Consider the following 71,794-nt stretch of genomic DNA (forward strand, 5'->3'; position numbering starts at 1 on the left):
CTCAGGATGTCTGGCCTGCTCAGAGAAGCTGTGCCTTGAGGTCAGACCCAGTGTGGACAGCCTTGCTCTACATTCCCCAGCCCCATCCTGTCTGTCCTCCCACACCTGGGTACTGCTTTGTTTTGAGAACCAGCTGCACTGAAAGAAAGAGAGGTTTTTCTTTTTATTTTCCTTTTCTTTTTTTCTAGCAGTCTAAAACTCCTCATTTTCCCCACTGCAATCAGACACACTCCTCTGGTGTGTGCCAGCCCAAGGTGCCACCAAATCCACCCCAGAGCTGCCCTGGGCCAGCTGTGAGGGTGGATCATCATCCCAACTTGCACTGGCCACTGCCAGGGTCTGTGGCCATGGACACTGCACTGACCCCACTGCTGGGTTTGGGGGCCACGGCAACCGTGAGAAGTTCAAGTTTCCTTGGAAACACTGGGGAGGACTGGGACATACTGGGGAACACTGGGAACCCTGTGGGAGACACTGGGACATACTGGGGGTGACGCTGGGAAATACTGGGACAAACTGGGGACACTGGGAACACTGTGCAGAACTCGTGAGGACATTGGGGCTTACAATGGATGACGCTGGGGGGACCTGGAGGGGACTGGGAATAAACTCAGGTGTATTGGGTGGGACTGGGCTGTACTGGGGATGAACTGGGCTGTACTGGGATGGCTTGGAAGGGCTCTGATATTGCACGGGGCTGTACTGATTATGTACGGGCTGTACTGGGAGGGAGTGAAGGGGCACTGGTTTTGTACTGGGCTGTACTGGGCTATACTGGGAGGGACTGCAGGGGTTGAATGGGCTGTTCCCGCCTCTGCCGCCTCCCATTTGCCCAGGACCCTGCCCATCACTGCCCGCAGCCAATCAGCGCCGGGGATCGTGGCCTCAGGAGAGTGCCTGGTGTAGGCGCCATTTTTTCTTCTTTCCTCTCACTCCCATCATGCCCCGGGCCCGATAGAGCCCCGTTAGAGTGCCTGAAACTCCAGCCGTGCCCTGTGCCCTAAAGAGCCCGGTTAGAGCTTCCCGAGCTCCCCCCAAGGGCTCCTGAACCGTATATATTCCTTCTGAGGACTTCAAGTCGTGGCTTACATACTAAAGTGTCCCCAAATGCTTTCCCGGACCCTCAGATGCCACGTCCGAGCCACTTCTGGGAGTACAGCTCCCATCATGCTCTGTGGTGCACATAAACAACCAATGAAGCAGTGCTTACAACTCCCATGATGCTCCACGGCCCCATTCAACCATAACATACTGCTGCCTACAACTCCCAGGATCCCTCACGCCCCAGAGAGCCCTGTTAGAGCCCCCCAAATGCTCCCCTGATTCCAAACTATCAGACAGAATCCCTAAGTGCCCCTCCAAGTGCCCACCCGGCTCCCCAAAGTAAGCTCCAGACCCTCAAGTTTCCTCTTAATTCCATCCCCAGATCCGAAACTGCAGCAAATTTTCCCCTGAAATGTCTCCCTGGACCCCAAAGTACCCCCTTTGACCCTGGCTGAGAACAAGATGATAATAAAGATGACAAAAGGACTACAGATATAACTAATTATCATAATGAGGGAGAAAAAAAAAATCAATAGAGCTTAATTAATTAATGAAGGGAATTGTGTTACTTAGAACCAATGGAGAATAATTTCCTTGGCTGTAATAAATGTATAAATTATTTATTACAAATATAAAAATTAAATAATAAAAAGCATTAGAAATATAAATAAATAAATAATTAAATACTAACGCTAAAGAATAATTCGCATCAACATATGTGGATATTTTGGGCTGTTAGCATGAAAAGGTGGACAATGTCAGACATGTTGATGCTGGAGATGAGAAGCAGGTTCTCCAAACAGGAACAGCTAGCAAGGGGCTCTTTCTTCTCTGTGCCCAGAGGCCCTAAGGAGACATTCAGCATCAAGATCACTTGGGGAATGATTCTGTCACCTTTTTTCCAAAATTTTAAATAGGAAAATATTCCATTGATTAAAAATATACATATCATGAGGAGCATTTTGAAATCTTCCTCCTTAACAGAACTCAAAAACTGACTCCAATCACCTGCACAAGCCCTGAAGACTTGAAGACAATGGAAGGAAGAGAAAGAGCTCCTCAGGGCTTTCTGTATTTTAATGATCCCCACGGTGGATTTGAGGCTGAGTCCGGGAGCCCCAGGCACTGAGAGAAGGTTGAAGAAGCTGCCCAAGGAGTCAGAAGCAAAACTCCAAGTCCCTTGGAGCATCAGTGGCCCCACTGAGGGCAGGCACTGCCAAAGGCTCCCCAGGCACTGGTGAGAGCAGATCCTTGAGGGCAGGATTGCAGGAGCCAAAGGCTGTGAGCAGGAACTGCAATGCTGAGCAAGGCCTGGGCTGGTTGGAGGCAGCAGAAAGGCCAAGGGCTGAGCCCAGGCCTGGCCCAGCAGGGCCTGTCCCTCACGGGTGGCTCGGGGCTGTTCCTGGGGCACTGGGATGGGAGGGGCAGACAGGACAAATGGCACCAACCTGTGTGACACTGCAGATGCTCATGGAACCAAGGGCCAGTGTGACACAGCAGGGCCTCATAGAAACAAGAGGCCATTGTGAGCCTGCGGGGCTGTAACACCCCAGAGCACTGAAATGCTGGGGGTGACCAAAGGTTCCTTTACTTGAGTTTGGTGCACAGGAGAAACCCCAACCAGATATTCTCAAAGGGTGAAAATGGCACAGAATTTTTACTGGCAAAATATAGAAAATCAATGAAGTTTGGGAAGTGATTTAATACAACATCCAATTCAACATAAAACACTCATCATAGTGGGACCTTCATTAAATTAAACAACTTACCCTAGAAACCTTTAAACACATAAGTTGTTGAGTTACCCAAAACTGTTCCATATAAAGAGCATTAGAAGGAGATGAAAGACAGAGAGACAGAAAGACAGAAGCCCTATAGAAAGACACACATATGGCTACCAATTCCTAGGGTTGCAGCATAAGTGAGACACAAATCCAAACACAAGGCAGGGCCCGAACCACAGGCTGAATCCACGCCCCGTGTTTTAAACCCCTTGGCTGTTTTGGGCACTCCCCTTAGGTAGCACCTCTGGTTGGTTGGCCAATCAGAGTCAGGGTTATCCCCACCCATTGTGTGATTGATTGACAGCTCAGCCAATCAGCACTGGTTGAACACTGCCCCATTTGTGATTGACAGCTGTCTCAGGCCATGGCTGAGGGTAGGCCTCTCTCCCACCATAATCCAAGGCCTTATCTGCCCTGGGCCCCACACGGGCACTCTGAGCATCCCAAGGGTCTGGGACATTGATCTCATTCAGCCTCTGACAGTGACCATGGTGACACTGCGGAACCTCATGGAACCATTGGTCAGTTGTGACAATGAGGGTCCAAGGACACCATGGTGACACTGCCAAACCTCACGGAACCAAGGGGCCATGGTGACACCATGGGGCCCAGAGTGTCACAGAGGAGCCATTGTGGCACAGCAGGATTGCATGGAGCCAAGGGGCCATGGTGACACTTCAGGGCTTTGTGGAAACAAGAACCCATTGTGACATTGCAAAGTGTCATGGAAGCACAGGGCCATTGTGCCACTTCAGAACCAAGGAGAACATTGTGACACTGTGGGGTCTCATGGAACCAAAGGAACATGGAACATGTCTGGCTGGCTGGGCCTCCCAGGGGACACCTGACAGGTCTGGCTGCCCTTGGCATGTCGAGGGCTGTGCTCATCTGCTGCTGAAGCACTGGGGCTCTGTGCTTTCATTCCTATGGAAAAGAACCGTCCTTCTCCCTGAGGTGTACGGGGCCAAAGCTGAGATTCCTTTTCCAAATTTCCTTATTTGCAAAGATTGTCCCCATATGAAATCGGCCAGGAGAGACAGATCTGGCTGGCCATGGCTTCCGGAGGGCTAGCTCTCATCTGCCTTTGAAACACTGAAATTCCATTCTTTCCTTCCTAATTAAAAGAACTCTCCTTCCTGGCCAGGCTACCATGGCCAAAACTGAGATTCCACCTCCAAAAATCTCTGTATCCAAGGAGAGACCCCAGATGAAAGGAGCCAGGATAGACATCTGGCTGGCTTGCCCTATGGGCCCCACTGTCATCTTCTTCCCAAACATCTGGGCATCACACTTTTCTTTCCTATTGGAAAAAACTTCAATTTTGACCAGGCACCCATGGCCAAAACTGGGATTTCACCTCCAAAACTCTGTACATCCAAGGATTGTTCCCAAGTGAAAGCTGCCAGGACAGACAGGTCTGGCTGCCCTTGCCCTCATGGAGGCTGCTGCTCAACATCGTTTTTAACACTGGGGCTCAGTGCATTCCTTCCTATGGAAAGAACCATCCTTTTCATCAAGGTGTCCCTGGTCAGAATTGAGACAGCCCACAAAATCATTCAAGAACTTCTCCATGATGAAAGCTGCCAGGACAAACAGGCCTGGCTGTCTTGGCTTCCCAGTGGACACCTGTCTCCTCTTCCTTTGAAACACCTGGGCTCTGTGCTTTCCTTCCTATGGAAAAGAGCCACCAATCTTATCAGTGCAGAAATGCAGAAATGGCTGAGTGTGGGATTACACCAACAAAATTCCCTAGATCCTTTCCTATAGAAATCATAAATTCCCTTTCCTAAAGAAAGGATTTCTTTCACACAGAAGCTTCCAGAACAGAGAGGTTGGGCTGGCCTCGGCCTCTGATGGCTGCGTTTCATGTGCCCCTGTGTCACGGTGTGACTTGAGTTTGCCAACCTTAATATATTTGATTTCTTTTAGAGACGGGACCCAGGAGTAGAGACAAGGCAGGCTTACAACTTAGAAAGGAACAAGAAGAAATTTATTAATAACACAAAAAAAAATATTTAGAATAAGATCCCTAGATTGTTTTCTCCTCCCCTTCATTCAACATTTCTTACCACAAGCATACAGAGAGCACTTCAGTCAGTGATACATTCAAATAATCAGTTCAGTTTACTTAAGAGAGAAAAGTCCCTTTTTGGTTCTGGCTTAGGGCGCGTCTTCACCTTTATAATCCACATCCGCCCGGGAAAAATATTGCAGATTATGATTTTTTCCTCCCATTCTGTCACAGTCCTTTCAGAGCTGTGCAATGGGTTATGTTACACACATGGGGTAGTACTTTTAAAGGCAGGCTGCTGAAAAACAAGATTCTCTTCATCTTCTTCACTATCAAATGTCTCTGTCTCTATTCCAGTCCTAAGACAGAGAGAGAGCTCCAATTCTCTAAGGCGAAAAAAGTCATCTCCTTCTCTATTAAATGTCTCTGTTCACATTTCAGTCCCAGAACAGAGAGCTATATTTCTTCAATGCAAAAATAAGGTCTTCTTCTCAAGCATCCAAAACTCCCCACGTATATTTCACAGTTTAAAGGAATTTTAGTAAAGTCACTATTCCCTTAGCCCACAAAAAGGTTTTCAGCTACTTTTCAGTTTGCATCTTTTCAATCTCTTCCCACCAGGAACTTCATCTTCATTGCGCTGACTTCTGAAGTCTCCAGGCTTTACCCCTTCCCATTCAGGAGAGCTTAGGAAAAATCGAGGATCTTATCCAGGCATGAAGAAGTTACAATTGTATCCAGATCGTGAAGAAACAGCATGGGCAGCTGGAGGCCTCTTCTCTCAGAACGAGGAGGGGAAGGGGGAAGGGAGAGCCTTTGCCGGCTCCCCGATCCCCCCTGCTCGGCCATGCCACGTGGAGAGGGGAGCTCCGGGCCGCGCGGGGCCATGCAGTCAGGGAGGGGCGGCCGAGACCGCAGAGCCGGGGCCGGGGTCCCAAGCCGGGCCCCCAGCAGAGCTGGGGTGCCAAGCTGGGCCCCCCGCAATGCCAGGGCACCGGGTCAGACTCCAGGCCGAGCCCAAAGCTGGGCCGGGGCCCCAGCCAGGGACCACCACCTCCGGAGACCGGAAGCCGAAAAGGGCCAGCAAACCTGATCTGCTGTGATTTGTGAAAGCGAAATAACTTTTCATTGGTTTCCCGAGCTGTCCATCACCAAATCAGCTCTCTGATTGGTGGCAGCAGCTCACAGTGGAAGCTCCCAGAGACGGGAAAGCCCCTCCCACTCCAGTCTCTTTGGGGGCCTACTCGGAGGTAAATCCACCCCTCCCCCCAAGCACGTGAAACCAACACACCCTGAAACAACAGTGTTCCATGCTTTCCTTCCTATGGAAAAGAACCCTCCTTTTCCTCCAGGCATCCATGTCTGAAATTGATATTTCACCTCCAAAATGCTGTGTATCCAAAGATAGCTCCCAGACAAAACCTGCCACTACCAGCTAATCTGACTGTACTTGGCCTCTGTGTACTGCCCGTCATCCGCCCCTGCAACACTCCTTCCTGTGGAGACCATGGTGACACTTTGGGGACCCCATGGATCCAAGGGACTATTGAGACACTGAGAGGACTTCATGGAACCATGAGCACCATAATGACACTTCAGGGCCTCATGGAACCAAAAGGCCACTCTGACCCTTCACGGCCTCATGGAACCAAAGTGCCATTGTGACACTTCAGAAGCAAGCAGAACATTGTTACACTGCATAGAACCAAGGGGACATGGAACAGATCTGGCTGGCTGGGCCTCCCAGGGGAGACCATCAAGGTCTGTCTCATCCTGGCATGTCGAGGGATGCCTCTCATCAGCCCCTGGAAAACTGGGGCTCTGTGCTTTCCTTCCTAGGGAAAAGAACCTTCTCTCTTTCCTGGTACCCGTGGCTGAAATGGGTACACCCCCTAAAAACTTCCCTATATGCAAGAGTTACTCCCAGCCAATGCCAGGACAGATAGATCTGCCTGGCCTTGGCCTTCTGAGGGGTATCTTTCATCTACCACCAAACACTGGGGCTCAGTGCTTTCCCTCCAGTGGAAAAGAACTGCCCTTCACACCTAGGTGTCAATGGCCAAAGTTGGGAATCTATCTGCAAAATGGCACCTATCTAAGGATTGCGCCCAGACAAAGGTAGCCAGGACACACAGGAGTGGCTGTCTTGTCCTCTGGTGATTTTCTTAAAATATGGGCAGAACTTTTTATTTCCAACAGCTTGGAGAGAGCCCAGAGATCTCCCAAAGTGGGATTTTAAGGCCTCCAGCACATGACCACAATACAGAGACAAAAGACTTCTGTGCTCAGTAGGGTGGATACTGAGAACAGCAGAGATGAGCGCTAGAAAGAATGGAAGAGCGATTTCAGTGACAGAGGATCCTTTTGACACAGTAAAGACCAGCCAGAGAAAGAAAGCATTAATGCCACGTGCAGCTGGGGAGGCTCGGACAGAGAAAAAAGAGAAAGGAATTTCTCACCCAGAGCAGGGCTGTGGTGCAGCACATCCCCCAGAAAGAGTCTGGAGCAGCCCAAGGCTTTGTGTGGCCAGGCAGAGGCAGGCAGGATGCAGAGCTGTCAGCAAAGGAAGGGGCCAGCAAGGTGGGGCAGCCGGGGGATGACGACAGCCTGCAGGGACAGAGGCGCAGGGCATGGACACCGTAGGACAGCCTGGGCTGCAGAGGGCACAGGGATGGGCAGCAGCTGAAAGGCCCTGCCAGAGCCAACTGCTGCAGCACTTGGGCCATGGCTGCTGGCCCTGGGCCTGAGGCCAGCAGGGGACAAGTGAGCCTTGCTGTGCTGGGGCCTCATTGCCTCCTTCTCCCTGCTCAGCAGCCTGGCAGGGGCCGCCCCATGGTCCTGCCCTTAGCATTGCACATCCCCAGAGCCCAGTGCCCCAGGAGGAGCCCTGAGCAATGAGGGAGGGACAGGATGTGCCTTGCAAGGGTCTGGGGCTCAGCCCTTGGCCCTTTGCATTCCTGAAACACATCCAGGTGTGCTCAGCATCAGAGACACCTTTCCCTGTTTTGACCCCACCTGTCATCAGTGCTCCAGTGTTCAGCTCTAACTGGAGCCTGTGGACAATTTCTCACTTGAGTACCTCAGTGGGACCCATTAAAACTTCAAAAAATTTTGAGTTTTAATATAACTGAGTACTTGAGAGTTTTTCTTCAGCTCCCTCTCAGGGACTGATGTCCAGGGACTCAGCACTTTTGGAAAATCCAAGATCTACAGAGACTGCTGAACTGAGAGGCATTTTAAAAGATTTTATTTCATTATCAGTCCCATTGAAGTGTGAAACATAAGAGATGTAAAACTGAATGCCATTCTATCAGAAGCCAAACTATTTTCTGGTTAAAATACCTTCTAAATACGTTTCAGCCTATTTGCCTTTGCCACACAATGGTGCTAATACTTCTAATACCAATCAACTGTTACTTTACCACACATGGTCTTGTCACAATGAGTCTTTCACAGTTCTCTTCCTCCAAAATATCTGGTATGTTTGCAAGGCCATCATTTGAAACTTGTTTCTACTTCAGTCTCTCTCTCTCTACAATGTCTCAAACTTGTTCCTAGTTCAATCTCTCTCTTAATTTGTCGCTTAATATGTGTCACTGTAGGTTTGTGTAGTGTTACATGTTTGGCTACAAAATGAGGCATTATAGCAAAGACATGACAACTAAAGCAATTAATGGTGGTGTAAAAAGACAATAGCAAAATTCATAGAAGTATTTGTTGGGCTGAAAACTAACATAAGGCACTGTAGCTTAGAATTAGGTGGCTTCTGATATTATGGTGTTGGATGGAACACCTTTAATGTCTCACTCTTCTATGAGACTGATGCTATCAAACACTAAACTATCTTTTACAAAGTTTCTCAGTTCTCCCATCTTTTGCAATATTAACTTTCCAATAGGGAGTTTTTGGACATGAGGTCTACTGTTTGAAATCAATGGGGATATGGGAACATCACATCTATGCCATTAAAAATCAATAGGAATTCATGGACTTTAGATCTACCCCATTCAAGTCAAGGGGACCTTCTTTCAGCTCAAAATTTGGAAATTCCAAGCCAAAAATTGGGATTTTTAGCACCAAAATTGGGAACATAAGGTCTACCCATATAAATCAATGGGCATTGAAGGACACCAAATGTAGTTTATTGAAATTCTTTGGGGATTGAGGAACACCAGGTGTACCCATTAATAGGGTTTGGTTGGGAAGGTTTACTGGTTAAACTGGAAGCACTGGATGTGGCGAAAGTGGCGACTGGGATTTCTGGAAGCACTGGGGTAAAAGTGGGACCACTGGGAAGGTTTAGTAGAGATAAATCAGGATAAACAGGAGCCTATTGAAGTCAATAGGAATTTAGAAACATTAGGTCTAACCATTAAAGGGATTTTGAGACACCAGGTCTACCCAGTCAAAGCAATGATGACTTTTGGGATACCAGTTTTGGGCGCCCCCAGGGGTTTCTGGCCATCCAGGTATCCAAGGGGTACCCAGGTGTATCCAGGTGATTTTTGGGGTGATCCAGGATATTTTTGGTTGTACCCAGGTGTACCCAGATGATTTTTGGGGATATCCAGATGATGTTTGGGGCACTCAAGTGTCCTGACTCACTTTGAAAGGCTGGAAGAAGATGATGGCAAGTGTTGCATCCTCCCAGCCAAAGTGGACACAGAAGATTCTCCGCTGGGGGTGGGGGTGTATCAGAAGCCACCCAACATTCAGAGGGAACTCCAAAACTCCAGGTGAGAGCCCCAGTGGAGGAGGGAGCTCCAAGCTACTTCAGGAGAGGATGCAGCTCAGGTACACCCAGGCGATTTCGTCTGTGGGGTCGGTGAAGAAAGCATTCTACATGTCCAAGTTTAGGACAAAACTGGGGAAAAGCCTCCAAAGGAGCCCCCCAAACTAAACCCCCCTCACAATTCCTCCCCCCCACTAAGCTCGGAGAGAATTTTACTCGGGGGGAAAAGTGGAATAAACTTGTTTATTAACAAACACAAGGAAAAAAAACCACTTCCCAGCAACAGGAAAGTACAATCCCAGATGACAAAAGAACTGTTTTCACCGAAGTGAGAGACGGTCGCTGCTGGGAAGGGCGAGAAGCTTCTTGGGCAGGCTCCGGAGGCAGTTTCTGATGCTCAGGTCCCATCCGGAGCCGGTACAGATCTTGGAGCTGAAGGAGAGAAGGGGGAGGGGAAGGCAGCAGCCGGGACAGAGCCAGAGCAGCAGCAGCAGGCAGAAGCAATAGGGCAAAAGCAGCGGCCGGGGTAGCTAGCGCAGCAAGCAGCAGCAGCAGCAGCAGCCCGGGCAGCAGGGCAAGCCAAGCAAGCACAGCCCCGGGGGACCACCCCCCCAGGGGGGGAGAAAGGGCACCGGCGGCAGCTCCATGCAGACAGAGAGGTGTGGGAGCGGGAGAGGAGCAGACAAAACACCAACCCAGGACATTCCACCCCTTATCCCACATCGTGAACGTTAGACACGATTGGGATATACACCCACTCACTACAACGTAAAGCTTTCATCCGACTTGCTCAAACCTTCATCACTTACACATTTCCTCTCATTTCACTTACTCAGACCTTCAACACTTACATATGTCTTTCTGTCTCATCCTACAATCAGTTCTCCCTGTGGTATACACCGTGTTGTTCCATCTTCCTGCATTATCCACCATGTGCATCCTGGTCCTTGAGCAAAGACAATCCCACGAATGGGTTTGCCTGTACTCGAGGCAGGATTAACCCATACTGCCTTTCCTAACAGACCTCTGACATGGGCCACTGGGACTTTATCTCCATCCACTATATTAAGGGAGTCAGACTGGGCAGGACCTGCTCGGTTGATGGAACCTCTGGTGTTAACTAACCAAGTAGCCTTTGCTAGATGTTGTTCCCAGTTCTTAAAAGACCCCCCACCCAATGCCTTCAAGGTGGTTTTCAGCAATCCATTGTACCATTCCACTTTACCTGCACCTGGTGCATGGTAAGGGATGTGGTACACCCACTCAATACCATGTTCTCTAGCCCAGGTGTTAATGAGATTGTTCTTAAAATGAGTCCCATTGTCTGACTCAATCCTCTCAGGGGTTCCAGGCCTCCACAGGACCTGCTTTTCCAGGCCCATGATGGTGTTGCGGGCTGTAGCATGAGACACTGGGTACGTCTCTAACCATCCAGTTGTGGCTTCCACCATGGTCAGGACATAGCGCTTGCCCTGGCAGGTCTGAGGCAGTGTGATGTAGTCAATCTGCCAGGCCTCCCCATACTTGTACTTGGACCACCGCCCCCCATACCAGAGGGGCTTCACCCGCTTGGCCTGCTTAATGGCAGCGCATGTCTCACAGTCGTGGATAACCTGGGAGATGCTGTCCATGGTTAGATCCACCCCTCGGTCTCGTGCCCACTTGTAGGTGGCATCTCTGCCCTGATGACCCGAGGCATCATGGGCCCATCGAGCTAGGAACAATTCTCCCTTGTCTTCCCAATCTAAGTCTATCTTCGACACCCCTATTCTTGCAGCTTGATCTACTTGCTGATTATGTTGCTGCTCCTCATTGGCTCTCTTTCTGGGGACATGGGCATCTACATGGCGAACTTTTACAGGTAGTTTCTCTAATCGAGTAGCGATGTCTTTCCACTCTTCAGCAGCCCAAATTGGTTTTCCTCGGTGCTGCCAGTTCGCCTTTTTCCATTTCTTCAACCATCCCCACAGAGCATTGGCTACCACCCAGGAATCGGTGTATAAATAGAGTTTTGGCCATTTCTCTCTCTCTGCGATGTTAAGGGCCAGTTGGACAGCTTTGAGTTCGGCGAATTGACTGGATCCACCCTCTCCTTCAGTGGCCTCTGCAACCTGTCGTGTGGGGCTCCATACAGCTGCTTTCCATCTCCGGTTCATCCCCACGACACGACAGGAGCCATCAGTGAATAGAGCATAGCGTATTTCCTCTGCCGGTAGCTCGTTGTATGGTGGAGCTTCTTCAGCCCGTGTCACTGGTTCTTCTTCTTCATCCGCGACACCGAAACTTTCACCTTCGGGCCAGTTTGTAATTTTTTCCAGAATCCCAGGACGATTTAGTTTCCCGATTCTGGCACGCTGAGTGATAAGGGCTATCCACTTGCTCCACGTGGCACTGGTGGCATGGTGGGTTGAGGGAACCTTTCCGCTGAACATCCACCCCAGCACTGGTAGTCGGGGTGCCAGGAGAAGCTGTGCTTCCGTACCAATGACTTCAGAGGCGGCTTGGACTCCCTCATAAGCGGCCAAAATTTCCTTCTCCGTTGGGGTGTAATTGCCTTCAGACCCTCTGTAACTTCTGCTCCAAAATCCCAGGGGTCGGCCTCGGGTCTCACCAGGCACCTTCTGCCACAGGCTCCAGGACAGACCATGGTTCCCGGCTGCAGAGTAGAGCACATTCTTTACCTCTGGTCCCGCCCTGACTGGGCCAAGGGCCACTGCATGAGCGATCTCCTGCTTGATCTGGGCAAAAGCTTGCTGTTGTTCAGGGCCCCAGTGGAAATCGTTCTTCTTGCGAGTGACCTGGTAAAGAGGGCTTACAATTTGGCTGTACTCAGGGATGTGCATTCTCCAAAAGCCTATGGCACCTAGGAAAGCTTGGGTCTCTTTCTTGTTGGTAGGTGGGGACATAGCTGTAATCTTGTTAATGACATCAGTAGGAATCTGACGCCGTCCATCTTGCCACTTCACTCCCAGGAACTGGATCTCACGTGCAGGCCCCTTAACCTTACTCTTCTTGATGGCGAAGCCGGCTTCCAGGAGGATTTGGATAATTTTCTCTCCTTTCTCAAACACTTCTGCTGCTGTGTTCCCCCATACGATGATGTCATCAATATATTGTAGATGTTCCGGAGCCTCACCCTTTTCCAGTGCAGCCTGGATCAGTCCATGACAGATGGTGGGACTGTGTTTCCACCCCTGGGGCAGTCGATTCCAGGTGTACTGCACGCCCCTCCAGGTGAAAGCAAACTGAGGTCTGCACTCTGCGGCCAGAGGAATGGAGAAAAACGCATTGGCGATGTCAATGGTGGCATACCACCTTGCTGCCTTGGACTCCAGCTCGTACTGCATCTCCAGCATGTCCGGCACGGCAGTGCTCAGCGGTGGAGTCACTTCATTCAAGGCACGATAGTCCACAGTTAGTCTCCATTCTCCATTGGATTTTCGCACAGGCCAGATGGGACTGTTGAAGGGTGAGTGGGCTTTGCTAACCACCCCTTGGCTCTCCAGCTCACGGATCATCTTGTGAATGGGGATCACAGCATCTCGAGTTGTTCTATATTGCCGGCGATGTACTATTGAAGTGGCAATCGGTACTCGTTGGTCTTCTCCTTTCAGAAGTCCTACTGTAATGGGATTCTCAGCCAGTCCAGGCAGGGTGTTCAATTGGCGGATGTGTTCTGCCATTACAGCCGCTATCCCGAATGCCCACTTCAGGCCTTTTGGATCCTTAAAATACCTGCTCCGAAGGTAATCTATGCCCAAAATGCATGGGGCCTCTGGACCAGTCACAACAAGATGTTTCTTCCATTCCCTTCCAGTTAAACTCACTTCAGCTTCCACCAGGGTGAAGTCCTGCGAGCCACCTGTTACACCAGCGATGGAAACGGATTCTTCCCCCACATATCTTGATGGAATTATCGTACATTGGGCACCTGTATCAACTAAAGCTCGGTACTTCTGTGGTTTCGATGTGCCAGGCCACCGAATCCACACAGTCCAAAAGACACGATTTTCCCTCACCTCACCCTGGCTACAGGCAGGGCCACTCTAAGCCTGTTTATCTTTCTTCCCTGGGGCATGCATCTTAGAAGTTCCTTCGAGAGGGTCAGACATGTCATTATCACTATCATATTTGGCACTTTGGGTACGGGCAACAGGAGCGGCTCTCCTTCGGATGGAACTTCCGCTTTCAATCTTGCCTTCCTTCAAATCCCTCACCCGTCGTGCCAGAGCAGCCGTAGGCTTTCCATCCCATCTCCTCATGTTCTCTCCAGAATCCTGCAGGAAAAACCATAGCTCGGCCCGGGGAGTGTACCTCCTCTCCGCATCAGGAGAACGTCTGCGTTGGTTGCCAGGACGTCCAATTTGCACGGCTGAAATTTGGAGGAGGTCCTCCTTAATTTCCTCCCTGAGCCTCTTATGATTTTCCTCTATCTTGTCCTCTAAATTTTGTAAGCGTGTTTCCACGGCGGCGATTCTGGCATGGGTTGGGCCATGCACAGCATCCGCGTATGCCTGGAGCTTCTTTGCCATGTCCAGCACCGTTTCATATACCTCTTCCCGCTTCATTATTGCCAAAGCAGACGCATATTCAGATGGCCCGAGTCACACCAGCTTCCTCCACATTACAGGGGTGCATGGTACCAGGTCTGGGTTCCTAGTTGTTATATCATCTGAAAAAATAATCTCCGCCACTGCCATCTCCCTCAAACGTTGGATCCCTTGCTCTATGGTTTTCCACTTGGTCTGTTGCATATACAGATCATCGGCACACAGATATCTTTGTGCTACGCTGTCTAAAACACGTGCCCAGAGGCTTTGAGGGTTAGCCTCCCGCATCATACCTTGATCGATGACCGGATCATGAGACAGGGATCCCAGGTGTCTCACCTCAGTGCCATCTAAGATGGTAGCCTCGCCTGCCGCATCCCACAGCCGGACCAGCCAACTAATTATGGATTCATCGGGCTGTCTTGTATAATCCTTTCTTAAACCCCGAAGATCTTTTAAGGACAGGGACTCATTATTAGTTTCTGATCTCACACCAGTGGTTTTAACTCTTGATTTTACATCAGGAGGTGTTGAAGGTCCTTCTCCTGCATCCTCATCATCATCCTCCACTGGCCGATCGGTCTTCTTGGTGCACTCCTTGTACTGGTAGCCACAGCCATTGGTTGAAGCTTGCTTTCTAATTTCATCCCTGTCCTCGAGCCTGGGGTGCTAACCACAGCCTGAGTAGCTGGCATAGTAGCTATGTTATCTCCCTGTTCCCTTTCCTTTGTTTGTTGTTCTCCACTATCTAACAGGGTACGATAAGCATACGCCAGAGCCCAGCTCACTGCAGTAATCTTTTTTTCCCTGGAGCTATTGTGGCATTTCTCTTTCACATATTTTACCACCTCAGCCGGGTTCTGAATTTGCTCATGTGAAAAATCCCAAACCATAGGATCAGAAAATTCCTTTAACATCTGGCCCAGGTCCTGCCATTTTCCACACCACTCAGGACTCCTCACACTTTGTCCTGCTGCTAAATCAGGAGTCGCACCAGCACCTCTAGAAATCTCAGCCCTGATTTTATATAAACTGTAAACTGTGTAGAGGAAGCTTACAACATTAAACATCTCTTTAATACTAAAGGAGAACTGCACATATCCTAATAACGAGGTAAAAAATTCAGAGGAGACAAAGGGAAGCAAAGGCTGAAAAGCCTCCTCCCCTGCTTCTCCTCTAATAAACTGGATGCATATCCATAACCAGGATCCAGAAGATATCCCTGGAACCGATTCCAGCATTTTCATAAACCTCTTACAAGCCATTGCAACCAAGCCCAGTCCAATCAATATTTTGGTCATTATCCCTCTAGTATAAAAACTACAAATAAGGGACAGTACTGGAGCTATTTCCGGGCAGGAAAATAACCCCAGAGACCAAAGAGGCATTAAAACCTCAAAAAACCCCAGTATCCAGAACCACATACTGAAATCCATTCCAAACAGCATTATATAGTTACACAGTTTTTTCCACTTTCTTCGGTTCCCCGTACGGGCCACCAAATTATTTGTCCAAGTTTAGGACAAAACTGGGGAAAAGCCTCCAAAGGAGCCCCCCAAACTAAACCCCCCTCACAATTCCTCCCCCCCACTAAGCTCGGAGAGAATTTTACTCGGGGGGAAAAGTGGAAAAAACTTGTTTATTAACAAACACAAGGAAAAAAAACCACTTCCCAGCAACAGGAAAGTACAATCCCAGATGACAAAAGAACAGAACTGTTTTCACCGAAGTGAGAGACGGTCGCTGCTGGGAAGGGCGAGAAGCTTCTTGGGCAGGCTCCGGAGGCAGTCTCTGATGCTCAGGTCCCGTCCGGAGCCGGTACAGATCTTGGAGCTGAAGGAGAGAAGGGGGAGGGGAAGGCAGCAGCCGGGACAGAGCCGGGGCAGCAGCAGCAGGCAGAAGCAATAGGGCAAAAGCAGCGGCCGGGGTAGCTAGCGCAGCAAGCAGCAGCAGCAGCAGCAGCAGCCCGGGCAGCAGGGCAAGCCAAGCAAGCACAGCCCCGGGGCACCACCCCCCCAGGGGAGGAGAAAGGGCACCGGCGGCAGCTCCATGCAGACAGAGAGGTGTGGGAGCGGGAGAGGAGCAGACAAAACACCAACCCAGGACACTACACCAGCTCCAGCTCTGGGGAGGTGAAAAGGGGGCGCCCCAAAATCTTAGGGGAGCAGAGGGGTCACCCAAATTGATGCACGGAAAAACTTTATACCCTGTAAAATAAATTACAGGTATGTATTTTATACAGCACTGAGGTGCATGGGGGATAGCTCCTCCAAAAACATGCACACCTTTGGCCATCTGCGCCTCTCTTTTTATTCTCTACAAACTAGGATTGCACAATGCACTTAATACATATTCGTATCCTAACCTCACCTGTCCCCACTTCATATTAAAATTATCTCCACACCTCTTTGCGACTGTGCACTGCTCCTTGTTGTCACTCAAGTGGTCGTCTGGGGTCTTTGCGATGACATAAACAGTCTTCGTCTCAGTTGAACTTTTCACCTCTCCCTCTTTGCATATTTGTCTTTCGTCACTTTCCAGACCTTCATACCAGTTTTCATTGGCTCAGGGGTCTAAGGAATCCCCCTTATCTGGAAGGGGCCTCACTCTTCCATCCTGTTTGAGCATTCTTGGCCCTCAATCTTATCTTGAAGCCTTGTCTGTCCCCCTGTTCTTGCAAAGACAGTGAATGTTAAACATTCATAGAATTTTGTCAGCCCCCTTCTACTTAAAGCATCTTCTTGTACTTTTACCCTTAATGCTTTTGTTTAAATTTTAATTCCACCAGTTTCAGTGTCACAACGGCTTCTTGGTTCTGTGGACCCCACTGCTTCATCCTTGACCTTTGGTTCCATAGGGCTCCTGAGTTTCACAATGGTCGCCCTGATTCCATGAGGGGCCGGAGTGTCACAATGGTCTCTGTGGTTCAATGAGACTCCTCAGTGTCACCATGGTGTCCATGAACCTGCATTGTCACAACTGACCCCTGGTTCCATGAGGTTCTGCAGTGTCACCATGGTCGCTGTCAGAGCCCGGATGAGATCAATGTTCCAGACACCTCGGGATGAGCTGTCAGTCAGTCACACAGTGGGCTGGTGCTGACCCAGGCTCTGATTGCCTGAGCACTCAGCCCAGCTCCTGAGTGACCAAATGACCAAAAGTCCCACCCGGGGGAAGGACCCAGGAAGACCAAGGGGAATTTAAGACAGACCACTAGGTAAGCACACATCTTGACCCTACCTACTCTTGGAATTTCAAACTTAACACCGCTGGAATCCAGCAGTTGGTGCCAGTGTGTGTGCTTCTCTGCAAATATTTTGTCTTTCTCTCCGTGTCTTCTATTTCTTCTGTTTCTCTCCTCTTCCAAATACTGAGTAACTTGGTGGAGGGGGATTGCTAGGCAGGGCCATCGGCTGCTGAGATCCTTCCTGCTTCTCCCTCCCCCCAGACTGGCCAGACCGGTCCATGGTGTGGCTGGAATGCTGCCCCTGATGAATTTTTCCAGAAACCACCGGGCAAGGGGGAGTGGGAGCCTTCAGCCCATGGGTGCAGCCTCTGAGTTCTAGCCTGGCTGTCGAGATCCTGCCCCCCTCCCAGAGCAGCTCCTGCCCTTCTAGCCTGGGCCCCTGCTATCCTGGTCTGGGCCCCCAGCACAGCCACCGAAAAAGTTCCCATTGAAAAATAGCTCTGGGCTGCATTGAGGGTGTTGGTCTGTGGCCTTGGTGGCGTGGGCAGTCTGAGATGGTGCCCCAGGGTTTGGGCATCTGTCCTTCAGCCTGCTCTTGAGCCTCTTCCATCAGCCACTTTCAGACCTGGGCACTCTTTGTTGGTCTATTTGTTCTGTGGTTATCTCCTTCCTCCTTTCAACACTGCTGTAGTGGCAGCATCAGCCCTGCCCAGGCTCCCTCCTCACCCAGCCCTTGGCAGACCCCAGAGCATGGCTCTCTGTGATCCTTGGCATGGGATGTGGGTGGTGGGACCGGACAGTGAGGTCTGGAGTGGTCACTGTGGTGGGGAACATCTGCCCACCCAAAACACACCCTCTGCTGTGCTGTGTCTGATGAGGGGGATGTGGGGCCTGTGCTGGCCAGAGAGGCTGTGCAGCCTCAGGAACAAATGACAGGCATGAGCCCCAACACAACGACCAGGAGGTGGAAGGGAGGACAAGCCACGGAGGAGGAATTCAGAAATGTGACCTCAGCTTGTGTTCACGTGTTTAGGAAGGCCAAAGCTCATCTGGAGCTGATGGAGGCTGCAGGCAATATCCAGAGCAAAGTCAATTCAGTCACTGTGCTTGCAATAAATAGCTGCAAAATGAACATGTCAACCTGCTGCTATATGAGGGCAAGGAAGAGGAAATCAAGGATCAGAAAAGGGCTTGGGTTTGAATCCTAAAGATTATCCAGTTCCAATCTCCTGCCATGGGCAGGGACACCTTCCACTGGAGCAGGTTGCTCCATCCAGCCTGGCCTTGAACACCTCCAGAGGTGGGGAGTCTGCAGCCTCTCTGGGTAACCTGTGCCAGTGCCTCATCACCCTCACCGGGAGGATTTCTTCCCAATATCCCGTCTAAACCTGCCCTCCTTCACCTCATGGCCATTCCCCCTTGTCCTGTCACTCCAGGCCTGTGTCCAAAGTCCCTCTCCAGCTCTCTCAAAGCTCCTTTAGGTGCTGGAAGGGGCTCTAATGTCTCCCTGAGCCTTCTCATGCCCAGGCTGAACAGCTCCAGCTCTCTCAGCCTGGCTGCAAAGCAGAGGGGTTCCAGCCCTGCAAATGTCCATAGGGACACTGCAGGGCTTCACGGAACCAAGGGTTCATTGTCACATTGTGGAACCAAGGAGACCCTTGTGACACTGGGGTGCCCCATGGAAACGAGGGGCTGCTGTGACACAGCAGAGCCCCATGGAACCAAGGAGACCCCTGTGACACTGGGATGGCAAAGAGAGCATTGTGACATGTGGCATGCCACAGAACCAAATGTCCATGGTGACACTGCAGATCCCCTTGGGACCAAGGAGACCACTGTTATACAGTGGGCCTCAGGGAATCAAGGGGCCACTTTGACACTGTGGGGCCCCAAGGAATCAAGGAGACAATTGTGACACTGTGGGACCTCAAGGGGCCAAGTAACCATTTTAACACTGCAGAACCAAGGAGAACATTTCTACACTGAAGGGCCTCACGGAGCCATGGAATTCATTGTACCACTAAAGGGCCTTATGGAAACAAGTGTCCCTTGTGATGCTGTGGAACCAAGAGACCATTGTGACATTCTGGGGCCCAATAGAAACAAGGGGCCAATGTGACACTTCACGGCCACATGGAACCAAGGAGAGCATTGTGGCACTGCAATGGCTCATGGAATCAAGGAACTCTTGAGACACAGGAGAGGCCAATGGAGCCAAGTGTCCATTGTGGCATTCCAGGGCCTCAAGGAGCCAAAGGGCCATTGTGACACTTCAGGGCCTCCTGAAAGCGAGGGGATCATTGTGGCACTGTGGGGGTCTTGTATAACCAAGGGCCAGTGTGGCACTGCAGGGACACGTGGAGCCAAGGAGACCATTTTAAAGCTGCAGAGCAGACTTTTGGGACACTGTGGAGCCTGATTGAACTGAAGAGAATACCGTGACACACTGAGACATTATGGAAACAAGCATCCATTGTGACACTTTGGGGTCTCATGTAACCAGGAGTCCAATTGAGACACTGCAGGGACAAGGAGATCATTATGACACAACCGAGTTGCATGGAACCAATGTGACAATTAGGACATGATGGGCTGTCACGGAACCAAGGGGCCATTGTGACACTGCAGGGCCCTGCAGCAGTGAGGGTCCTTTGTGACACTGCTACCAAAAATGCAGCTCTGTGGCCCCTTTGTGCCCCGCTGGTAAAGCCATGGTGGCACAGCATGTGCAGGCCCAGCCCAGGACAGGAGCATTGCTGGTGAGAATGCCTGGGGACAGAGGCTGGAGGTGACAAATGTCCTGGGCCCCCTCCCTGCTCTGTGCATGTCACCAAGTGCACAGAGCAGCCTCCTCTCTGGGCCACTTGCCTGTTTCCAATGCCTTCCACAGGCACTGCCCTGCCCCACAAGGCCTGAGCTGATTCCTGCCCCTGCACGCTCAGCCAGGCTGACATGGACACTGCTGCTTTCTCTGGCAGGCTCTCTCAGGCCAGCCCAGCTCCCTGCAAGCTGTGCCAGCTGCCCTGAGCTCTGTGCAGCACCAAGGGCCTCTCCCCAGCACAGCCCAGCCGGCTCTGGCCCCACAGCTCTGCTCAGGGCAGGGGGCTCTGGGCAGTGGCCCCATGGCCTCAGCCCCTGGCAAGGGCACAGCAGCAGCTACAGCTCAGAAAGGACTCAGCCCCAGCCATGGGCAAGGTGCTTGGCCAAGGCAAAAGGAGGCTCTCTGTGTGCCCTGCTCCCCTCTCCCTGAGCTCCTGAGAGCTCTGCAGCCCCTGCTGCCATCCCATCTGCCCAGGCCAGCACAACAGCCCCGGCTGCTCCTGCTCCAGGCCCAGGGCCCATCCCAGAGCTGGGGCAGCCATAAAGCTGTGCCCATTGCAGTTCATTCCTGCTCTGATGAGGATGGATCCTCAGAAATTTGGATGTTGCTGGTGAATTTTACTTTTCTGAAAGCCTCTTCTTTCTTGAGCTCTTCAGTTCAGAAATTCAGTGACAAGGACTCATAAACATTTCTTCAAAACACCTAAACAAGAAAAGCCCCTGGGAATAATTTAAGTTTTAATTCTTCTGTGGTTACTTAGACAGATTCCAGAAGTGTATTCAAAGTAAATATACTATATTGGAAACCACTCAGAGAGGACAGTTTTGTGTGGTTTTCTTTTTCTTGTTCCTGATTTATACCAGCAATGTCCAATTTTTATTGACCCTGTCCTAGTTTGGACAAACTTCGGGGAAAAAACCCCCAGAAGAGCTCCCCAGGGAATAAACCCCCAATTCTTTATCCCACTGGACTTAAGAAAATAATATTTCACTCAGGGGGAAAAGTGGAAAAAACCTATTTATTAACACATACAAGAGAAACACTTCCCAGCACAGATCCAGATGACAAAAAAAATTTTCACCTAGAGAGAAAGAGAGACGTGGACGATTCGATCTTCACTAGAAGGACGAGATGCTTTTCTGGCCAGTGTCCAGAGGCAGGCCGCACGGTTCCTCCGGAGCGAGCTGGTGCTGATCCTCGGGAGGTGAGGGGGGGGAAAGGGAGAGGGAGAGAGAGAGAAAGGAAAAAAAAACAGCCGGAATAGCCAGCAAGCCTTAAACAACAGCGAGCTAAACCAAACAATTCAAGCAATATAAAGCCAAAAAATCAAGCAAAAAACCAGCTAACTAACAAACCAGGCAACGAACTACTACCACAGCAGCGAAAAGCCACAAGCAGCAGCAGCCAGAGCCAAGCCAGCAGCCCAGGTGGCCCCTCCCCTGGGAGCAGACAGCTTCATGGCCAAGGGGGGCAGGGTGAGGAGCCCGTCAAAATATCAACCCAGGAGAACCCCCAGCACCTTCTAATGCAGTCTGAATAGCTATGAAAATCAAGACCCTCCATGGCTACACAGTCACTCAGACTTTGTCCCCAACCTCTCCCCACCCTATCCCTCATCCCACCCCTGGGACTCCAATGGATCAGGAATGTTCTGGCCAGCAGGATCAGGGCAGTGATTCTTCCCCTGTGCTCAGCACTGGTTGGGCAGCACCTCGAGTGCTGTGTCCAGTTCTGGGCCCCCCAATTTAGGAAGGACATGGAGAGACTGGAGCATGTCCAGAGAAGGGCAACAAGGCTGGTGAGGGATCTGGAACACAAGCCTTGTGAGGAAATGCTGACAGCTGGGGTTGTTTATCCTGGAGAAGAGGAGGCTCAGCTGAGACCTCATCAATCTCTACAGCTCCCTGACAGGAGGGTGAAGCCGTGCTGGGGTCAGGCTCTTTTCCCAGGGAACAGTGACAGGACAAATAGATGTAACCAGAAGCAGCAGCAGGGGATGTTTAGGCTGGACATTAGGAAACATTCTGACAAAAAGGGATGATTGGGCATTGGAATGGGCTGCCCAGAGAGGTGGATGAGTCACTGTCCCTAGAAGTGTTTCAGCATAGACTGGATGTGGCACTGAGTGCCATGGTCTGGGTGACAAAGTGGTTTTAGGTCACAGGTTGGACTCGATGCTCTCAAAGGTCTTTTTCAGCCTGGGTGACTCTGTGGTGATTGTGACACTGCAGGGCCCTGGTGCAGCAAGGGGCCATTGTGACACTGTGAGCCCTCGTGGAACTGAGAGGACCAGAGTGACACTGTGTATGACATGTCCCCAGGATAGAGTTGCTGGAAAGCAGCCAGGCAGAAAGGGATCTGGGGGCACTGATGGACAGCAGGCTGAACATGAACCAGCGGTGTGCCCAGGTGGCCAGGAAGGTCAATGGCTCCTGGACTGGATCAGGAATGGTGTGGCCAGCAGGACAAGGACAGTGATTCTTCCCCTGTGCTCAGCACTGGTTGGGCAGCACCTCGAGTGCTGTGTCCAGTTCTGGGTCCCCCAATTCAGGAAGGACATGGAGGGGCTGGAGCGTGTCCAGAGAAGGGCAACAAGGCTGGTGAGGGCTCTGGAACACAAGTCCTGTGAGGAGAACTGAGGGAGCTGGGGTTGTTTATCCTGGAGAAGAGGAGGCTCAGGGACACAAGGTGGTGTCAGGGCACAGTTTGGACTTGATGATCTCCAAGGTCTTTTCCAGCCTGGCTGATTCTGTGATTCTCTGAAACCACTCCTGGAGCAGTTGCAGGATGAGCCCTGGGCCTCCTCTTCACAAGGTGCAGCAGCCCAGGTCCCTCAGCTTCTCCACACAGCCCCAAAGCCCATCCTGTCAGTCCTGCAGAGCCTCTCCAGCCCCTCCTCACTGCCCAGAACAGGGAGCCCCACACCCAGACACAGCAGCCCAGATGTGCCCCCCTGGCCTGTGGTGCCTCTGGCAAGGGAGCAGCACGAGGCACTGCAGGACCCTGCAGACAATTCCTGCAGCACTTGTAGGATGATCCTGCTCTCCAAGGGACGTTCCCATGGTGCCAGCTCAGGAACTGAAATGGGGAGTGGGGCTAGAGAAGAAAGGGAAACCAGGGATGGGGTGTTTGCAGGGAAGGGGACAGGGATGGGCAAGAGGAAGAAATCTGGATTGGGAGAGAGGAAAGAAAGGAAAGGTGAAGCCAAGGAAATGCTCTGGGCAGTTTGGGGGTGGCTGCCAGGCAGCCCTGGCTCTGAGGAACAATGTCTGCAGTGGGACAGGAAGCTCACAGCTTATGGGAACAAACTTTCTGGCTGAATTCAGAGGCCACGACAAAGCTGAGTTGTTTTCCTCCCTTGCCCAAGCCCTTGCTGGCCCAGGGGCTGATGGCATTTGTGCTCACTCAGCTCCATCTCCCCACAGCAGCACCATGGGGGTGCTGACCCCTGCTCTGTGCAGTGCAAACAGGGGCTCCTGAGCCAGTGCTGCCGTGTCTGTGCCTGCAAGGATGCGGCACCTGTGTGAGCTGGGGGAGAGGCCAGGGCTGCAGAGTGGGGGGATGTTGTTGGCAGGTGCATGAGGACGCTCTGGGACGCTGCCCTGGGGTGTCCAGTGCAGTGGGGATGGATCAGCCCCTGCTCTGCTGCTCCTTGCCAGGGTCTGTCCCTTGCAGGGACCTTGCAGAGCACCAGCCATGCTGTTTGCCCCCAGCCTGCCCACAGCCAGCCTGGGGCTGCTCACGGGGGTTTTCTCTGCTCAGCATTGGCCTGGCCAAGTGTTGTGGAGAGAGCCTGGCCAAGGAGCCTGGAGCCCCCCAGGCCCTGCCCTGAGGCGTCAGCGCTGCCCCAGCAGTGTCCATGGCCTGTCCCTGCTGCAGCCCTGGCACTGCCACCCCCAGGGCTGTGCCCGGCCCTGAGAGCACTCAGGCCCTGCAGCAACACGAGGGGCAGGAGGGCAGCGGGGCAGTGGCACGGGAGCAGCACTGGCAACAGCAAGTGCTGCTGCTGCTGGGCACAGCTGATGTGCCAGCACTGATCTGCCCTCAGCTCTGCATACAGATATTGTTGCTGCTTTTCCAGAGAAGGGAACAAAAGGGGGACCTCTGGTGAAATCTTTCCTGGGAGAGAGATCCTTTGGTTCATTGCAAGCCATTGAGAGCAGAGCTCCTAATTAACACATCCTGTGTTAACCAAGGAAAGAAAACAAACCTGCCACCAAACCAGAAAATATTATCAAAAGTGACTTTTATTACAAGTGATTTGCAGAAATTGGCCAGTTTAATGTTTATGAAATTCTCCAGTGATCATTCTCCACACTGCAGCCTTGAGCTCCTGGTTCCTCAGGCTGTAGATGAGGGGGTTCAGGGCTGGAGGCACCACTGAGTACAGAACTGACAATGCCAGATCCAGGGATGGGGAGGACAATGAGGGGGGCTTCAGGTAGGCAAAGATAATAGTGCTGACAAAGAGGAAGACAACAGCCAGGTGATGGAGGCAGGTGGAAAAGGCTTTGTGCCGTCCCTGCTCAGAGGGGATCCTCAGCACAGCCCGGAAGATCTGCACATAGGAGAAAACAATGAACAAAAAGCAGGGAAATGATAAACAAACACTAACAGCAAGAAGCCCTACTTCCCTGAGGTATGATTTGGAGCAGGAGAGCTTGAGAATCTGGGGGATTTCACAGAAAAACTGGCCCAGGGCATTGCCCTTGCACAGGGGCAGGGAAAATGTATTGGCTGTGTGCAGCAGAGCAGTGAGAAAGCCACTGGCCCAGGCAGCTGCTGCCATGTGGGCACAAGCTCTGCTGCCCAGGAGGGTCCCGTAGTGCAGGGGTTTGCAGATGGACACATAGCGGTTGTAGCACATCAAGGTCAGGAGGAAATACTCTGCTGAGATAAAGAAGAGAAGGAAAAAGAGCTGAGCAGCACATCCTGAGTAGGAGATGGTCCTGGTGTCCCAGAGGGAATTGTGCATGGCTTTGGGGACAGTGGTGCAGATGCAGCCCAGGTCAGTGAGGGCCAGGTTGAGCAGGAAGAAGAACATGGGGGTGTGCAGGTGGTGGCCGCAGGCTACGGCACTGATGATGAGGCCGTTGCCCAGGAGGGCAGCCAGGGAGATGCCCAGGAAGAGGCAGAAGTGCAGGAGCTGCAGCTGCCGTGTGTCTGCCAATGGCAGCAGGAGGAAGTGGCTGATGGAGCTGCTGTTGGACATGTCTTCACTTTGACCATGGAGTGCTGTTGAAAGGAGATATTGACAAGCTGGGATAGATTTTTTTGAGTGAATTCTGTGCAATTAAATTAGGTTTCCTCTTAAAAGTACTTATCTTCTTATAGGGGCACTTCACTAAAAATTTTTATTTTTGCGTTTAGGTTTTTGCTGCTGAATCACTGCCTCGTTTTTAGCATTTCTCTCAGCCTGAACAATAGGTAGCCCATAGAGAAAACAGGACTCCCTGTGCCACAGTGCAGTCAGACCTGCTGGTCCCACACAGCTGCTCTTTTCTCTTTACACCTCACTATTTCAGGGTGATCAGAATTACAAAGTGCTGGAAAAATATAGTGGATTCTTTGAAGGTTGCAGTTTCAGATACAAAGTCCTTAAACCCTTCTCTTTCCCTATGCAGCTTGATATTGAGGGATAACCAGGGCTGACATGGCTGTCTGCTGCCTGGAGTTGTGCCTACTGGGAGCTCTTTCTCCCTATCCAAGCCTTGTCCCTGCCAGTGCTGCCAGAGCCCAGCCCAGCCCTGGGGGCTCAGCTCTGCCCTGCACACCCCTCCCAGCACAGGGCACTGCCCAGGGGCATCTCCCTGCCAGCAGGGCCTTAAGGGCAGCTCAGACAAACTGAGATGCTGCAAGCCAAGGTGCTGCTGCTGCTGTCTGTAGGCACAGGAGGGTGAGGAGGCACTTTGTGAGGGAGATGTGAGGCAGATCTGCTGATGCCCAGTGGGACAGTGCAGGAGTCTCAGTGACACAGACACACCTGACAGCCCCTTTCCCTTCCCTGGAGGAGAAAGCTGAGAGCAGCCCTGGCCATGCAGCACCATCTCCACAGCAGGAGGAATCTGCCCTGATGAGGGTGGCTCCATCCCCCTCCAACTTCTCCCCACAGTCCATGGGGAGATGTCAAGCAGGCTGAGAGCTGCCCCTGGCAGGTGGCAAATGCCCTAGGCTGGCCAAGAGCCCTGAGGGCTGCAGGAGCTGCTGTGCAGGACAGCCCTGGGCAGCCCTGGCTGCAGCCCCAGCTTCAGCCCCTGCAGCCGTCCCTGGCAGCAGGAGCTGTCCTGGAAAGGCTGACCTGGCACAGAGACTAAACAAAATAAATGGAATAAAACAGGTATTAATTGAAAGGGTACGCATTGGGCAGTGCAAGAGCCTGGCAGGAGCTACACCCAAGTCAAATCCAAGATGGATATACTGCTCACAAGTTTTTTACACTTTTATAAGTTTTGGTTCATCTACATCTTGGGGTCAATAATCCAACCATAGCCCCTGGTTATGGAGTCTCAGCCCCCTGGCTTGCCCCCTGCCCTTAGCCAGAGTTTATGTTTTGTGGGTACTAATTGTCCTTGATTCTTTAGCTGGGAAGACATTGTTTTGTCTAAGTAGCCTGTGAAGAGAACTTACTAACTTGTTATATGAAGTTTCAGTGAGGCACATTAAGTAGCACAGAATCTGAAAATTATAAAAGCTAAAACCAAAGGAATTTTTACCCCCACATACTCACCATGTCATGAGCTGTAAAGATGTTTCCCCAAGTGAAGTCTCAGCTCAATGTCTTCCCAGTCCTGGTTGTCTTTAGCCTGTCTGTGCCTGGCTCCTGTTCCCTCAGTGCCTGCAGGCAGTGCCCTCAGACCTGCTGGGCTGGAAGAGGAGCTGCTTCTCAGCAGAAATGTCTATTTGAAGCTCTTCTTGGTTGTGCTTGGGAGCTGAGCCAGGAGCCCAGCCCAGCTCAGCAGCACCGACACATCACAATGACATTAATGACCCACTCAGGGCTTTGGTGCTGTTTACATCAGACTCAGTCCCTGAGAGAGTGTTCAAAAAACATCTCAAGAAGTTTGTCAAAAAATCAGATTAAAACTGCAAAGTTTCTTGAAGTTTAAATAGGTCCCACTGAGGGACACAACTGAGAAAATGTCCCAAGGTTTAAGTTAAAACAGATTACTGGGGGCAGTGATTACAGGTGGGGACAAAGAAGGGAAAGATGTCTCCAACGTTGAGCAAACCTGGATGTGTTTCAGGAATCCAAAGGGCCAAGGCCTGAGCCCCAGCCCCTGGCAAGGCAGATCCTGTCCCTCCCTCATTGCTTACGGCTCTTCCCGGGGCACTGGGCTCTGGGGATGTGCAATGCCAAGGGCAGGACCATGGGGCGGCCCCTGCCAGGCTGCTGAGTAGGGATAAGGAGGCAATGAGGCCCCAGCACAGCAAGGCTCACTTGTCCCCTGCTGGCCTCAGGCCCAGGGCCAGCAGCCATGGCTCAAGTGCTGCAGCAGTTGGCTCTGGCAGGGCCTTTCAGCTGCTGCCTATCCCTGTGCCCTCTGCAGCCCAGGCTGTCCTATGGTGTCCATGCCCTGCGCCTCTGTCCCTGCAGGCTGTCGTCATCCCCCGGCTGCCCCACCTCGATGGCCCTTCCTTTGCTGACAGCTCTGCGTCTTGCCTGCCTCTGCCTGGCCACACAAAGCCTTGGGCTGCTCCAGACTCTTTCTGGGGGATGTGTTGCACCACAGCCCTGCTCTGGGTCTGAAATCCCTTTTACTTCGTTACCATTCTTGGCCTCCTGCACTTGGCATTAATTTTCCTTCTCCGGAAGTTCTTTACTATGTTAAAAGACCCACCCTCTCTCAAACCACCTTTCAATCCCTCCCATGGCTCTCGTCTGCTGTTCTCAGTCTCCACTCTACTGAGCACAGAGTTCCTTTGACCCTGTATTGTGGTCATGTGCTTGAGGCCTCCAAACCACACGCTGGGATATCTCTGGGCTCTCTCCACACTACTGAAAAATTAAAAGGTTGTGCTCATAGTCTAACAAAATCAACAGAGGACGAGGCAGTCAGGCTTGTCTGTCCTGGCTACATTTGTCTTGTGCAATCCTTGTATAGATGTAATTTTGAAAGTACAATCCCAGTTTTGGCTATTGACACCTAGGTGAGAAGGGCAGTTCTTTTCCACTGGGTGGAAAACACTGAGCCCCAGTGTTATGTACCAGATAAAGGACAGCCTTCAGGAGGCCAAAGCCAACCTGAGCTGCCTGTCCTGGCACACATTGGCTGGGAGTCACTCTTGCATATTGGGAACTTTTTAGGGGACATACCAATTTCAGCCATGGGCACCTGGAAAGAGGGATGGTTTTTTTCCCTAGGAAGGCAAGCACATAGCCCCAGTGCTCCAGGGGCTGATGAGAGGCAGCCCTCGACACACCAGGATCAGCCAGAACCTGTATGGTGGCCCCAGGAAGGCCCAGCCAGCCAGATCTGTTCCACGGCCTCTTGGTTCTATGTGGCCCCTCGGTGCCACAATGTTCTCTTTGCTTCTGCAGAGTCACAACGGCCCTTTGGTTCCATGAGGCCCTGAAGTGTCATTACAGTGTTCATGGTTCCACAAGGTCCTCACAGTGTCACAACAGTCCCTTGGATCCATGGGGTCCCCAAAGTGTCACCATGGTCTGCACAGGAAGGAAACAACCCATCCCCAGTGTTGCAGGGGCAGATGAGGGCAATCACCAAGGCCAGCCAGATTAGATGGTAGTGGCAGGTTTTGTCTGGGATCTATCTTTAGATACACAGCATTTTGGAGGTGAAATATCAATTTCAGACATGGATGCCTGGAGGAAAAGGAGGATTCTTTTCCATAGGAAGGAAAGCATGGAACACCATTGTTTCAGGGGCAGATGAAAGGCGGCCATCAGAGGCCATGGCCATCCCAACCTCTCTGTTCTGGAAGCTTCTGTGTGAAAGAAACCCTTTCTATAGGAAAGGATATAGGGAATTTTGGAGGTGGAATCCCACATTCAGCCATTTCTGCACTGATCGGGATGGTGGCTCTTTTCAGTAGGAAGGAAAGCACAGAGCTCAGGTGTTTCAAATGAAGAAGAGAAGACAGGTGTCTACTGGGAAACCAAGAGAGCCAGGCCTGTTTGTCCTGGCAGCTTTGTCATAGAGAAGTTCTTGAATATACATTATTTTGTGGGCTGAGTCTCAATTTTGACCACGGACACTTTGATGAAAAGGATGGTTCTTTTCTTTAGGAAGGAAAGCTCTGAGTCCCCGTGTTTCAAAAGCAGGTGAGAGGCAACCCGCAGGAGGCCAAGGGCAGCCAGATCTATCTCTCCTGGCAGCTTTCACTTGGGAGCAATCCTGAGTTTTGGAGGTAGAATCCCAGTTTTGGCCATGGGTACCTGGTTGAGATGGATGGATTTTTCTACAGGAAAAAAAAGTGAAAAGCCCAAGTGCTTTGGAAAAAAATGAGAGGTGGGGACCATAGGGAAAGCCAGCCAGATGTCTATCCTGGCACCTTTCATGTGGGGCTATCCTTCAATAGAGGGATTTTTGCAGGTAGAATCTAGGTTTTGGACATGGCTGCCTGGCCAGGAAGGAGAGTTCTTTTCATTAGGAAGGAAAGAACAGAGTTCCAGTGTTTCAAAGGCAGATGAGAGCCAGCCCTTAGAAAGCTACAGACAGCCAGATCTGTCTCTCCTGGCAGATTTCATCTGGGAGCAATTTTTCAATATGAGGAAATATGGAGGAGAAATCGGAATTTTGGCCATGGGCACCTTAATGAGAAGGACAGTTCTTTCCATAGGAAGGAAAGCACAGAGCCCCAGTGCTTCAGCAGCAGATGAGCAGCAGCCCTCGACATGCCAAGGGCAGCCAGACCTGTCAAGTGGCCTCTGGGAGGTCCAGCCAGCCCAACCTGTTCCATGTTCCCTTGGTTCCATGGGACCCCACAGTGTCACAATGTTCTCTTTGGTTCTGAAGTGTCACAATGGCCCTGTGCTTCCATGACACTTTGCAATGTCACGATGGGTTCTTGGTTCCACAAAGCCCCGAAGTGTCACCATAGCCCCTCGGCTCCATGCGGTCCTGCTGTGTCACAACGGCTCCTCTGTGACACTCTGGGCCCCACGGTTTCACCATGGCCCCTTGGTTCAATAAGATTCTGCAGTGTCACCATGCTCGCTGTCAGAGGCTGAATGAGATTGATGTCCCAGACCCTTGGGATGATCGGAATGCCCATGTGCGGTCAGGGGTGGGTCAGGCCTTGGATTATGGCGGGAGAGAGGCCTGCCCTCAGCCATGCCCTGGCACAGCTGTCAATCACACAACAGGCAGTGCTAACCCAGCTCTGATTGGCAGAGCTCTCTATCAATAACATAACAGGCAGGGCTAACCATACTTTGATAGGCCAAACTACCAATCAGTCACACACTACAAACTGGTCCCAAACCTGACTCTGATTGGACAAGCAGCTGGCAGTCTGTCCAAAGGGGCGGGCCCATGCTGGCCCAGGGGTTAAGAGCCGGAGCAGGACGTCAGCCCCTGGACTGGATCCTGCCTTGTGCTGGGGATTTTCTGTGAGTAGTGCTAGAACCCGAGCAGCTGGTGCCTATAGGCATGTCTTTCTATAGATCTGCTGTCCTTCTGTTATTCCCTCTTTGTCCTCTTTCTAGTTCTATTTACCTGGAACATTTTTGGGTAATTTAACATCTTAAGCATTAAAGGTTTTTGGTTGAATGAAGATAATGAAGTTGATGCTCTGGTAGGAGTTTTATGTTGTATTTCATGTTGTATTAAACCGTTCGCCCAACTTCCTTTGAAGCGCGGAAAATAGACTTCACAACCCGTAAAGTTGTGGAGTAGGTACGTATTTTATTCAGCGCTGGATGCAGGGGGAGAGCATCCTCCCAAATCCTGCGTACCTTACATGTTTCTAACCTTCTATTTATCCAGGAAGTACATGCATATTCTAAATCGCCTATACATATTGATTATCTGCCCCGCCTGTTTCCCCGCTTCGTATGGAAATTAGCTGCATATTCATTGCAGCTGCGTAGTTTATTGAGTCGGTGGTCTTCAAATGAGTCTGTGGGCAGAAAACGATGAAGTAAAGGTCTTCCTCACTAGTTGAACTTTTCACCTTGTCTTTCCTCGCATGCGCTTGTAGTCTCTTGGTTTCAGACTTTGCACTTTTATGGAGAGGTACACTTTCCTATAATTCAGGGCTCTCTTATCGTGCATTCCTTTCTTTATTTAAGCACACAGTGACTGATACTATATGTTGTATATCGTGCATTCCTTTCCTTATAAGCACACAGTGACTGATACTATGTTATATTCTTCATTCTATTTTAATCCTTAAATCCCTGTTTCAGTCCCCCCTTTTCTAGAGAATTAGTAAATTCTTTTACTTAGTACAAGATTTCTCTTTCTCCATCCTTAAGATATGTATCTCTTAATGCCTTACCATGTACTCTCGACAATGAAGTTAGTATTGCCATTCGTTGCAACATCTTCCAATTCCAAATAAAAAGTACAAAAGACAGCAGTAAGCTTAGACTAACTAAAACCAATAACACAATTAATGGATGACATAATGTATTCACAATTCCAGTTGCAGTTGGGGACCACCCGAAAAGGGCATCCCACCAATTGTGGCTTGCATCCTGCTTAACCCTTTGTAAGACTCTATTTTTTTCTTGGACATCATGGTCAGCAGTGATTAAAGTCTTTTGCCCGCTCTCTTTGATTTCTTCCAAAATTTTTGCTAAGTCTTGATGTTTTACCAGTTGCTTTACCAATGTAAGGTTCATTCCAATGGGCGTAGGTGATAGTTTGTGGTATGTCGTGTAGTTAGACCTTATCAGCTGGTGGGATGTAACTGGTGACAAATATGAAAAATCACATCCCATAATTTTAACAAAATTACAAATACAGAAATTAGAGTTATTCTTAACAGGCAGAGTTACATTCTCATTGTCTATGTTCACAAAAACACAAGTGGTTCTTAAACATACACATCCTTGACCAGTATATATAAGCATAGTCTTTTGATCATCATCTGGATGAATTTCAAAGTGGCATACACCCTGCTCGGTGTCAAGGCATACGTCTTGAGCATCAATTGTATTGCTTTCACAGATAAACCCTTGTTGTTCTCGAGTAAGACAAGATTCTACATTCACAGTTTGCCATTTCCCATTTACTGTCCAGGCCCACACCCTATGCTCTGAGGGATACAACACCGTCCCCTCATGATTGAGTCCCAATGCAATGATGGGATGAATATCATAAACTGTGGCATTACGTCTGATAAGCACGAAGGTAGTGGCCATATTAGTAACAGGATCATAGGTGAAATTTACTAGAGTCCACCAGGATTGGAATTTTCTTTCAAAATCATTAGCATTGTCCCAAACAACTTTTCGGACCTCAATCGGAAAAGTGCCTTCACTCCCTTCTCTTATAGCCAAGGCAGCTGTGGATTGGATCCATAACTGCGCTTGTACACAACTGAAAGCTAAAGACACATTATCTTGAACCGTGCTAAGTGCGTCTATTATTACATTATGGTCCTCGTCCTCAGTCTTTGCCCAGTTTGGTAACACCTTTGAAACCTGCCACTGACTATTTCCTAATGCCAATAAAGATGATTGTAGAGGTTGTCCCAGTTTTGTCAAATCATTTGTTGCAGTTGCTAGCTTATTTGCTAGTATTTCAGAGTCAATGCCATTCAATACTCCTAATCCTGTTCCAAACATTCCCGTTAAATCTCTTCGCATCCTATCCCTAAAGTGTACTGTCTTCTGTAACCATGTTGTCCACCCTTCTAGGGATGGTTTTAGGAAGGAGGAACAGGCTAGTTGAATCTCTGTAATATTGGTTTGTATTAGCAATTCAACACGCTTGAGAGACCATTCTGGGTTGAATAATAATTGCTGTTGTCCTGTATTTCTCACTATATATGGGCCTACCTCATAAATCATAAGTTTAAGTTCGAGTGGCTTACTCTGAGTCTGAATCGGAACAGGTTCGGTTATGGCATTTATTCTAAATTTAAATGAGACCCCAAGACCTCTATGAGACCAAAGGCATACCACCTCAACAGTCCTATCTAATGTAAAATTATACCAACAATCTGGCTCACTGCGTTGCTTACAAATCTCATTATGTCCGTTTGCAGGGGGAGATGACACACTAATTTGAGCTGGTTTCTCATGGGTAGTTCCATTAATCATTCGACATCCTATTCTGATGGTCTCTCCTACAGTCCCTTGAAGTGACCACAACCCTTGTTTCTGCCATTCTTGCTTTTCATATACCTGGTTTCCATGCATGACTACAGTTGACAAGTTCAAATTTTGTACCTTCCCCATATATCCGGCAGACTTAACAAAAGCCTGGGACCAAGGCCATTCAACATTGCTCTGGCTAAAGGTACTTTCCAATTCTTGGAATATAATTATATTTACAAACAAAACAATTAAATTCCTACGTCCTGAATCACCGAACACCCCTAACTGTAATATGCTCATTTTGTTCGTGTAAACTTGAGCTTTAGTCCGTTATCACCAGATATTACTTTGCAAGGAGCTTCTGGAGCTTTCTTCACCCGAGAATGGTGGATCCAAGCGCTCTGTTCCTTGATCTTAATTGCAGTGAAGGTAGTGAGTAGCACCTGGAATGGTCCTTCCCACTGTGGTTCGAGGTTTTTTTCTGTAAAAGACTTAACATATACATAATCTCCAGGCTGTATATTATGCACTGGTCCATCCAAAAGTCTGCCCCGAGTTCCAGCCACATGTTTTCAATTTTTCTGAGCTGTTTGCTCAAAGCCACCATATAGGTGGCCAGTGTCTCCTCTCCAACTTGGGTAGAAGTTCCCCTTTGCACTCCATATGGCCTCCCGTAAAGCATTTCAAAAGGACTTAACTTTTCTTTAGTCCTTGGCTTAGTTCGAATCCGTATCAATGCCAATGGGAGTGATTGGGGCCAGGGCAAATTAACTTCTTGTCCTAACCTCACAATTTGCTGTTTAATTAAATGATTCATTTTCTCTACTTGGCCACTGGACTGAGGATTATATGGGGTGTGAAGTTCCCAATCTATGCCCAAGTCATGACTAATTTGTTGTACTATCTTTGAAATAAAGTCTGGTCCTCTATCTGAGGATATAGTGGCTGGAACTCCAAAGCGTGGTATTATTTCTTGTAACAGCACTCTAGTTACCTCCCATGCTTTGGCAGTTCTAGTTGGGAAGGCTTCTGGCCACCCTGAAAAAGTATCTGTCATCACCAATATGTACCTATACCCCCCTTTTCTTGGAAGTTCTGAAAAATCAATTTGCCACTGCTGCCCAGGCCCCTGGCCTCTTCCAATTTGACCAAGTTTTGGTTTAGGGATATTCTTAGGATTAGTCTGGAGGCAAAGGTCACACTGCTGAGTAACCTGGGTAACAACAGTATATAAATTTCTAGCAGTAATCTTTTCAATTAGATGGGTATATAGAGCATCTGCTCCCCAGTGTGTTTTCTGATGTTTCTTTTGAACTAGGGACCATAGTATGTGGGAGGGGATAACCAGTCTCCCTTCTGTAGTGACAGCCCATCCTTTCTCATTATATGCTCCCTTCTGATCCTCAATTAATTCCTTATCTTTTTTATTGTATATTGGCTTACCTTCAAGGGATATCTGTCCGTCTGGAATCAAGGTTGCCTCAATTGCTATCTCACCCTTTGCTGCCTCTTTTGCCTCTCTGCCAGCTCATTTCCTTCTTCCAGTTCTGAGCTCACCTTCTGGTGTGCCTTAATGTGCATAATTGCTACCTTCTCAGGCATCTGGATTGCTTCTAATAATTGCATTATTTCTTGTGCATGTTTTATGTTCTTTCCTTGTGAATTTAACAGTCCTCTTTCTTTCCAGAGAGCTCCATGTGCGTGCACAACCCCAAATGCATATCTTGAGTCTGTATATATATTTATTCTCTTCCCTTTTGCCATTTCCAAGGCATGGATCAGGGCAACTATCTCAGCCTTCTGTGCAGAGGTATCTGTTGGCAAAGATCCAGATTCTAGTACCTCTTTACTGGTGGTAACTGCATACCCAGCATATAGCTTCCCACCGATGACGTAGCTGCTTCCATCAGTAAACCAGGTTTCTGCATCGTCAAAAGGGGTGTCTTTCAAGTCTGGTCGGCTGGAGTAGGTGGCTTCGATAGTCTCCAGACAATCGTGGTGTACTGGTTCTCTTTGATTTCCACTGAGAAAAGAAGCTGGGTTAACAATATTAGTCACCACTATTTCCACATCATCTTGTTCCACCATAATAGCTTGGTATTTCAAGAACCTTTGTGGGGAAAGCCAGTGCCCCCCTTTTACCTCCAATACTGCAGATACTGTGTGAGATCTACGTACTGCAGCAGCTTTCCTTCTTCTGGGGGGGCCTCCCAGGCCTCTAAGTCCTTGGCAAGCTGCTCCCCAAACAAAGTAGGAGAATTTTTAAACCCTTGGGGAAGTACTGTCCATGTGAGTTGAGTTCTCCGTCCAGTTCTAGGATTTTCCCATTCAAATGCAAAAATTTTCTGACTGGCTTCATGGAGAGGGAGGCAAAAGAAGGCATCTTTCAGGTCTAAACCAGTAAACCAAGTAAACTCTGGTGTTAAGCATGTTAATAAAGTATATGGGTTTGCCACTACTGGATAAAGATCTTCAGTTATCTTATTAACAGCTCGCAAATCTTGCACCACCTGGTATGAACCATCAGGTTTCTGAACGGGTAAAATAGGAGTATTAAACTCAGATTGGCATTCTTTTAGTAATCCTAATTGTAAGAAGTTCTCAATCACTGGCCTAATTCCTTCCCTGTCCTCTTTTCTCAAAGGATACTGCTTGATCCTAACTGGTTGTTTCCCTTCTTTAAGTTTAATTATTATAGGAGGTGCATTTTTCGCTCTCCCTGGCACATTGGAAGCCCATATTCCGGGGAACACCTGACTAATTATTTCTTCTCTAATTTCTTCTTCAATTTCAATGATTGTCAATATTAAGCTCAACACTTCTATATATTTTTGGTCATTTACATCCAAAGTAATCTCCCCATCCTTAAATACAATGGTCACTTGTAGTTGTTCCAATAAGTCTCTTCCCAGGAGCGCCTTTGGGGAATTTGGCATGGATAAAAACTTATGAGTGCCCCATTGTTTCCCAAATTTATGTTTTAAAGGTCTACAAAAATAAGCCTTTTCAGACTGGCCAGTAGCTCCTTGTACCGTAACATAATCTTTTCCCACAGGCACCAGGGCCTTATTCAATACTGAATATGTCGCTCCTGTATCAATTACAAACTCTACTCCCTTTCCCTCCTCCCCCAGCTCCATTGTTATAACCAGGGGATCTGCTGGGGGTCGATCTCCTGGTCCCCTTCAGTTTCCTTTTGCATATGCGATCACGTCTTTTTCCTTGTCCCTCCTTCGTTTAGGGCATTCATTCTTCCAGTGCCCCAACTCTTTACAAAACACGCACTGATCTTTACCCAATCGAGGTGGGCCCCCCTGTCCCCCTCGTCGACCCTGCCCACGATTTTGTCCTCCTCTTTCTTCTCTCACCACTGCCACCAATTTCCTCACATTTTGCTTATATCCCTCTTCTCTATTGCTAAATACTCTCCATGCCTCATCTAGTAAATTCTCTAAATTCCTTCCCTCGGGCCCGTTTATCTTTTGAAGCTTACGCCTAATATCCCCTGTAGATTGACCCAAAAATAAATTCACTAGTTGTTGAATCCCCACTTCTGCTTCAGGGTCTAGAGATGTATTGCGCCGCATTGCATCCCTTAATCGATCCAAAAATTCAGATGGTGTTTCAGAGGGACCCTGTTTAACAGCATATAGTGCTGACCAATTTATAGTTTTAGGTATTGCTCGTTCCATCCCTTTTGCTATCCATTCTTGGGAGCTTTCTAACTTTTGCATTTCTGCTGTCCTGTCTGGATCCCACTGTGGATTCTGGAGGGGGAAATACTCCTTTACATCCTTTTGCTGGGCCTTATAATAATCCTCTGCTAGATCCCCTGCTGTTTTCAGGATTAATTGCTTTTCTGTTTCAGTTAATGCATCCAGCAATAATTGTATATCAGACCAATCTGGATTATGTTGTTTTATAATATACCGCAAACGCTTTGCTGTAGTTATTGGGTCACTACGGTAGTTTTTAGCAACTTTTTCCCATGCTTCTATATCAATAGTAGAAAAGGGTACTTTTACTAGAACTCTCCCTCCTTCTGGTCCCACAGCCTGCCTCAAAGGGAGTTGTAGCACCTTATTTCTCGTCCTAGAAGACACAGGGCTTCTGGGAGGAGAATGGGCTGGAGTATGTATTCCTTCTGAATCATCATCTCTCTGTCCCCGAGTTTGAGGAGGAGATTTGAATAGGTCACTCATATCCTGTTCCTGCATATCCAAATTGTGCATTTTGTCTAATCTGGTACACCGCTCACCTATATCACATGCTGAACAACACCTTTTAAGTTTCCCTTTATTTGCTTTCCTTTCCTTCTCAAGGGCTAAAACTAAAGGGTCAGAGGGTGCCTTAATCCCACAGTCTCTCTGCCATTCAGGGTGGTTTCGGAGAGAGAAGAACATATCACAGTAGGAGACCTCAGTCCATTTGCCCTCTCTTCTTAAAAACAGCATTAGTTGCAGCAGAGTATCATAATCTAAAGTCCCAGTGGGTGGCCACCTTACTCCGTGGTCTAGTCTATAAAGTGGCCACCAATGGCTACAGTATTTAATTAGGGTGGATTTATTTTCAGTGCTGCCAGTTCCTGCAACTTCTTTCCAGTGTGTTATAATGCACCCTAAAGGGCTGGCTTTAGGGACTTCTGTGCTCTGTGTAGATCCCATTCTTCTCTTTTCGTCCCCTACCTACTTTACACCTAAAACTTTTCCTTACTGAACTTTAGAATTTCCTTCCAATCCCCTCACACACAATACCAACTGCTGGATCAGTCAATTTGTTTCCTTTCTCTATCTGGCTGTCTATTAGGTTCACAAATCCCAAGGATCACGCCCAAACCGTTGGAAAGGGGACCCCTTTTCACTCGTCTCAGTACACAAACAAAGCACACAATGTACCGACGCAGCACACTCGCTCTTGTACGAACACAGCACACTTATTATTCATACGTTTTACTAACAATCATTATATTCTCAGCACAGCTACAGTCCCGCTCGCATCACACCGCACACTACACAACAATTCTGCCTTTCTGAAGCAAATACCCCACACTTACTCCCCTCCTGGGTACGTCTCACTCACTCATTCACTCTCTCTGCTCGCAATGTCCGGACTCCAACACACACACACCACCTCAGCTCCGATGACACGGGAGCAGGAATTCACTCGACCCGCGATCGAGGGTCGCTCCGCGGCTGCTCTATCAGTCAGCGAATTCCTTCACCGGCCCCCCTCCTCCCTTCTCGACAAGGGAACGGAGCGGCCCCACCGGTGTTCGTATCCCTTCGCCGGTAACTCCACCGGCCCTGCTGCTTGAAAGCCCGACCTACCCAGGGACTTTGTTGTACGCAGGACGTCTCCTGCGATTTATCAACAGCCCTCCAATCACGCGTGCATATGTCTTACAAACCCCCCAGAACTAATACGTACCGTTTCATCCGCCAGCCAGTGGTCCTTTCTGTCGCTGCAGTAAGCGAGCCGGGGTCAGGGTCTCCTCCAGGAAATCCCGGGGTGCGCCGTGGAGTCGTCCGGCCCTCAGCTCAGTCCTGCAGAGAGACAGAAAGGTCCCATCTGGGGTGCAAAATGAAGCGCGGAAAATAGACTTCACAACCCGTAAAGTTGTGGAGTAGGTACGTATTTTATTCAGCGCTGGATGCAGGGGGAGAGCATCCTCCCAAATCCTGCGTACCTTACATGTTTCTAACCTTCTATTTATCCAGGAAGTACATGCATATTCTAAATTGCCTATACATATTGATTATCTGCCCCGCCTGTTTACCCGCTTCGTATGGAAATTAGCTGCATATTCATTGCGGCTGCGTAGTTTATTGAGTCGGTGGTCTTCAAATGAGTCTGTGGGCAGAAAACGATGAAGTAAAGGTCTTCCTCACTAGTTGAACTTTTCACCTTGTCTTTCCACGCATGCGCTTGTAGTCTCTTGGTTTCAGACTTTGCACTTTTATGGAGAGGTACGCTTTCCTATAATTCAGGGGTCTCTTATCGTGCATTCCTTTCTTTATTTAAGCACACAGTGACTGATACTATATGTTGTACATCGTGCATTCATTTCCTTATAAGCACACAGTGACTGATACTATGTTATATTCTTCATTCTATTTTAATCCTTAAATCCCTGTTTCACCTTGACTACCTATATTTTGCTATTAAAATATTTTGTCATTTTGGCCTCTTAGCTGGGCTGGTTAGAGCACGGTGCTTGTAGCACTGGGCCATTCGTTTAACAGCTGGAATTAATGCTCCTTGTAGGTCCCTTCCTACTAAGAATATTCTTTGTGTCTGGCTGTGTTGAGAATATCTGGCTGGTGTTTCTCCTGTGAACCAAGCCCGAGTAAAGGAACCTTTGGTCACCCCCAGCATTTCAGTGTTCTGGGGTGTTACAGCCCCGCAGGCTCACAATGGCCTCTTGTTTCCATGAGGCCCTGCTGTGTCACACTGGCCCTTGGTTCCATGAGCATCTGCAGTGTCACACAGGTTGGTGCCATTTGTCCTTGCTGCCCCTCCCATCCCAGTGCCCCAGGAACAGCCCCGAGCCACCTGTGAGGGACAGGCCCTGCTGGGCCAGGCCTGGGCTCAGCCCTTGGCCTTTCTGCTGCCTCCAACCAGCCCAGGCCTTGCTCAGCATTGCAGTTCCTGCTCACAGCCTTTGGCTCCTGCAATCCTGCCCTCAAGGATCTGCTCTCACCAGTGCCTGGGGAGCCTTTGGCAGTCCCTGCCCTCAGTGGGGCCACTGATGCTCCAAGGGACTTGGAGTTTTGCTTCTGACTCCTTGGGCAGCTTCTTCAACCTTCTCTCAGTGCCTGGGGCTCCTGGACTCAGCCCCAAATCCACCGTGGGGATCATTAAAATACAGAAAGCCCTCAGGAGCTCTCTGTCTTCCTTCACTTGTATTCATCTTTCCAGGGCTTGTGCAGCTGCTTGGAGTCAGTTTGGAGTTCTTTTACGGGGGAATATTTCAAAGTCCACCTCATACCTTTTTTTCTTTAATCAAGTGTGTATTTTTTTTGCTTTTCAGTTCATTGAAGAGGTCATAGAAGCATTCCCTAAGTGATCTTGAGGATGAATGTCTCCTTAGGAGTTCTGGGCACAAAGGAGATTAAGCCCCTTGCAGGCTGACCCTGTTTGGACAACCTGATCCTCACCCCCAGCCTCTCCATGTCTGACATCGCCCACCTGGGACTGACATCCCTGTGCCCTGCACCACAACCTTGTCTCCTGAGCTCTGCAACTGGGTGTCCCAGCCCACTGCGCCATGTCCCACCTGCTCTCCTTAGGGCTCTGCCTGCACACTGGCCCAGGAGAAGTTTTCCTCTTTGTAAGGAAAAATGGAAACCCCGAGCAGGTTTTCTGAACAACAAACCCCACTGAGAAACCACATGGTCAGTACAGGCTGCCTGGAATGATGTCACCTTTCCACAAGGGACAGTGTGACTAGAAATGACTTCTGTAAGCAGAATTCTCTGAGTCTTTCAGCTGAATTCTCTGTCCCTGTCTTTTCCCTGGATCTCTGTTGCAGATGGATGCTGCTGGTGCCATTCTCACCTATAACCCCTCTTTTGAATGCAGACATACGTTCCAGGTGTGTTAAGCAGTTTCTGCTCCATGTTCATGCAATGCTTTTGTATCCTCATGGAACCAAGGACACCATTGTGACACAGAAGGTCTCATTAAACCCAGGAGACAATTGTGACAATTCAGAACCTCACGGAAACAAGGCTCCATTGTGACACTGAGGGGAATTATGGAATCAAGGAGACCATTGTGATGTAGCCAGGCCACATGGAACCAATGGTCCATTGTGACACGGTGGATCCAAGGAGACATGGCAACACCACCAGAACCTCATGGAACCAAGGAGTCCATGGTGACCCCGTGGGGCTTCATGGAGCCAATGGTCCATTTTTACCCTGCCCATCCAAGGAGTCCATTTTGGCACCAGAGAAGCTCATGGAATGAGGTAGGCCATGGTGACACTGCAGAACTTCATGAAACCAAACATCCACTGTGACCCAGCAGACCACCATTGGAACCAAGGAACTGCTGCTGACTGTAGAGAAACTCATGGAACCAGGGGCTGTTGTGGCACTGCAGAACCAGCACAGCTGCTGGACCTTGTCCCCTGGCCCTTGGGAAGGGAATGTGGTGAGTTGGGTGGGCAGGGGGATGTGGGCAACGGTGTGGTCAGCAGGTTTGGTCAGTGGATGTGGCAAGTGAGTGTGGACAGAAGGTGTGCTCAGTGGTTCTGGTCAGTGTTGGTATGATCGGTTCGGTGCTCATTCAGTGTGGATGTATTCAGTGGGTATGCTCAGTGGAGGTTTGGTCATTTGGGAGGTGAGTGGGGTGCAGTCAGTGGGTGTGGTCAGTGAGGGGTGGTCAGTGCTATGTGAGCATTAAGGTGTGGTTACTGGCTGTGGACACTGGCTGTGGACAGTAGGTGCAGTCACTTTGAAGGTAGCTGTAGGGATGTTCACTTAGGAGTGGTCAGTGGGTGTGGTCAGTGGTTGTGGGCTGTGGAAGGTCATTGTGGTTTGGTGTGTGGGAGAGGGCAGTAGAAGTGTGGTCAGTGGTTGTAGTCCCTCGAGGTGGTCAGTGGTAAGTGGTCAGTGGCAGTGTGTGGTCAGTGGGGTGTGGCCATTGATGTCCAGGCAGTTGTTGAGGGCAGAGGGTGTGGAAAGTCAATTGTGATCAGCAGCTGTGGTCAGTGGATGTGGTCAGTTGGGAGGTCAGTGGGGGGGATAATAAGTAGGTGTGGATGGTCAACTGGTGTGGTGATGGGTGATCAATGGGTGGGGTCATTGCCTGCAGTCAGTGGCACAGTGGTCAGTGGGTGTGGTGAGTGAGTGTGGTCAGTGGGGTGTAGGCAGTGGTGTGTGGGCCAAGGCTGTTGTCAGTGGCTGTGGTCATTGGGCAGGTCTATTTGGTTTGGTCAGTGGAGGTGGTCACTGTTTTTGGTCTGTGGGTATTGTCGGTGGGTGTGGGTAGTGGGGTGTGGGCATTGGTGTCTGGGCAGTGGGTTTGGTCAGTGGATGTGTTCATTGGTGGTGGTCAGTTTGGGTGGCCAGTGGGTGTGGTCAGTGGATTGCAGTCAGTGGGTGTGGACAGTTGGTGGGTCACTGATGTGTGGTCAGTTGGTGTGCTCAATGGGCGTGGTCAGTGGAGCGGCTATTTGGTGTGGTCAATGGGTGCAGTCAGTGGGCATGGTCATTGGGGTGGTCACTGGATGTGGTCACTGGGTGTTGTCAGTGGCGTGTAGTGAGTCAGGTTATGGTCAGTGTGTGTGGTCAGTGGCTTTGGTCAGTTGGGTAGTCAGGTGGGTGTGGTCACTTGGGTGGCCAGGAGTTTGGTCACTGGGTGTGGGCAGCTTGTGTGAACGGTGGGTGTGGTCAGTGGGTGCAGTGATTGGGAGTGGCTGGTGGGTGTAAAGTCATTTTGAGGGTCATAGGGTGTGGTCAGGGGGTGTGGGCTGTGGATGACATGAGTGGGAGAATTCGGTGGGCTGTGGTCAGTGCGGGTATGGGCATTGGTGTCTTGGCAATGGGTGTGTTCATTGGGTGTGGTCAGTGGTTCTGGTCAGTGGGGGTGGTCAGCACAGTGTGGTCAGTGGGTGTGACGATTTGGGGTGGTCATCGGGAAGGTGCTTGGCCAAGGCAAAAGGAGGCTCCCTGTGTGCCCTGCTCCCCTCTCCCTGAGCTCCTGAGAGCTCTGCAGCCCCTGCTGCCATCCCATCTGCCCAGGCCAGCACAACAGCCCCGGCCTTGGGGCCCTGCAGAGCTGCTCCTGCTCCAGGCCCAGGGCCCATCCCAGAGCTGGGGCAGCCACAAAGCTGTGCCCATTGCTGTTCGTTCCTGCTCTGATGAGGATGGATCCTCAGAAACTTGGAGGTTGCTAGTGAATTTTACTTTTCTGAAAGCCTCTTCTTTCTTGAGCTCTTCAGTTCAGAAATTCAGTGACAAGGACTCGTAAACATTTGCTCAAAACACCCAAACAAGTAAAGCCCCTGGGTATAATTTAAGTTTTCAATTCTTCTGTGGTTACTTAGACAGATTTCAGAAGTTTATTCCAAGTGAATATAGTATCTTGAAAATAATGGAGAGAAATGGATTTTGTTTAGTATTATTTTCCTCTTCATAGATTGATATCAGCCATGTCAAAATGATATTTATCCCCAGAATCTTCTAATGCAGTCTGAATAGATATGAAAATCAAGACTTCTCATGGCTCACAATCAAAACACATTATCACAGCCCATCCCTACCATTCCCATCATTCAAATCCTGGGACTCCTATGGATCAGGAATGGTGTGGCCAGCAGGACCAGGGCAGTGATTCTTCCCCAGTGCTAAGCACTGGTTGGGCAGCACCTCGAGTGCTGTATCCAGTTCTGGGCCCCCCAATTTAGGAAGGACATGGAGAGATTGGAGCATGTCCAGAGAAGGGCAACAAGGCTGGTAAGGCGTCCGGAACACAAGTTCCATGAGGAGAAGCTGAGGGAGTTGAGGTTGTTTATCCTGGAGAAGAGGAGGCTCAGCTGAGACCTCATCACTCTCTACAATTCCCTGACAAGAGGGTGCAGCCGTGCTGGGGTCAGGCTCTTTTCCTAGGGAACAGTGACAGGACAAGAGGATGCAGCCTTAATCTGACACAGGGAAATTTAAGCATGGACATTAGCAAATATTCTTGACAAAAAGGGTGGTTGGGCATTGGAATGGGCTGCCCAGAGAGGTGGGTGAGTCACTGTCCCTGGAAGTGTTTCAGCATAGACTGGATGTGGCACTGAGTGCCATGGTCTGGGTGACAAGGTGGTTTTAGGTCACAGGTTGGACTCGATGCTCTAAAAAATCTTTTCTAGCCTGGGTGATGCTGTGATGATTGTGACACTGCAGGGCCCTGGTGCATCAAGGGGCCATTGTGACACTGTGCGGCCTCGTGGAACCGAGAAGACCAGAGTGACACTGTGTGTGACATGGCACCACAGAGCCAAGGGGCCACTGTGACACTGTGGGGCTACATGGAAGCCAGGAGTCCATTGTGACAGTCTGGGTCCTGGTGGAACCACAGAGGCCACTGTGCCACTGCAGAACGAAGGAGAGCCTTGTGAGAGCCTGGGGCCAATGGAATCAAGGGGCCATTGTTCCACTGCAAGGACTCTTGGAACTAAGGGAACAACTGTGACACTGTGGTGCCCCATGGAACCAACGGTCCCTTGTGACCCTGCAGGATCTTGTGTAACCAGGGCTCCATTGTGACACTGCAGCACCAAGGAATTCATGGTGGCACTTGGAGGTCTCATGGAACCAAGAGGCCACAGTGACACTGCAGGGTCTTGTGGGACCATGCAGCATTGTGACAGAGCAAGACCTCGTGTAATGATGGGGCCATTGTGACACTGCAGGGCCCCATGGAACCAAGGGACCAGTGGTGCTCCTCAGGGACTCATGGAATGAAGGAAACATGTTTGACACAGAGGTGCCCCTTGGCAAAAGAGGCCATTGTGACACTGTGGAACCAAGGAGAGCATTGCTGCAGTGTGAGACCTCATGGAACCAAGGATCCATTGTGACACTGCAGGGCCCAAGGATCCAGGGGACATTGTAACACTGCAGGGCTCCGATGGAACCAAAGGGACATTGTGACACTGGGAGGCCTCCTGGAATCATGGAGATCATTGTGACACTCTACAGCCTCATGGAACCTTGGTGGCACCAAGTTGGCTGGGAGTGTAGATGTGCTGGAGGGTAGGAGGGCTCTGCAGAGGGATCTGGACAGGCTGGATCCAGGACCCAAATCCAAGAAGGTGAGGTTTAACAAGACCAAGTCTTGGCTCCTGCACTTTGGCCACAACAACCCCTGCAGCATTACAGGTTGGGGACAGAGGGAATGGACAGCAGCCAGGCAGAAAGGGATCTGGGGGCACTGATGGACAGCAGGCTGGACATGAGCCAGCAGTTTGTCCAGTTGGCCAGGAAGGTCAATGGCTCCTGGCCTGGATCAGGAATGGTGTGGCCAGCAGGACCAGGACAGTGATTCTTCCCCTGTGCTCAGCACTGGTGAGGCTGCACCTTGAGTCCTGTCTCCAGTTCTGGGTCCCCCAATTCAGGAAGGACATGGAGGGGCTGGAGCGTGTCCAGAGAAGGGCAACAAAGCTGGTGAGGGGTCTGGAACACAAGTCCTGTGAGGAGCAGCTGAAGGAGCTAGGGCTGTTTATCGTGGAGATGAAGAGGCTCAGGGAAACAAGGTGGTGTCAGGGCACAGGTTGGACTTGATGATCTCCAAGGTCTTTTCCAACCTTGCTGATTCTGTGTCTTTTACTTATTGGTAATAGGTTGACAATTAGCTCTTGTTTCCTTGAGATTCCATTGAACCACAATGGTCTCCTTGGTTCCATGAGGTCGCACTGTGAAACAGTGGATACTTGAATCCATGAGTTTCCATTCCATCATAATGGTCTCTCAGATTCCATGAGGCCCTGCAGTGTCACTATGCAGTCTTTGTTCCACATTTCTCCATTGTGACACAATGGCTTCCAGTGCTCTAGGAGGCTGTGCTGTGAAACTGTGGACACTTGAATCCATAAGATTCCACAGTGTTACAATGGACTCCTGGGTTCCATGAGGTCCCTCTTTGTATCAATTTAGACTTGATTCCATGGGATTCTACTGTGTCATAATGGTCTCCCGGCTTTCATGAGTACCCACTGTGTTTACAATTAACACTTGGTTTGAATCATGATTTTAAAGAGTTAAAATATTAGCTCAGCGTAAGAAGCAATTAATATAGATCAGGGTGTAAGTTAGATGAACAAGTGATAGGTTAATGATTATTAGATGCTTAAACTAAAGATAATAGAGATATTGTTTCCAATTATGACCTTGTTTCAGTTTCATTTATAGAAAGAGATGTAGTAAGTAAACTACTGTAAGAACTGGTTGAAACCAGTAGAACAATGGCTAACGCCTGAACTTCATACCAATCTATCACGAAGCAGAGGACCTTAGATTGTGCCAAAAGGTCAAGGAGATCTGATGAAGACTTTTTTTACTTCATCTTTCAAGACCACGGACCCAATTTGAGACCACCTACCCAACTCAAGAGTAGAATTGTGCACACGTGAAGGACTAACGGCCTCACTTTAATACGGAGTGGGGATGAGAAGTGCTGAGGGTCTGTATATGCATAGAATGTAAGATTTTGAGAAATAAATAGAAGGCAAGGAACCTTGTTAGAGGCTGCCATGTCTCAAGGGGACAACTCCCGTGCAGCCTGCTGGCATCTTAATAAACAGACCACTTTCTAACTTTAACTAGTTAGAGAGTTTTGTTCGTGAACATAGAGGTTTTAACAATTCAGGCTCCCCATGATGCCATTGTGTTACTGTGCTCTCCTGTGATTCATGAGGCTGTGCTGTGTCACAATGGACACTTGTATCCTCCAAGGCTGGAGATGTCCCAGTGGCACCGGATTTCCATCAGGCCAGGCTCTGTCACAATGGAGCCTTGGTTCCATGAAAATCCATTCCATCACAATGTTCTTCTTAAATTTACGAGAGCCTGATGTGTTGACAATTGACCCTTTGTTCTTTGAGGTTCTGTTGCATCACAGTGTCTCTTGGATTCTATGGAGGCCCTGCTGGGTCTAAGAGGAGCCTTTGTGCCATATGTTTCCATTGCAGCACAATCGTCTCCAGCATTCCATGAGGCCACACTGTAAAACAGTGGGCACTTGGTTCCATGGGTGTCCATTCCGTAAGAATGATCTTGTGCATTCCATGATACCCTGCTGGGTCACAGTGGAGCATTTGTTCCATGTCTTCCCATTGTGACACAATGGTCTCCAGTGCTCTCTGAGGCTGCACCATGAAACTGTGGACACTTGGTTCCATGAGATTCCATATTGTCACTGTCAGGAAAATCCACAAATGCCAGAGCTTTATGTCCAAAAATGAGACAGAGGAGTCCTTCCACTTTATTTGAATAAACAGAGAGAGTTCACTGGAGGACATTCCTGCAGGCTTTTCTCTCTCAAGGTTTCAGAGGGTGCAGCCTCCATTTATCTTAAACTCCTGGCTCCATATTTCCCTTGTCCTTTCCCCACTGGTCGAGGTAGAGGGAAGGTACAGCCTTTCTGACTCACCTGCCCCATATCCCCCTTGAAGCTGGCATTTTCCCCTGAAGTTCAGCCTTGTGCAGACCCTTGTCTGTTTCAGGAGCCAAGCTCTCTGTGCCCAGTAATAAACCGGCTGCTCAAAGGCAGTAGAAAAATTTTGGAGAATTTCAAAGACCCTAACAATCATCCCTCACTTAGGAAATTATTTGTAAAGACAATATCATACATCTCTCCTTTCAGATTGATGTTTTCTGTGCTGGTGACAGTCTTTTAAGCCCAGCCTTCTGCCTGACTTTCCTGCTGTTGTAGTTCCATGGACAGAGGTTGTTGTCTCTTGCCCCTCCATGGGCAGGGCGGTGTTGAATCATCTCCAGGACAGCAGGGCCCCATCCCATGTCACTGCTACCTGGGAAGATGAAAACCATCACTCCAAATGTCACCGTCCTCCTTCTTCCCATGCCTTTGGCACTGCCAGGGGGGTTTGCTGCTGATTGCCATAGGGAAAAGGAAACCCCTGTGACACTGTGCAGCCCCATGGAACCAAAGGGCCAATATGACACCATGGGGCCCCATAGAAGCAAGGACACCCTTATGACACAGCAGGGCCTCCTGGAACCAAATCTGCACTGTGACACTACAGAACCTCACAGAGCCAAGCAAAGCCTCGTGGAACTGAGGAGTCCAAAGGTCTTAAAGAGTTCTTGCAGGGTTGTGCCTTGGGAAGACAAACCTCCTTGCTGGCAGTTTGGGCATGGCACATGGTTAATAATGGTGCCTGTTTTTAATCTGGGAGCTCAGGAGTTTTAGGTTGCTTCAAAAAAAGAAAAGGGGAAAACCCTGTTTACCTGAGTGCAGCCAGTTCTCCAGGCAAAGCAGGTCCCAGGTGAGGGAGGATAGACAGGATGGGACTGGGGAATGTGGAGCCAGGTTGTCCACACTGGGTCAGATATCAAGGCACAGCTTCTCTGAGCAGGCCAGACCTCCTGAGGAGACACCTTGGGTTATTATCAATCACAGAATGCTGCAATCACCTCTTACCGAAAGAGAACAGCTATAAAAGGCACCCTTCTAAGATAAGAATACATATTTCTTAGAAGCTCTTTGAAATATTTCTCCATAAATGGAGTTGAAAAACTTCCTAATGAACTGTACTAGACCAATCAAGAAAAATCTAGGCAGAGCCATAGTTTGATAGGACTTGCTTGATCCCAGTGAGCCCTGTGGTGCATTTGGTGCTGAGCACTGGAGCCTCAGGGCCTGAGAGGAGATTGTACAAACCTTTCCAAGAGTCCAAATCAGAAGAAAAACCCAAAGTGTCTCATAGCCTTAATGGGTCCCACTGAGGTCCATCCCCAACACAGGCTCCTCATGGACTTTTTGGAGGAGAGAATTGGAGGCCATGATTGCACAAAAACTTCTCAGAGCATCAGAGAAGGAAGGAAAAAGGAAAGTAACTTTAAAAACCTGAAGTATCTTGAAGCATTAATAAGCCGCACTGAGTGTTGTTATTGAGAAAGGCTCTCAAGAGACTAATTAAAGTAGATAACTGGAGGCCATGACTGCACAAAGCTCTCAGAGACTCCAAGGCAAAAGCAAAACCCAAAGTCCTCTGAAAAACCTGCAGTCCCTGGGAGCATGGAGGAGCCCCCAGGGCCATTCCTGACCAAGGCTCCCCAGGGACTGGTCCCAGCAGATCCCTGAGGCCACTGGGATGTGGGGAGATGCTGAGGGCAGCACAAGGGGTGACAGTGCCCAGCCTTGCTGGGGCTGTGCCAGGAGGCCCCAGTGCCTCAGGACAAGGTGTCTCCTCCCAGCCCTTGGTGGCACAGACCCTGCTGTGCCCCAGAGCACCAAGACTTGGCTTCTCTTTGTCCCCACCTGTCCTCTCTGCCTCCAATTTCCTGCTCTAACTGGAACCTGGGGACAGTTTCTCAGTCGTGTCCCTCAGTGGGACCCATGAATTTTATCAGAAACTCTGGAGTTCAATTCTGACTGAATTCTTGAGAGGTTTCCTAACAAACCATGGCTATGCCTTGATTTCCCTGTGGTCTGGTGCAGTTCATCAGGAAGTTTTCCTACTCCGGGTATGGAGAAATACTTCAAAGAGCTTCTGAGAAATACACAATTCTATTTGGAATGGTGTATTCTATACTATTGTCTTTAGAACAGATGTGATGGCAGCATTCAGTGATTGATATTGATCCAGGGTCTCTCCTCAGGATTTCCGGCCTGCTCAGAGAAGCTGTGCCTTGAGGTCTTGCTCTACATTCCCTAGGCTGCACTCAGAAAAAGAGATGTTTTTTCCATTATTTAATATCTATATATATATATTTTTTTTTTTTTTAAGTTTTTTTAAGCCGTCTAAAACTCCTAATTTTCCCCACTGCAATCAGACACACTCCTCTGGTGTGTGCCAGCCCAAGGTGCCACCAAATCCACCCCAGAGCTGCCCTGGCCCAGCTGTGAGGGTGGATCATCATCCCAACCTGCACTGGCCACTGCCAGGGGCTGTGGCCATGGACACTGCACTGACCCCACTGCTAGGTTTGGGGGCCACGGCAACCGTGAGAAGTTCAAGTCTAATTGGAAACACTGGGGAGGACTGGGACAAACTGGGGAACACTGGCAACCCTGTGGGAGACACTGGGACGTACTGCGAGTGATACTGGGAAATACTGGGACAAACTGGGGACACTGCGAACATTGCGTGGAACTCTGGGGGACACTGGGGCTTACAATGGATGATACTGGGGGGAACTGGAAGGGACTGGGAATAAAGTCAGGTGTATTGGGTGGGATCGGACTGCACTGAGGATGAACTGGGCTGTACTGGGAGGGACTGCAGGAGTTGAATGGGCTGTTCCCGCCTCTGCCACCTCCCATTCGCCCAGGACCCTGCCCATCACCGACTGTAGCAAATCACAGCCGGGGATCGGGGCCTCAGGGAGGGAGCCTGGTGTCGGAGCCATCTTTTCATTTTGCCTCTAACTCCCATCATGCCCCGGACCCGATAGAGCCCTATTGGAGTGCCTAAAAGTCGTGCCGTGCCCTGTGCCCTATGGAGCCCAGTTAGAGCTCCCTGAGCTCCCCCCAAGTGCTCCTGAACTGTATATGTTCCCTCTGAGGGCCTCAAGTCGTGGCTTGGACACAAAAGTGTCTCCCAAGTTCATTTCCGGATTCCTAGATGCCCCATCCGAGCCACTTCCGGGACTACAGCTCCCATCATGCTCTGCGGCGAACCTTACCAACCAATGAAACAGTGCTTACAACTCCCGTGATGCTCCACGGCCCCATTAAACCCTATTATACCCGCACCTACAACTCCCATCATCCTCTGCACCGCAGAGAGCCCCGTTAGAGTCCCCAAGTGTCTGCCCGGGCCCCGAATGTCCCCAGATTCCCCTCCCGGACCTCCAAGTGCCCCCCTGGAGCCATACGAGCTCCCCCACACCTTTAATTGTCTGTCAGAGCCCCTCAGTGTCCATCCAAGTCCCCACCCGGCTCTCCCAGGCGTATTCCAGACCCTAAAGTTCTCTCTAAATTCAATCCCCTGACCCAAAATTGCCCCAAATGTGCCCCAGAAATGTCTTCCTGAACCCTGAAGTGACCCCTCTGACCCTGCCTGAGAACAAGATCATAATAAAGATGAGAAACAGCTAAAAACATTAATGATTATCATAGTAAGGAAGAAGAGAAAATCACTATAGCTAAATTAATTAATTAAGGGAATTGTGTTACTTAGAACCAATGAAGATTAATTTCCCTGGCTGTAAAAAATGTATAGATTTTTTAATATAAAGACTAATTAATAGAAAACATGAATAGAAATTAATATAATAAATAAACTTAAGAATTGAATATTAATGTTATGAATAAAGCAGGGCCAAGGCCTTTATTAAAGAACAGCTCTTTTATTAATGGGGATCGCTGGGAGGCCCTACACCTGCTGCTGACAGTCCAACTCTGGGAGGAAGTTCTCATGCAGTCCTGTCCAGAGGCAGGATTGGGAGTTCCGTCCTCACGAACACGCTGAAAACTCGCTGGTGGCTCGTTGGTCTGGGGGAAGTTACTCTTTTCAGCTGCTCCTAACTTTGTGGTGACTCAACAGTCACAAAGGCCACATTGCAGATGACCCAGCTTCTTAGTTGAGATGATCTGTGGACTTGGATTCGATGTTGGTTGGCTACTTTCGTGTATTTTCTATTTAGCAATAACTTCCGGTATTGGTGGTACTGGGAAACTACTGGAGATTTACATATGGAGGTGTTGCTGACTTGACAGGCAGGCAACAGGCCGGAAACAAGCTAAGGAAAAGGGCGGAAATGGGTAGGGAAAAGGGCGGAAGTGGGTAGGGGAAAGGGCGGAAATGGGAGATAACTGGGATAGGGAAATACAGCAAACTGGGGTTTAAATTACATAAGGACTACACATTTAACTGGGGAAAAGAACATAGCAACTTGATCAAACGAACGAGTGGATAAAATAAGGTAAGCAACAACAGTCTTTTTAACACTTTTAGCAATTTTTTTAGCTAAGACTTTTTATCACAATTAACAATGGACAATTAAGTACATGAAAATTTATGGATATTTTGGGATGTCAGTCCCAAAGGTGGGCAATGTCAGCCATGGTGATACTGGAGATGAGGAGCAGGTTGTCCAAACAGGGTCAGCCCAGGAAGGGGCACATTCTTCTGTGTGCACAGACCTCCTAAGGAAACATTCAGCATCAACATCACTTGGGGAATGATTCTTTCACCTCTTCTGTGAAATGAAAAGTAGGAAAACATTCCCATGATTGATAAAAAGAAAAATATCGTGAGGTGAATTTTGAAATCTTCCTCCTTAACAGAACTCCAAACTGACTCCAAGCAGCTGCACAAGCCCTGGAGAATTGAAGACAATGGAAAGAAGGCAAAGGACTCCTGAGAGCTTTCTGTATTTTACTGATCCCCACGGTGGATTTGGGGCTGAGTCCAGGAGCCCCAGGCACTGAGAGAAGGTTGAAGAAGCTGCCCAAGGAGTCAGAAGCAAAACTCCAAGTCCCTTGGAGCATCAGTGACCCCACTGAGGGCAGGGACTGCCAAAGGCTCCCCAGGCACTGGTGAGAGCAGATCCTTGAGGGCAGGATTGCAGGAGCCAAAGGCTATGAGCAGGAACTGCAATGCTGAGCAAGGCCTGGGCTGGTTGGAGGCAGCAGAACAAGACCCTGAGAGCTCTCCGTGCCTGCGTTTCACAAACATTGGAATCTCCAGTCCTCTGGGACCTCCCCAGTGAGCCAGGAGTGATGAAAGATGATGGAGAGCAGCTTGGGGAGCTCATCCAGCAGCTCCCTCATCCCCCTAGGATGGATCCCATCTGGTCCAGAGAGATCTGTGAGCATCTGAGTGGCTCAGCAGGTCACCAGCTGCTTCCTGCTGGATGACAGGGTGTCCTGGTTTAGGGCAAATTTAGGGAGAAAATCTCTGAATGGGTCCCACTAGGAAACCGATTCAAGCAGTCCCTCCCTCACCTGGTTCGAAAAATATTTCCTCAGAGTGACATGGAAAAAAAAGCTGCTTATTTAACAGACAAAACATTTCTCAGCACAAAAACAAAGAATATTAAACAGCAAAACCTCTCACTGCTCTGAAGAGATGACAAATTCAGAATGTCCCTTCTGTAGGTTGCAGCCCAGCTCACTCAGTCTGTTCTCAGTCCCTCCAGCTCTGGAAATGCCACTGCCAGGCCAGGTCTGGTGGACCACAGGTGTGAGCTCCTGGTGCTCTTCTGGGTTTTCAGTTCAGAGCAGGTTCAAACAATTCCAAAAAAAAGGAAAAAAAACACAGTTCAGATAACTTCTCTGCCTCAGTTAGCCAAAAACTGACCAAGAGCCAAGGAGAGCTCTCTCCTGCTGTCCACTGCAGACAACACAGTCTGTGTGAAAGATGCAGGGGAACAAGTGCAGTCTCTGATAAGAAACTCTGCACCTCTTCTCTCCTCCTTCACTCCTGGAACCAGTCTTAAAGCTGCAGCACTCAATATTCAACACCAACAGAACAGCCAAATGGGGATATACAAGCATCATAAATTCACCCCAAGACACAGGGGCTCTGTTCTGCTCCCTGTCCCCATCTAGCAGCTCAGAACACTTGTCCTGAGAACAACCTGGCTTATTGTTTAAAACTGAGGAAAAGAAGGTGTTAAGTACCTCAGCCTTTTCCTCATCTTTGGTGACCATATCCCCTGCAATAAAGAATGGATGTTGGTCTCATCCCTCCTTTTCCCATTAATGTATTTATATAATAACTTTTGTTATCCTTCACAGACTTGGCCAGGATAAGTCCTAATTGTTAATTTGCCTCTCTAATTTTATTTTTGCATGACCTAACAATATCCTAAATCATATCCTCAGTTGCCTGCCCTTCTCTGCAAACAAGATGCATCCTCTTTTTCTCCCTCAGGTTCCTCCAAACAGCTGCATGTGCAGCAAGGCCAGTCAATTTCCTTGCTGTCTCACCTTTTGCACACTAGGACAGAATGCTCCTTCTCCCTTAAGATTTCTTCCTGGACACCTTTGTTTTTAAGGGCTGTTTACCATAAAAATCAGTACCTCATTTGGTACTCTCCAAATCTGTATCATGAATGCAGGCCAAAGTCTGCTCTCCCTGTGTCTGGGGAAGAAATTTTGTTGATGCCCTCCTTCCACACAGTGTTGAAAACTCCATTATTTCATGGTCACTGTACCCCAGGCAGCCTCCAACCACCCCATCTCCCACCAGCCCTTCTCTGTCTGTGAACAGCAGGAGACAGAGCTTTCCTGGGAAGTGGCAGTGTTGCTAAAACTTCAGCAACATAAAAAACTCCTTAACACCCATGCAGCATTAAAAAGCAGCATTCTTTATTTGGCTGGATGCTCAGGGGACAGCTCCTCCTGAAGCTATGCATGCTGAGTACAGGAAAGTTTCTGTTTATATTCTGTGTTCTGCACATATATCCATTGATTATCCTGGACTAAACACACATATGATAATCATTACTCCCAGATCATTAACATACTTCCCCTCCCCTTTACCCATGTGTTCTTCTATCCTGGGACTCTCTCTGGTGGTCGCTGATGGTTGTGGACCCCAATGTTCCAGTCAGCCTGGCTGAGTTGGCAGGACACTGAGGCTGGTGAATTCCAGTTCCCCTTCTTACTCAACAGGCATTGTGTGGTTTCCAGAGGCCACTGGATTTGGAGAATAAGTATTGTGTTATCTCACCTGAGGTAGGCAATTTATCATCTGGTAACATGAGGTCACAGAGTGGGCTATGACATCACAGAGTGGGCTATGTGAGGTCACTGAGCAGCTATGACATCATAGGGTGTGTCTGTGCCATGACAGAGCAGACTGTGACCTCACAGGGGGCTCTGTGACATCCCAGCAGGGCTGTGTGAGGTCACTGTGTTGGTCACTCTGTCCCAGCGCCCCTCACAGTTTCCCCAAAGAATTCCAATGCTGTTCATGCCCAGCAGGGTCCCCTGTCCCTCTGTATCCCCCAGGTCCACCTGGAGCCACAGCCTCCCCCAAGGATGTTCCACAGATCAACCCCAGAGCCTGACACAGGGACAAGGGGCCAGGGCTGTGTGACCAGGACATCAAGGATGTGGATTATCCAGGTCACTGGGGCCTGGTTTGGGTTCCCCAGGGCAGGAAAGATGTCTGGCAGCTGGAGCAGGGTGAGGGAAGGGCCTCCAAGGTGGGGCTGGAGCCCTTTGGCTATGAGGAGAGGCTGAGGGAGCTGGGCTTGTCCAGCCCAGAGCAGGGAAGGCTGAGGGGCTCCTCATGCCAGCCTGGCAGTGCCAGCCAGGAGCTGATGGAGAACACAGAGCCAGGCTATTCACTGGGGGCCTGCGGGGAGTGTTGCAGGAGACCTGGTCCAAGTCCAGCACAGTGGCCCTATCCCAGGGTCACTCAGTCCATCAGCTCCAGGACACCAATGTGGTGGACAGCAAATGGCGTTTATTGAGGGGTTACAAGGGTCTTTATAGCCTAGGTAGTAGGGGTCATTTCCTCTAGCTCACGTCCGGCTGTGAGCTCAGGTCCGGAGCAGAAGATCTCTGAGGGGGAGGGGGCTTTCTATCTACCCGTACATCCCGATTTCTTCCGCACGCTTTTCCCTAACTCTCCACATTTCCCCCCTCTCTCATGATTAGTAAAAATTATATAAAATTATAAAGTGTAGGCATTACAAAATTTTGTGTGTTAGTAAAGTTAGTATAAAATTGTAAATGTGTTAGTAACAGGTACACTTTATAGCATTTGTCGGCGGTCGACAAACCCAATGTTAACAGTTCCTAAACACTTTTTAACGAATAGTACTAATTTATTCAATATGCAGGGCCCAAAAATTAGTGTTAGTAAGATTATAGTGAGTGGGCCTATTCGGGTAGAAATTAGGGTGGTGAGCCATGGGGACTGGTTGAAACAGGATTCAAACCAGCCTTGTTGAGCTTCTTGGTCTATTTTTTCTGGAGTTTAGTCGGTCTCTCAGTTTGGCCATGGAGTCTCTAACGACTCCGGTGTGGTCCGCATAAAAGCAGCATTCCTCTTTTAAGGCGGCACACAGGCCTCCTCGCTGCATGAGCAGAAGGTCCAGTTCTCGCCTGTTTTGGGGGACAACTGCTGAGCGTGAGGAAAGGGATTTTTCCAGGGATGAAATGGATTTCCCAATCCTCTGCAAGTCCTCGTCCACTGTCATCTGCAGTTGGGCCAGGCCTTGATGTTGTGTTGCAAGGGCCGAAACACCTGTGGCAGCACCGGTAGCTCCTAAATCGAGGAGCATTGTGATGGTGATGCCCGTTATCACTTCTCGTTTGTGGAGCTGGCCTGGTTCCTCAAGCAGGCGGTACACTTCTTCTTCCTGGTGATACTGGAGTCCGGGGACAATTAAAACTTGGACACAGAAGTTTAACACGCTTAGGAATGGGTTGGAGAGCGTGGGTTTGGCTAGGAGATTGGATGAGGAGGAGGTAGATTTTAGCATTTGTGTTTTGTGTCTGGAGCTATGGTTAGCTGTGATCTCTTTTTTGAGTTTACTTAGTGTAAGAGCATGCCATTACACTGGTTATTGCAGTGCAATCTTCTGCTTGAATGGGAGCGAGGTATTCCTCCTTTGCTACATGTCTAATCATGGCTGCGGTATTAGCCCCAGGTTGCAGTGATCTTAGAATGTCTCTGGTGGCTGAATTGCACTGCTGGTGTAAGCAGTCTTCTAACACAGGTCCCTTTGCTTCTGAGGGCAGTGCAGAGCAGTTTAATGCTGCCTGGAGGCGGTCCACAAACTGAGTGAAGCTTTCACTCTCGCTCTGCTTTATAGTGGACCATAGCAATGGTCTGGCTATTGTTTTAGAGGCAGTGCAGATGGCTTCTCAGGCAGCACGAGTGGTAGTCATGACCTCATGGGCTCGCAGGCCCTCTGCCTGTGCTTGTGGGGTAATCATAGCTGGATCTCTGCCCATCAGCCTCTGTATGCTGGAACCATGCAAAGGATGGTTTTCCCCAGTTACTAGGGCTAGCTGCTTTGCACAATTGTCCTCCCATTCTTGTTTAAAAACGATCATCCCTGCCCCATCAAAGATTAATCTGCAAGTCTGTTTGATATCAAAGGGGAGCATATCATTGCCTCCAAAAATGCTATCAATAAGTGTAGAAACCATGGCTGAATTAAGCCAGCCCTTTGTCAGCGACTGTCTTAACAATTGCCTATACATCTTTTGGATTTACCAGTGAATATGTTCTCTGGTTTCCATCTGCTCCCCCCACTCTGACCGGGAATACCAACTTGACAGACAGAGCCCACTCCGCGCATGCTATTTTTATCTTACACCAGTCTGTAAGGGGGGTTCGATTTGTGTCTGGTGTTCCCCTAAGCCATGCCGGAGGGTTATAGCTAGTGGTATTATATTTTGCGGCTCCCTTCTTATGAAAGCTGCAACCGATGTCGGGTTCCTCTTCCAACCACCCCTCCAACCAGCTGTCCCAGCTCTGGTCGGAGTCAGAGCTGGAAGTCAACTGACTAGACTTTTCCAGGCTGCTCAGCCTTTTTCTCGGGCTCCGTCCCCACCCCTTCCCCCGAGGGCTGGGCTGTTCCCTCCCCCTGGGCTCCCCCCGCCTCCTGCTGGGGGAGGTTCTTGCCCTATAAGGACCTGATTTAAAATGAGCTCTGTGATTGGTCTCACGCTCCATCTCGGGGACTGTCCCTCCTTCCTACTCATCTGCGCTTGCACTGTTCAGTGAGCCCTCTGCATGTTCGCCCCCCGCGTCAGCGCCCCTCCCCCCACCACGAGGATGGGAACCATTTTTAAACTCATATGGTGGGGGTAATTTTTTATCTGCTGCCGCGAGCTCCGATATTATAGCAGCACTCCGCGCCTCCTCCGTTAGCCCCTGCCACAATGCCCGCGCACGTTCCCCCCCCTCCGGTGGTGGTGAGTCCGAACTGGGAGGATGTGGAGAGGTTTCTGGGATCCGTGCGTCCGTGCGGTCGGCTGGGTCTGCAGTTTGAGTAGCCGCCCCAATCCTCAGCTGCGGCGTGGCTAATAAACAAATTCTCGCGGCTTTCCAGGTTTCCTGCTCCTGCTGGGCAGCCCACAAAGCCTGGATAAATTTGCCCCATGATTTAAAGGGTTTCCCTGAGCCGGAGGACATGGTGTCCTCAGCTAGGGCTGTAGTGCATTTATCCCGTATCTCCGGATGGAGAATTTCTACTGGGCTTTCTATAGCCCCCAGCTTAATCAATCTCAGCACTGCAAGAATAAAGTCCTTAAGCTTACAATCAATACCCCACTGCACATGGATCTCAGTTATGACATTCGCGACAGTTTCCATGCTCCTTGCTGGTCCAGGGGACGTCTCTCCTTGCTGCTCAAATCCAGTTGAACAGCCGCTGGCACTTGTTCAGGCGACTCCCGAATTCCCGACGGCTCCCAGGTTTCGGCACCAGATTGTTGCCAAGGACCTGGTCCAAGTCCAGCACAGTGGCCCAAACCCAGGGTCACTCGGTCCATCAGCTCCAGGACACCAATGTGGTGGATAGAAAAATGGCGTCTATTGAGGGGTTACAAGGGTCTGTATAGTCTAGGTAGTAGGGGTCATTTCCTCTAGCTCACATCCGGCTGTGAGCTCTGGTCCGGAACTGAGGGTCTGTGAGGGGGAGGGGGTTTTCTATCTACCCGTACATCCCGATTTCTTCCGCATGCATATCCCTAACTCTCCACACCCAGCAAAATTTTTTCTTCATAATCAATAGAAAATAATTGTTACAATTGTTACAAAGTGGGAAGGAAAAATGACAAAACAGATCCTCCAGATGTTTGGTGGGAGTAGGGATTGTGAGGATGTAGGTCTGAAAACAGCATCTAGGAATAACAAGCTTTGGCCTTGGAGCCAAATTTGGATGATTTCAGGCATTGGACATTGGAATAAGGTTTGTGGTAGGAACATAAGCTTAATTCTATTACCCAGAGCTCAGTGCACTTGTGCCATTTGCAAGGTCACACAGCGGACACTGATGAAGACCCAGAGGCTTCATCAGAAATAAGACCCCTGAAAAGATGAGAGACCCCTGACAACTGGTGAAGCATGTGTAATATAAGACAGTGACATAGATTTTAGGGATAGAAACTAGGAGGAGACTTCCAGAGGATTCTCTACTAATATATATTAGCATTCATCATATCAATGAAGTTTTTCACTTGAATTTTTGATAAGTGAGGAAGGACGAGCCCCTCCCTGTACCCCCGGTCGGTTTTGCTCATGCTTTATTCGAACCACAATTATACTGAATTACTCACTGCCAAATTTTTTTATATACTCAAATATATGTATTTAATATACTTTTATTCTATTAATTTCTATACATTTGCTGCTATTATTAATTGCTGCTAAATTTAATCTTGTTGTTTGATTAAGTGGACAAATCAAAAATCCATTTATAAGAAAGGGAATGATTTTCTATTTTCATTTCGGAGAAGAGGTGAAAGAATCATTCCCCAAATGATGTTGATGCTGAATATCTCCTTAGGAGGTCTGTGAACGCAGAAGAATGAGCCCCTTTCTGGGCTGATCCAGTTTGGACAACCTGCTCCTCATCTCCAGCATCACCATGGCTGACATTATCCACCTTTCAGGACTGACATCCCAAAATATCCATAAATTTTCATGTACTTTATTCTCCATTGTTAATATTTAATTTTTAAATTTATTTATTATAGTAATTTCTATTCCTATTTTTTTATTACTTAGTTTTTATAGTAAAAAATCTATACATTTTTTATAGCCAAGGAAATTAATCTTCATGCGATCTAAGTAACAAAATTCCCTTAATTAATTAATTTAGCTATAGTGATTTTTTTTTTTCTCCCTCTTTATGATAACTAGTAATGTTTTTAGCTGTTTCTCATCTTTATTATGATCTTGTTTTCATGCAGGGTCAGAGGGGGCACTTCAGGGTTCAGGAAGACATTTCTGGGGCACATTTAGGGCAATTTTGGGTCAGGGGATTGAATTTAGAGAGAACTTTAGGGTCTGGAGCATACTTGGTGGAGCCGGGTGGGGACTTGGATGGACACTGAGGGGCTCTGACAGACAATTAAAGGTGTGGGGGAGCTCGTATGGCTCCATGGGGGCACTTGGAGGTCCTGGAGGGGAATCTGGGAACATTTGGGGTCCGGACGGACACTTGGGGGGCTCTAACGGGGCTCTCTGCGGTGCAGAGGATGATGGGAGTTGTAGGTGCGGGTATAATAGGGTTTAATGGGGCCGTGGAGCATCACGGGAGTTGTAAGCACTGTTTCATTGGTTGGTAAGGTTCGCCGCAGAGCATGATGGGAGCTGTAGTCCCGGAAGTGGCTCGGATGGGGCATCTGGGAATCCGGAAATGAACTTGGGAGACACTTTTGTGTCCAAGCCACGACTTGAGGCCCTCAGAGGGAACATATACAGTTCAGGAGCACTTGGGGGGAGCTCAGGGAGCTCTAACTGGGCTCCTTAGGGCACAGGGCACGGCACGACTTTTAGGAACTCCAATAAGGCTCTATCGGGCCCGGGGCATGATGGGAGTTAGAGGCAAAATGAAAAGATGGCTCCAACACCAGGCTCCCTCCCTGAGGCCCCGATCCCCGGCTGTGATTGGCTACAGTCGGTGATGGGCAGGGTCCTGGGCGAATGGGAGGTGGCAGAGGCGGGAACAGCCCATTCAACCCCTGCAGTCCCGCCCAGTACAGCCCAGTTCATCCTCAGTGCAGTCCAATCCCACCCAATACACCTGACTTTATTCCCAGTCCCTTCCAGTTCCCCCCAGTATCATCCATTGTAAGCCCCAGTGTCCCCCAGAGTTCCACGCAATGTTCGCAGTGTCCCCAGTTTGTCCCAGTATTTCCCAGTATCACTCGCAGTACGTCCCAGTGTCTCCCACAGGGCTGCCAGTGTTCCCCAGTTTGTCCCAGTCCTCCCCAGTGTTTCCAATTAGACTTGAACTTCTCACGGTTGCCGTGGCCCCCAAACCTAGCAGTGGGGTCAGTGCAGTGTCCATGGCCACAGCCCCTGGCAGTGGCCAGTGCAGGTTGGGATGATGATCCACCCTCACAGCTGGGCCAGGGCAGCTCTGGGGTGGATTTGGTGGCACCTTGGGCTGGCACACACCAGAGGAGTGTGTCTGATTGCAGTGGGGAAAATTAGGAGTTTTAGACGGCTTAAAAAAACTTAAAAAAAAAAAAATATATATATATATATAGATATTAAATAATGGAAAAAACATCTCTTTTTCTGAGTGCAGCCTAGGGAATGTAGAGCAAGACCTCAAGGCACAGCTTCTCTGAGCAGGCTAGAAATCCTGACGAGAGACCCTGGGTCAATATCAATCACTGAATGCTGCCATCACCTCTGCTCTAAAGACAATAGTATAGAATACACCATTCCAAATAGAATTGTGTATTTCTCAGAAGTTCTTTGAAGTATTTCTCCATACCCGGAGTAGGAAAACTTCCTGATGAACTGCACCAGACCACAGGGAAATCAAGGCATAGCCATGGTTTGTTAGGAAACCTCTCAAGAATTCAGTCAGAATTGAACTCCAGAGTTTCTGATAAAATTCATGGGTCCCACTGAGGGACACGACTGAGAAACTGTCCCCAGGTTCCAGTTAGAGCAGGAAATTGGAGGCAGAGATGACAGGTGGGGCAAAAAGAAGCCAAGTCTTGGTGCTCTGGGGCACAGCAGGGTCTGTGCCACCAAGGGCTGGGAGGAGACACCTTGTCCTGAGGCACTGGGGCCTCCTGGCACAGCCCCAGCAAGGCTGGGCACTGTCACCCCTTGTGCTGCCCTCAGCATCTCCCCACATCCCAGTGGCCTCAGGGATCTGCTGGGACCAGTCCCTGGGGAGCCTTGGTCAGGAATGGCCCTGGGGGCTCCTTCATGCTCCCAGGGACTGCAGGTTTTTCAGAGGACTTTGGGTTTTGCTTTTGCCTTCGAGTCTCTGAGAGCTTTGTGCAATCATGGCCTCCAGTTATCTGCTTTAATTAGTTTCTTGAGAGTCTTTGTCAGGAACAACACTCACTGGTGCTCAATGCCTCTAGGTGCTTCAGATTTTAATGTATTTTCCTTTTTCCTTTTCTCTCTCAGTCTCTGAGAAATTTTTGTGCAATCATGACCTCCCATTCCCTCCTCCAAGGAGTCCATGAGGAGCCTGTGTTGGGGATGGACCTCAGTGGGACCCATTAAGGCTATGAGACATTTTGGGTTTTCATTCTGACTTGGACTCCTGGAAAGGTTTGTGCAATCTCTTCTCAGGCCCTGAGGTTCAAGGGCTCAGCACCAAATGCACCACAGGGCTCACTGGGATCAAGCAAGTCCTATCAAACTATGGCTCTGCCTTGATTTTTCTCTGGTCTAGTACAGTTCATTAGGAAGTTTTTCAACTCCATTTATGGAGAAATATTTCAAAGAGCTTCTAAGAAATATGTATTCTTATCTTAGAGGGTGTCTTTTATAGCTGTTCTCTTTTGGTAAGAGCTGATTGCAGCATTCTGTGATTGATAATAATCCAGGGTGTCTCCTCAGGAGGTCTGGCCTGCTCAGAGAAGCTGTGCCTTGATATCTGACCCAGTGTGGACAACCTGGCTCCACATTCCCCTAACCCATCCTGTCTGTCCTCCCTCACCTGGAACCTGCTTTGCTTGGAGAACTGGCTGCACTCAGGCAAACAGGGTTTTCCCCTTTTCTATTTTTGAAGCAATCTAAAACTCCTGAGTTCCCCCATTACAAACAGACACCGTGCTTAAGTATGTGCCAAGCCCAAGCTGCCACCAAGGAGGTTTCTCTTTCCAAGGAGGACCCTGCAAGAACCCTTTTAGACCTTTGGACTCCTCAGTCCCACAAGGCTTTGCTGTGTCATCATGGACCCTTGGTTCTGTGAGGTTCTGTAGTGTCACAGTGGAGATTTGGTTCCAGGAGGCCCTGCTGTGTCATAAGGGTGTCCTTGCTTCTATGGGGCCCCATGGTGTCATATTGGCCCTTTGGTTCCATGGGGCTGCACAGTGTCACAGGGGTTTCCTTTTCCCTATGGCAAACAGCAGCAAACCCCCCTGACAGGGCCAAATGCCTGGGTAGAAGGAGGAGGGGGACATTTGGAGTGATGGTTTTCATCTTCCCAGGTAGCAGTGACGTGGGGTGGGGCCCTGCTGTCCTGGAGATGGCTGAACACCAGCCTGCCCATGGAAGGGCTAAGAGAAAACAACCTCTGTCCATGGAACTACAACAGCAGGGAAGTTAGGCAGAAGGCTGGGCTAAAAAGACTGTCACCAGCACAGAAAACATTTTATTATTAACAGTTTATTACCGGGCACAGAGGGCTTGGCTCCTGAAACAGACAAGGGTCTGCACAAGGCTGAACTTCAGGGGAAAATGCCATCTTCAAGGGGGATATGGGGCAGGTGAGTCAGAAAGGCTGTACCTTCCCTGTACTTCGACCAGTGGGGAAAGGAAGAGGGTAATGTGCAGCCAGGAGTTTAAGATAAAAGGAGGCTGCACTCTCTGAAACCCTGAGAGAGAAGCCCTGCAGGAATGTCTTCCAGTGAAATCTCTCTGTTTATTTAAATAAAGTGGAAGGACTCCTCTGTCTCCTTTTTGGACATAAAACTCTGGCATTTGTGGATTTTCCTGACAGTGACAACATGCAATCTCATGGAACCAAGTGTCCACAGTTTCATGGTGCAGCCTCATAGAGCACTGGAGACCTCTGTGTCACAATGGGAAGACATGGAACAAAGGCTCCACTGTGACCCAGCAGGGCATCATGGAATGCATGAGATCATGCTGACGGAATGGACACTCATGGAACCAGGTGCCCACTGTTTTACAGTGTGGCCTCATGGAATGCTGGAGACCATTGTGCTGCAATGGAAACATATGGCACAAAGACTCCTCTTTGACCCAGCAGGGCCTCCATGGAATCCAAGAGACACTGTGATGCAATAGAACCTCAAGGAACAAAGGGTCAATTGTCAACACATCAGGCTCTCGTAAATCTAAGAAGAACATTGTGATGCAATGGATTTTCATGGAACCAAGGCCCCATTGTGACAGAGCCTGGCCTGATGGAAACCCAGTGGCACTGGGACATGTCCAGCCTTGGAGGATGCAAGTGTCCATTGTGACACAGCACAGCCTCATGAATCACAGGAGAGCACAGTAACACAATGGCATCTTGGGGAGCCTGAATTGTTAAAACTGATATGTTCACGGACAAAACTCTCTAACTAGTTAAAGTTAGAAAGTGGTCTGTTTATTAAGATGCCAGCAGGCTGCACAGGAGTTGTCCCCTTGAGACATGGCAGCCTCATACAAGGTTCCTTGCCTTCTGTTTATTTCTAAAAATCTTACATTCTATGCATATACAGAACCACAGCACTTCTCATCCCCACTCCGTATTAAAGTGAGGCTGTTAGTCCTTCACATGTGCACAATTCTACTCTTGAGTTGGGTAGGTGGTCTCAAATTGGGTCCGTGGCCTTGAAAGATGAAGTAAGAAAAGTCTTCATCAGATCTCCTTGACCTTTTGGCACAATCTAAGGTCCTCTGCTTCATTATAGATTGGTATGAAGTTCAGGCGTTAGCCATTGTTCTACTGGTTTCAACCCGTTCTTACAATGATTCACTTACTCCATCTCTTTCTATAAACAAAACTGAAACAAGTACATAATTGGAAACAATACCTCTATTATCTTTAGTTTAAGCATCGAAAAATCATTAACCTATCACTTGTTTATCTAACTTACACCCTCATCAATATTAATTGCTGCTAACCCGAAGCTAAAATTTTAACTCTTTAAAATCATGATTCAAACCAAGTGGTAATTGTAAACACAGTGGGTACTCATGAAAGCCAGGAGACCATTATGACACAGTAGAATCTCATGGAATCAAGTCTAAATTGATACAAAGAGGGATCTCATGGAACCCAGGTGTAAATTGATACAAAGAGGGACCTCATGGAACCCAGGAGTCCATTGTAACACTGTGGAATCTTATGGATTCAAGTGTCCACAGTTTCACAGCACAGCCTCCTAGAGTACTGGAAGCCATTGTGTCACAATGGAGAAATGTGGAACAAAGACTGCATAGTGACACTGCAGGGCCTCATGGAATCTGAGAGACCATTATGATGGAATGGAAACTCATGGATTCAAGTATCCACTGTTTCACAGTGCGACCTCATGGAACCAAGGAGACCATTGTGGTGTAATGGAATCTCAAGGAAACAAGAGCTAATTGTCAACCTATTACCAATAAGTAAAAGACACAGAATCAGCAAGGTTGGAAAAGACCTTGGAGATCATCAAGTCCAAACTGTGCCCTGACATCACCTTGTTTCCCTGAGCCTCTTCATCTCCACGATAAACAGCCCCAGCTCCTTCAGCTGCTACTCACAGGACTTGTGTTCCAGATCCCTCACCAGCCTTGTTGCCGTTCTCTGGACACGCTATAGCCCCTCCATGTCCTTCCTAAATTTGGGGGACCCAGAACTGGACACAGCACTCGAGGTGCTTCCCAGCCCATGCCGAGCACAGGGGAAGGATCACTGCCCTGGTCCTGCTGGCCACACCATTCCTGATCCAGGCCAGAAGCCATTGACCTTCCTGGCCAACTGGGCACACTGCTGGTTCATGTCCAGCCTGCTGTCCATCAGTGCCCCTAGATCTGTTTCTGTCTGGCTGCGGTCCATTCCCTCTGTCCCCAACCTGTAAATGCTGCTGGGTTGTTGTGGCCAAAGTGCAGGAGCCAAGACTTGGTCTTGTTAAACCTCACCTTCTTGGATTTGGGTCCTGGATCCAGCCTGTCCAGGTCCCTCTGCAGAGCCCTCCTACCCTCCAGCACATGTACACTCCCAGGAAACTTGGTGCCACCAAGGTTCCATGAGGCTGTAGAGTGTCACAATGATCTCCATGATTCCATGAGGCCTCCCAGTGTCACAATGTCCCTTTGGTTCCATTGGAGCCTGATGTGTCACAAAGTCCCCTGGATCCTTGGGCCCTGCAGTGTCACAATGGTGCCCTGGTACCCTAAGGTCCTGCAGGCCCTGCAGTGTCACAATGGATCCTTGGTTCCATGTGGTCTCGCAGTGCAGCAATGCTCTACTTGGTTCCACAGTGTCACAATGGCCTCTTTTCCCAAGGGACATGTTGGTGTCAAACATGTTTCCTTCATTCCATGAGTCCCTGAGGAGCATCACTGGTCCTTTGGTTCCATGGGGCCCTGCAGTGTCATAATGGCCCCATCATTACATAAGGTCCTGCTCTGTCACAATGCTCTGCATGGTCCCAGAAGGCCCTGCAGTGTCACTGTGACCTCTTGGCTCCATGAGGCCTCGAGTACCACCATGAATTTCTTTGTGCTGCAGTGTCACAATGGAGCCCTGGTTACACAAGATCCTGCAGTGTCACAAGGGACCCTTGGCTCCATGGGGCACCACAGTGTCACAATTGTTCCCTTAGTTCCAAGAGTCCTTGCAGTGGAACAATGGCCCCTTGATTCCATTGGCCCCAGGCTCTCACAAGGCTCTCCTTGGTTCTGCAGTGTCACAATGGCCTCTTGGTTCCACAAGGCCCTGCAGTGTCACAGTGCCCTCTGTGGTTCCACCAGGACCCAGACTGTCACAATGGACTCCTGGCTTCCATGTAGCCCCACAGTGTCACAGTGGCCCTTTGGCTCTGTGGTGCCATGTCATACACAGTGTCACTCTGGTCCTCTCAGTTCCACGAGGCCCTGCAGTGTCACAATGGCCCCTTGCTTCCCCAGGGCCCTGCAGTGTCACAATCACCACAGAATCACCCAGGCTGTAAAAGACCTTTGAGAGCATCGAGTCCAACCTGTGACCTAACATCACCTTGTCACCCAGACCATGGCACTCAGTGCCACATCCAGTCTATGCTGAAACACTTCCTGGGATGGTGATTCACCCACCTCTCTGGGCAGCCCATTCCAATGCCCAATCATCCTTTTTTTCAAGAATATTTCCTAATGTCCAGCCTAAACATCCCCTGCTGCAGCTTCTGGTTACATCTATTTGTCCTGTCAATGTTCCCTGGGAAAAGAGCCTGACCCCAGCACGGCTGCACCCTCTTGTCAGGGAATTGTAGAGAGTGATGAGGTCTCAGCTGAGCCTCCTCTTCTCCAGGATAAACAACCTCAACTCCCTCAGCTTCTCCTCATGGAACTTGTGTTCCGGACGCCTTACCAGCCTTGTTGCCCTTCTCTGGACATGCTCCAATCTCTCCATGTCCTTCCTAAATTGGGGGGCCCAGAACTGGACACAGCACTCGAGGTGCTGCCCAACCAGTGCTTAGCACTGGGGAAGAATCACTGCCCTGGTCCTGCTGGCCACACCATTCCTGATCCATAGGAGTCCCAGGGGTTGGATGAGAGAAATGGTGGGGAGGTGGTGGGGAGAAAGCGTGATTTGATTGCGGGCCATGAAAGGTCTTGGCTTTCATGTCTATTCATACTGCATTAGAAGGTCCTGGGGGTCAACATCTCCTGGACATTGCTGATATAAAACTATAAACAGGAAAATAAAACAAAACAAAATAGATTTCTCTCTGCATTATTTTCAAGATTGTATATTAGCTTGGAATACACTTTTGAAGTCTTTCTAAGTAACCACAGAAGAATTGAAAACTTAAACAATTCCCAGGGGCTTTCCTTGTTTGGGTGTTCTGAACAAATATTTGTGAGTCTTTCTCATTTAATTCCCTTCCTGAAGAGCTCAAGAAAGAAGATTCCTCCAGAGTAGGAAAATTCATCAGCAACCTCCAAATGGCTGAGGATCCATCCTTGTGGACGCCATTGAAGCCTCAGACTGAAAATTGCGAGGGCTTGAAACTTTTCTCATGCAGGGGAAGCTTTCCCAGGCTGAGACAGTTTCTTTCTCATGCAGGGGAAGCTTTCCCGGGCTGAGACAGTTTCTCAGTTCCAGCCTGAGCCTTTCCCAGGATGATAACACTGGGGAAAAATAAAAAGGAATTAATAACAAGATTAACACCTGGGCTTCACTGATAAACAGTTCTCACGGTTTGTGAGAAAGTTTTATTTTCTTCAATTATCCAATAGACTGCTGTTCTGTTTGTAGTTTGCGAACCACACTATAAAAGTGGTCCGTGTCGTTCAATAAATCGCTTCTTTAGCCACCTAGCTAAAGCAGTCCGTGTCGTTATTCTACGCGGTTCGTCGTGAGTAGTGGCATTTGGAGATTCCACCGAGATCGCTTTTCATCAGAGCAGCGCGACCGGGACCGGCTTCGGAGCCTCGGATCAGCGGCAAAGTCCCGAAACCCGTGGAGCCCCGGCAGCGCCAGGCCGAGAGATCCCGCAGACCCGCGGAGCTGAGCGCCGGTCAAGCCCGGACGGAGAGAGCCGTGGACTGTTCTCTTTCCCTGAGAGAGAGGTACTGCGCTTCCCCCTCCCTCCCAGCATAGCGGCTAGGTGGGAAATTCCGGGATGATGGGGAATCAGCAATCTAAGCAAGAACGAACCATACTCTCATTATGGAGGGACGCTCTTGAAGGCTTGGATACCCCAATTCCAGACAATGACTTGGTAACCTTATTAGAATGGGCAAAAGAAAGAGGATTCCCTGAGGACGAAGGAGTGGCTTTTTCTGAGAAACCTTGGAAAGAATTATGAGACCGATTGTATGAAGGTATATGTGAAGGGGAACCCTCAGCTGTCCCTATAATAAAAACCTGGGGGACCATCAATGTAAAATTGATGGAGGGTGAATCAGGCTCCGAGTGGAGCGAAACAGGACAAAGCGGGGATGAGTTTGACTGGTACCCTGAGAAACCCTCGCAGTCGGAGTCGCTCCCCCAAAAACCCCCGAGGGCGAAGAGTTTGTTATTTAATGACTACGTTCCACCCCCTCGTTCGAAAGACTCTTTAGACGAACAAAGCACCAGCAGCGCGGGAAGATCCCCCCCCAGTCGCTCCGCAGCATGCCGAGGCATTCATCCCCAGGGGGGTGGGATTGCAACGGGCACAGAGACAGTCACTCGCTGACGTCACCACACCCACCGCCTCTCCATTGCCGGCAGAAGCAGCCCAAACGCCTGTTGGATGTTGTCGAGCAGTTACTCGTGGTGGCCGCGACAGGTCAATCGGCGGCTTTTCACGCGGCGTTGCTGCCGTATGCAGCTGCCGCCTCCACGGAATCGCAGCAGATCGCGGGCGGCCCGGCCGTGGGGGCGGGCCCCGTACCGTCTGCGGGCCCGCCCCCAGGGACAAGGCAGCAGACACCGCTGGCCGTGGGGGCAGCAGTGCTGCCCCCTGAGCGGCGTTTGACATTCAGGTCCACGATCCCGGAAGTTCCGGGTTCCCTTGCCGATCTTTCCGGGACAATGTTACCCCCCCCTCGCCTGTACGGCCGCGTCCTGCCGTGCTGACGACGGCCAGTGCCACCGTTCCTGCGTCTTCAGCAGTGCCAGCGGCTCCCGTGATGTCTCCCGGCCGGCACGGATCGCCGCCATCGTCGCTTTGGTCCAGCGCCGCGGATGCCGGCGACCTGCACCCCTCCCGCCGGAGGCGTGGTCTCGTGTCGACCAGCAGACGTGGCAGAAATCCCCACGGGTTTTGGGAGACGGTCAGGATGGGAGCATTGGAAAAGGGGGATTGGGACCTCTTAGAGAAGGTGGGAATGCCGAGGGGAGGTGCCCTCCGAATGGAGGGAAATGTCCAGGGTGACCCTGCGGAGCTCTCCCCGATCCTGGGAGATGAACTGTCACAGAGCAGTGATGAGGATGCCCAGGGAACGGGAGGGGCTCAGGTTTTTCCTGTTTTCAAAGGAGTCCCACAGACAGGGCAACAGGACAGGCACGATCCGATTGCCTGGCGGGTGGTGCAGGACTTGCAAGATAAAGTAGCACGATATGGGCTTGGTTCTACTCAGGTCATGCAAATTCTTAGAGTGCTGAATACAGATTTACTAGCACCCTATGATAATAGACATATAGCCCAGGTGCTGTTTCAGCCTGTGCAGTTCAGAGTGTTTGAAGATACCTGGACGCAGATGGCTGACAGGGCTGCTGCAGATAATATGGGACGGTCTCGAGAGGATCCCAGGCATGCTGTGGGTCGGGAAGTTCTGCTGGGTCAGTTTCGCTTTGCCAGCCCTGACCTGCAGGCTACCTGGGACCCTCTGATTCTTGAGCAATGCCAAAAAGTAGGTTTTGCAGCAATTTTAAAAACAATAGAGGCTGCAGCTCCTAAGCCGAGATATGTGAAAATTACTCAGGGCCCCACTGAGCCATTTTTGCAATTTGTTGAGAAGGTGGCAGCAGCCCTGGAAAAGCAGGTTGAGGATGATATTCTCAGGCAGTTGTTGTGTAAGCAGCTAGCCAGAGACAGTGCTAATGCTGATTGTGCTAAGATTATACAGGCCTTGCCAGGGGACCCTTCATTGACTGATATGGTACAGGCATGTGCTAAGGTAGGAACTATAGATCATCAGATCTCTACTTTAGCAGCTGCTATGTGGTATCATCAGAAACAGAGAAAACCTGGCAAGAAGCCAAATCTAGAGCAGGCTAATAGGCCTACCTACTTGTGTGCAAAATGCAAAAAGCCAGGTCATTATGCAAATCAATGCAAATCAAAGAAACCTTTTTTTCGCCAGGGAAACGAAAAGATGAGCGCTGTGGGGTACAGCGCACAGATACAAGCAGTACCCCAGAATCTGGCAATGACACAGGTTTCCTCAGGCAACATGCAGCCAGCACCCATGGCTCAGCCGGCGTGGATGTACACATCGCAGCCACAGTCATCTTAGACTCTGACAGGGTACACAAGGTTCCTCTGAATGCCACTGGGCCTCTAGGCCAGGGGCTGAGTGCACTACTCATAGGGCGGTCCAGTGCCACTCTTCAGGGAATCTTTGTTCACCCTGGAGTCATTGATGCTGACTTCACTGGTCAAATTTATGCCATGGTTTCTACGCCTTCTCCCCCTGTCACTATTCCGGCAGGAACTCGAATTGCTCAACTTGTGCCTTTTCATTCATCTGTTCTCAGGGCAGATCAACGAGATCGCAAAGACGGTGGTTTCGGATCCACAGGACCGCCACAATTCTTTTGGACAATGAATATCTCGGATCAGCGCCCACAGATGATGTGCACTTTAACTCTCTCAGGTGCCACCCCATCTCAGATTCAACTCAGAGGTTTGATTGATACCGGGGCAGATGTAACGGTGATTTCTCTTTCTGCCTGGCCTCCCACATGGCCACTGGCCCCTCTTGGCCAAGCCATTGCAGGCTTGGGAGGTACAGCACAGATCTTTATTAGTCAAAGGCCTGTGTTGATCAAAAATATGGAAGGGCAGACGGCTACAGTCCGACCCTACATCACTGCAGCTCCTATCAACCTCTGGGGATGGAATGTGTTGGCAGCCTGGGGTGTGCGCATTGAAACAAATTTTTAATTGGGGTCACTGAAATGAAGGGCAGAAATTATTCTATGATGCCTTTACAGTGGTTGACGGATACCCCTGTTTGGCAAAAATAGTGGCCCCCACCAAAAATTAAGTAGATAGCCCTTTGTCAATTTGTGACCATTTTGGTCATTGATTTGAAGGATGGCTTTTTCACAATCCCCTTGTGCCCTGAGGCCAGACCGAAAAATGTGTTTTTACAGTGCCTGCAGTGAACAATTCTGTGATAGGGCAGAGATATCAATTGAAAGTTTTGCCACAGGGTTGCCAATTAGCCTGACACACTGCAGCAGGCTGCAGCAAGCTCTTTTTACTCACC

The 71,794-nt window shown here is 49.5% G+C and overlaps 1 protein-coding gene across 1 annotated transcript; it reads right to left on the minus strand.

The window, feature by feature from the left end:
- Nucleotides 1-24,408: 24,408 nt before the first annotated feature.
- On the minus strand, nucleotides 24,409-25,341 carry LOC130266151 (olfactory receptor 14A16-like). Its single transcript, XM_056515493.1, has one exon. The coding sequence runs from the start codon at nucleotides 25,339-25,341 to the stop codon at nucleotides 24,409-24,411; it is 933 nt and encodes a 310-aa protein (XP_056371468.1).
- Nucleotides 25,342-71,794: the final 46,453 nt, after the last annotated feature.

This window comes from Oenanthe melanoleuca, unplaced genomic scaffold (assembly GCF_029582105.1).
Source record: "Oenanthe melanoleuca isolate GR-GAL-2019-014 unplaced genomic scaffold, OMel1.0 S001, whole genome shotgun sequence".
Classification (NCBI taxonomy): Eukaryota; Metazoa; Chordata; class Aves; order Passeriformes; family Muscicapidae; genus Oenanthe; species Oenanthe melanoleuca.

Bases quoted from the DNA above. Each gene is read 5' to 3' on its own strand.
- LOC130266151 (XM_056515493.1), bottom strand. From the start codon at position 25,341: ATGTCCAACAGCAGCTCCATCAGCCACTTCCTCCTGCTGCCATTGGCA.